Raw genomic sequence first — 72089 nt, 5'->3', positions numbered from 1 at the left:
GACATTGTCACAATAAACGACCGATGCCCGTGTCAAGGGAACATGTAGCTCGAGCAATAAATTGCGAATCCAAGTAGTTTCAGCTACGGCGTTAGCAACACTCCGATATTCCGCTTCAGCACTGGAGCGAGAAATGGTGGCTTGTCATTTAGAGGACCAAGAGATAAGGTTACCGCCCAAAAAAACACAATAACCAGATGTGGACCGACGAGAGTCTGGGCACCCACCCCAATCAGCATCGGAGTAAGCCGTCAAGGAGTTAACCGGGGAGGGAAAAATACGCAAGCCATGGTCAATAGTGCAACTGAGATACCGTAAAATACGCTTCATAAAACCAAAATGAGAATCCTGAGGAGCATGCATAAAAAGACATATTTGTTGTACCGCGTATGTAATATCAGGGCGCGTAAATGTAAGGTACTGCAAAGCGCCAGCTAATGCCCGATACAAGGTGCCATCCGGAAGCAAGTCCCCATCGAAAGCACTAAGTTTAGCCGTAGTGTCAACAGGCGTGGCGCATGGCTTGCAATTTGTCATCCCGGCCCTTTCTATAATGTCACGAGTATATGTGGCCTGAGATAAAAATAACCCGTGTTGGTCTGGCGGTAATCCCAAGAAAATGATGCAAACTTCCGAGATCGGTCATGGCAAATTCCCTTGAAAGGGTAGCAATGATGGCATGCAGAAGCGTCGTATCAGAAGCGGTTAATACTATGTCATCAACATATAATAAAAGATATGCCTGATTCGAGCCATGATTATACACAAACAGAGATTGATCACATGTACTCCTATGAAAACCATGCCTGGTGATGAATGTAGAAAATCGAGTGTACCAAGCACGTGGAGCTTGTTTGAGCCCATACAATGCTTTCTTTAACCGACATACATGATTGGGATGGTTGCGATCCACAAAACCCGGAGGTTGATGCATAAACACAGTTTCTTGTAGATCCCCATGTAAAAACGCATTTTTAACATCTAATTGGTGAATAGCCCATGACCTAGACACCGCTAATGTCAAAACGGTGCGAATTGTTGCCGGTTTAACAACGGGGCTAAAGGTATCATCACAATCCACACCCACCGTTTGAGACTTACCATTAACAACCAACCTAGCCTTATATCGGTCAAGAGACCCATCAGACTTAAACTTGTGGCGGAACAGCCACATACAACGTATAATAGGATAATCAACTGGTGGTGGAACCAATTCCCATGTATTATTAACCTGTAAAGCTTGAAATTCGTTGGTCATAGCAAGACGCCAATACAAGTATATATCAAGGTGGAAAATAACCTATCCAAGGAAACTAGATAATTATGAATCAAATACAAATCTTGAATATTCTAGAACATATATCGTTCAATAGTTAATACTTAGTGGGAGTGAAGAGGTATGTACCCGCCTCAACACCGAGCGAGGCGGGTCAACCCACAAGATACAGACAAGAGTCTTGAAAACAAGACATTATGAAGGCACAAAGCCAAAACCTATGCGCATGGCGCATATCACATATGCTCAAGCATTTCACATATGCTCATGCATCACATGCTCAGGCATCACATGCTCAGGCATCACATATGCTCATGCATCACATATGCTCACGCATCACATGCTCACGCATATCACATCTGCGCGTGGCGCATCCGCGCGTGGCGCATATCACATGCTTGTGCATATCACATCTGCGCATGAAACATCTGCGCGTGAGAATAAAGAGAAGACCTCGCGCATCCTCAGGATAGGCGCATATCACACATGCACATAATCAACCTCGTCCTTATCCAAATCAGGATTAGGGCAACCTTGATTGTGCACGTCAGACAACCTTCCAGAAGGTATCTTTTTAAGGAATAAGAATATGCTGATGTTGACAGCTGCCAAATGAAAGGTGGACAACTCAGCATAACTCATGTGCTACCACGTGATTATAACCAATGAAGAAGCACCAGGTGTCCCCAAGGACACGTGGCGCAAATCAATTGGAGGAGGCCAACAAAACCCTAACTGGGTCTGAGCCCAATCAGTGGAAACCCTAGCACTATAAATACAGCATCAACTCCACAAGGAGGGACATCCAACAACACACAGTTACAGCCAGTAACACACTCAATCACATCCAATCACATCCAATTACAGAGTATTCAGCCATTAAGCAATACTCTCCAGATTTCCTTACTCTGATATTATTATCTTCTCCCACAAATACTTATTCTCACACCGGAGGGTTACCCCAAAGAGGACCCCTCTGTCCCTTTCTGAGGGGTAAGTTGACGGTGCTGTTCATTTTATAGGTGGAAGAGCCCAGATCCCAGAGATCCATCGGTGAAAAAGCATAATCACACCCGAGGAAAGTAGATCGTCTACCAGTGAGTCGATCCACGTTTCTTCATTGGCGCCATCCACTGTTACAACGGCAACAAGATCTCATCAGATCTATTTAAAAAAAAAAATTTTCACCATGGTTTCTGGCGTTCGTAACGTTGATCAAGTTCTGGAGGATATTGAACGTGAGGATGTTAATGAGGGACAGCAGTTTCTGAGGGTGCCGCGTGATTCTACGCGCACCACCAGTAACCGTCCCTTCATCACAACTCCTCATGGCCAGACTGAAACTCCTCCAGACGATATTACGTTACAAAATCTTGCCGGCGCGAAACAAAAAGGACCAATGGGTCCAGAAGATGAAACAAATGACCCTAAAGAATGGCTCATAAACGAGCAACGGCGCCTAATGGACAAGTACAATGAGCTGGTCAAACACAAAACACAAAGGCAAGCGTTTGATAAGCAAACTGTTCATGGAACAAAAAGGGCGCGCGCGCCGGAAGAAGGACATTCTGTTCACACTGCACACACTGAGTTTAGTGATGAAGAAGTGCACAGCATGAGGAAGACGCGAGATACTCATGCAGGAGGCTCACAGCTCCGCGCGATCGTGAACATGGCGCCTGGAGCCAGAGCCGATCTGGATCTGCAAATACCGTACAGCCCACCAGTTAGAGGGCAAGTGGACGTAACCACACCGTACAGACCAGCCATCTTGGTGAAACATTCAAAGTTCACTGAGCGCATCGCGAAGGCTCCCATCCAGCACAAAACCAAGATGCCAAGTGGTTTGGGCAAATATGACGGCACAACAGATCCAGATGATTTCTTGCAAGGTTTTTACAACACGGGAAACCTAGAGAGCTGGACGATGCCAACATGGTGTCACATGTTTGCTCGCTGCCTCACGGGCGCGGCGCGTGTCTGGTTCGAGAGCTTGCCGACTGGGCAAATCGATGGGTTCGAGGAACTATTGGAAAAGTTCCAAGCCCACTTCGTACAGCAGCGCAGACACACGTGCGACCCTGATGACATCATGCACTGCGTGTGCAGGAATGATGAAACGATTGAAGACTACATAACACGTTTCAATCAGGAGTCTCTGGCAATCGGAGGTATAACTGAGCAACTCCTGCGCGTGGCCTTTATACAAGGCGCGCGCAGTGATCAACTCCGCCGAGCTCTCGTAAGCAGAGATGGCATGCCCACCACTTGGGCCAAACTAATGGAAGCATCGCGAGTCTTCGCGAGAAATGAAAAACAAATTGCCCAAGACAGGGCAAGAGAAAGAGCGCATCAAGCTGAGTCACCGCGCAGCAACGAAAAGAGGGGCAAACAGAACTCTGTATGGTCCAGGTTGCAACCAACCAGTTTTTCTTCCGCAGAAAAGCAGGCGCAACCAAGCTCATCCCAGCCCCAAAAAGACGTTCGTAACCGCGGGGAGGGTGACAAGAGGGAAGGCGGCAGAGATCCTAACAGACCTCTGCCAAGAATATGGACTCCCCTCACTAAAACGCCTTCACAGGTGTTAAGCACTGAGAATGTCCAATTCAAAAGCCCCAAGCCACTACACTACAAGGGACCATCAGACAGTGGCAAGTACTGTGAGTTTCACAAGTCCACAGGACACAACACTGATGCATGCCACCACTTGAAGGATGCAATTGAAAAAGATGTGAAATCAGGCAAGCTGGCTCACCTGGTGAAAAACTCAAGACCAGAAAATGAACAATCAGGAGCCTCAGCCAGCAAAAAGTACAAAAGAATCTGTGTAGCCGAGGGAGGAAGGCAAGGGCAAATATCACGAAAGAGAAGCGCGCAAATCCAAGGAGATTGGCGCGAGCAACAAGTCATCTTCCCAAGAATCAGGGGAGGCCCTTCCATCAGCAGTCCTCTTGTCATCACTACATACATTGCTCATTATGAAGTGTCAAAAGTCCTGGTGGACACTGGCAGCGAATCAGACATCATGTATGAGCAATGTTTCAGGAAACTTGATCCGGCAGACCAAGCAAGGCTTGAAATTGTGAATGCACCAATCTCTGGTGTTTCAAATGAAATCATTCATCCCCTAGGTCAAATACAATTTGAACTAACCATGGGGGATGAGAAACACAAGCGAGCCAAAGTTGTTAACTTCCTGGTCTTGCCCACCACTTCTTGCCACAATATGATCTTGGGTAGGGAAACGATTGCACAATTCAACGCCATACCGTCGCCAGCGCACGGCGCGTTGGGGTTCCCAACACCAACAGGTGTAACCTTTGTATACCGGGATCATTTGTGTGCAGTGACAAGTACTCCGCGGGAGGGGAGAATGAAACTTCCAATGGCAGACAACGCGCCAGAGGAATGGATTCTCAACCCGAAATTCCCGGAGCAAAAAATCACAATTGGCGCTACGATATCAGACGACACGAGGTTGAGAATGAAAAGATTGCTCACAGCATATATGTCGGTCTTCGCGTGGCAACACTCTGATATGACTGGGGTTCCGCGAGACCTGGCACAACATTCTCTCAACACGTTCAAGTCTGTAGAGCCAATTGCTCAAAAGAAGAGAGTCATGGGGGATGAGAAAGCGAGGGCCATGAATGAGCAGGTTGAGGATTTACTGCGCGCAAACATCATCCGCCCGATACGATACCAGACGTGGGTAGCCAATCCTATGATGGTAAAGAAAAGTAACGGGTCGTGGAGGATGTGCATTGACTTCAAAGACCTCAACAAAGCGTGCCCAAAAGATTGTTACCCCCTCCCAAACATCGACGCAAAGGTGGACTCCGTGGCGCCATTCAAGCTCAAATGTTTCCTGGATGCCTACAAGGGCTATCACCAGATTCAAATGGCACCACAAGATGAGGACAAGACCGCCTTCAGAACTAACAAGGGTGTTTTTTGTTACACAAAAATGCCCTTTGGTTTGAAGAATGCGGGCGCCACCTACCAAAGACTTATGGATGCCGTTTTCAACGAGCAAATTGGAAGAAACCTAGAAGTCTATGTGGATGATCTGGTGATCAAAAGCAGGGAGGAAAAACAAATGCTCAAAGACATCGAAGAAACCCTTGGGCGCCTAAAGGAAGTTAACATGAAGCTCAATCCGAGCAAATGCACTTTCGGCGTACAAGAGGGAAAATTTCTAGGTGTAATGGTCACCAAGGATGGTTTCAAGGTGAACCCTGAGAAGGTGGAGGCCATCCTTGACATGCCCTCGCCATCCACCATGAAAGAAGTCCAGAAGCTGAATGGTAGATTGGTTTCAATCAACAGGTTCCTAGCGAACCATGCAAGCAAATCTACCCCATTTGTCAACACATTGAGAAATTGCTTAAAGAAAAGCCAATTCAAATGGACTCCTGAGGCCGAGCAAGCTTTCAGTGAGATTAAAGAATGTTTGATAAATCTGCCCGCGCTCACAGCTCCACTTCCTGGTGAAACTTTGACATTGTACCTATCAGCAGGAGAGCGCGCCATCGGCGCAGTATTGTTGGTGGATCGCAAGGGAATCCAAACGCCAATATACTATGTGAGTCGGGTGCTGACAGATCCTGAGACGCGCTACTCCATCATGGAAAAGTTAGTTTTGTCACTAACACACGCGTCGCGCAAGCTTCATAGATATTTCAATGGTCATCCCATTGAAGTTCTGACTGGTTACAACATCCAGCAAGTCTTGCGGCGCCCCGCGCTCTCAGGAAGGCTGACAAAATGGGCGCTGGAATTAGGCGAGCACACGATCGCCTATAAGCCCCGTCCAGCAATAAAGGGACAAGTTTTAGCTGATTTCATCGCAGAAGTCCCCGAAGGAAGAATTGAAGAGGCTCAGCGCGAGGTAGACCCTCCGCGAGCCAATGATGAAGAAAATGTTTGGAGATTGTTCACTGACGGAGCTTCAAACAACGAAGGGTCAGGCGCAGGTCTCAAGCTGGTGGATCCAGAGAATCAAGAATATACTTACGCCATCAGGTTGGACTTCAAGAGCACCAACAATGAGGCTGAGTATGAAGCCCTGCTGGCTGGCCTGCGCATCGTGCACAAATTCGGAGTTAAAAAGCTAGAGGCCCATGTTGATTCATACTTGGTAGCAGCACAGGTCAATGGCCTTTATGATGCCAAGGAGAACACCATGCCTCTGTATCTAGAGCAGGCGAAAAAGCTCATCGAGCAATTTGACTGCTTCAGAATCATTCATATTCCGCGCAGTGAAAACAAATCTGCTGACGCGCTGAGCAAGATGGCATAAACCAGCTTCGATCACTTTGGCAAAGATGTCAGGGTAGAAGTAATGAGCAACCCGTCGGTGGTAGCGAAGTCTGTCCTTGTAACTCATACAACCCCTTCATCATGGATAACTCCAGTAATGGAATTCTTGAAGGAGGGAAAAGTACCGGACGATCGCGCACAGGCGAGGAAGATAAGACACAAGTCGCAGAACTATGAACTGCTTGATGGTACATTATATCGACGCTCTTATCTGGGACCGCTCATGAAATGCCTAGATGCTGACGAAGCAAGCTATGTGATCAGAGAGATACACGAAGGAATCTGTGGAATTCATGCTGGCCCGCGCATGGTGGTTGCCAAGGCAATGAGCGCAGGCTACTATTGACCAGGCATGTACTTGGACGCTTTAAAAGAGATCCAAAAATGCAAAGCATGTCAGAGCTATGCGCCAAACACCATGCGACCAAAGAACAACTTGATTCCGGTGACCTCCGCATGGCCTTTCCACAAATGAGCAATCGATATTGTGGGTCCCCTACCGCAAGCGCCTGGGCGAGTAAAATTTTTAGTAGTGGCAGTAGACTATTTTACAAAATGGGTTGAAGCCAAGCCACTAGCAAAAATCACAGCCGAAGCGATGAAGCAGTTTATCTGGAGCCACATCATATGCCGTTTTGGCTTGCCCATGGAAATTGTGAGCGATAATGGCAAACAATTCACTGACAGGAAGATATCCAACTGGCTCAAAGAATTGCGCATCAACCAAATCTTCACTTCGGTATACCACCCTCAGGGGAATGGCCAAGTGGAGCGCGCGAATCAAAGTTTGTTAAATGGGCTGAAGAAAAGGTTGGAGGGAGAATCCCATTCTTGGGTCGAAGAGCTACCTAATGTCCTGTGGGCGCACAGGACATTAAGCAAAACCAGCAATGGCGAGTCCCCATTCAGCCTAACCTATGGAACGGAGGCAATGATTCCAGCAGAAATTGGATGCCCATCCCATAGAGTGCTCATGATGAACAAGATTGATAATGAGCGCGAAAGAAGGTTGGATCTCAACTTACTTGAAGGGCGCAGAGAGGCAGCTATCATCAGTGAAGCCAAATACAAGAAAACACTGGAAAAATATTATAACCAGCGTGTGAAAGAATGCCACTTCAAGAAAAATGATTTTGTCCTTCAAAACAATGAAGCTAGCCGCGCGATACCCCCGAAAAAAATGTCCCCCAATTGGGAGGGACCTTATCAAGTCTTGGAAGAATTGGGAAAGGCGCATACGCTTTAAAAGATTTGAATGGAAAGAAGATCCCGCGCGCATGGAACGCGGCACAGCTTAGAAAATGTTTCATGTAAAAAAATGTCAAGTTTGTAATCAAGGCTTTTTAAGCCATTATGAATAATGATACGCGCTATCTTCTCTTAATGTGGATTATATTACTTTTTGCATACATGTTTCACACTTCCCTTTATTAATTTTGAGCAATATGACAACATTGTATTGACATTAAAACGAAATAAAAACGAAGTAAAACATACATGCGCGAGCTTCAAGCTCAAACGCGTTAACGAGTCTTAACTCTAAAACGTCAGGGCCTTAGCCCAATTCTATTACCCTTTGCATACATGTTTCACACTTCCCTTTATTAATTTTGAGCAATATGATAACATTGTATTGACATCAAAACGAAATAAAACGAAGTAAAACATACATGCGCGAGCTTCAAGCTCAACCGCGTTAATGAGTCTTAACTCTAAAACGTCAGGGCCTTAGCCCAATAATATGAGCCTTAGCTCAGGGCCTTAGCCCAATAATGTGAGCCTTAGCTCAAATCACTCACAACATCTATCATACATGCTGCGCAGCCTGACCATAAAAATACCTAAGCACAACTAAGGCAAAGCAAATGCAAAAACATAGTTGTTAAGGTCTCAGGTCGAGGTCGCGCATGAAATTGTAGTGGATATCTGAGTAACACATATTGACACGTAAAGGCTAAAAAACTCATAATTCCATGCGCGATAACGTCGCGCAAAAGAGGAAAAATGAAAACGCCAAGGCACGTGTCAACATAATCAAGATATGGCAAAATCACTTACAATATGACAAGGGTTAAGTATAATAAATTCCTTACAACCTTGTTCTTATTCCAACGTGCAAGCATATCTTATATTCAACAAGCAAACATGCGATATAAAAAGATGAACAGGGAATGCGCAAGATGCAAAGAAGGGAAAAACAAAATTTCATTCCAAAGCATTGAAATTTACAAGTTTACAAGATGATGAGATACAAATTACAAATAAAAATAAAAAACATGAAGGGCTTCTCAGGTCTCCACGTCGACTTCAGCCTCTTCATCATCCTCATCACCGCCCTCAGCATCTGGCGCAGCCTGCTCCTCGTCATCTCCATACTGACCATAGTCAAGTTGTTCATCCTGAATGGAGTCTGCTGGCACAACAGTGTCAGGAGCGGATCCTTTGGCCACGCCAGAGCCGCTAGCAGGAGCAGCATTCCCCGCGCCATCATCGCCGCCACCAGCCCCTTCGCACTCGTCAAGTAATTTCTTTAGCGCGCCGAGGTCGGGCTGGTCAGCAAGCGCGGATATCTGCAAATCATAACGAAAAATATGAGTACAAAAAGACTTGGAAAATAAGTCAAGGTAATCTCATTAAAGTAAAAATACCTGCGCAAGGATGGGAATGGGAGTATTCAAATACTTTTCCCCCATCTGGGCCATGTCCGCGCAGGCAACGTCGCTCTGGTAAGGGTAGTCGGATGGGTTCTTCTTCAGCATGCCATATTCATAGCCATCCTTGAACCCTTCAGCTCGACCCACCAGGCGCGCGGCAGCGTTACAATCCATCACAAGGGCCTGAAACTCGTCTGAGTATTTCATCGCGAAAGCGCAACGAGTCACACCCTGTGAGATTAGCCAATGGCGATCCTGCGCGAGGGAAGCAACAGACGTCTCAAGAGCAGGAACCTGAGAGTTTAATAACCCAACAGTTTCCTTAGTCTGTTTTAGCTCCTCTTTGTCAGACGCTGCTGCCGCCAAAGCTTCTTCTTTTTCCGCTCGCGCAAGGTCAAGTGCTTCCTGGCTAGACGCTGCCGTCGCCAAGGCTTCATCTTTTTCGGCCTGCGCGGCCGCCAGCTCCTTCTTCAGGCGGGCAACCTCACTCTCCAGTGAAGATTTGTCAGTTATAGACTGGACAAGAGCTTGGTCACGCGCCTCCGCGTCCAGCTCCAAGTCGCGCACTCTACGCGCGTACTTGGCAGCGTCCGCCTCGGCCGCCTGTAGCTTCTCCCTCGCAGCCTGTAGCTCATGACCGCGCTTCACGAAGGCGGTGTTAGCACTCGCCCTGTTCTCACTGAGCTCTGCTTGGAGCTTTTCAGCTCTCTCTCGAGCATCAGAAAGATGCCAAGCAGACACTTTAGCCTCTTGTTTGGCCTCCGCAAGAGCATCACGTACCTTTACGTAATCATAGCGAAGCTCTTGGGAGGCAGCAAAGAAAGCCGACCCAGCCAACAGATGATCGTTGAGCAAATCATCGCGAGCGTGGCCCTCCTGAAACCTCCTTTCAGCTGGAGGCACAGAATGAGCCCAGAATTCCGCACACACACCCATGGACTGAAATGTGTTGTCTTCAGTAATATTCCATCTCGGGCGGAAAATGTGATCGGCTTCCTGCAAAAACAAAGTAATTATCTAAGTCATCAAAACATTAAGATGGAAGTCCGCGCAGCGGAGCAAAAAAGAACCTATACCTGCGGGGATGAAGCAGAAAAGTCAGCGCCAGCCCCACGAGAAGGCTCCGCCGCGAAGCCTCGTGGCGCTGCAGGACTGGCGCGACCGCGGTCGGAGTCCTCAACTTCAAACTCCTCATCCTCCTCGGAAACAGGCCTTTTCTCCTGCGACCTAGAGCCAAAATCGGTCTCGCGAGGAGGGCTGTGCGCAGGAGGAGGTGAGGGAGGTCTCGACGCCGCCAGGTCGGCGCGTAAAACGGCCTCCTGCTCCTTAGTAATCCCAATGAGGGGAGATTCATCGCTTGAAGGAGCAGGAGCAGAGCCAACGGCGCTGGCACCGGCGCCAGGAGTGCCGCCAGCAGCTTGTACGCCAGCTACGGCTTCTATGAAAAAATCAACAACAAGAAATGGTTCATGACTTGATCTAAAAGAAAAAAGTCAGAAAATAAAAGCGCAATACATACCTTGGCGCAACTCCGTTCGCGAGTCAAACATCGCCATGAAGTCCATTCTACCCTTTTTCGAGGGTAAAACAGGGGACTTCGAAGCGACCTCCGGCGCAGGCGCGGCACCTTGTTGCGCCTGGGGTTGATCCACCAACGTCGCCGGCTCTACAAACATTTGAGTGAGCAAAGATTCATTAGTAACTCTATCAGAATCGCGCTCATAGAACCATAAAGGATAAAGCAAAGTATACCTGTCGAAGGCGCAACATCGCTTCCCTTTTCCGACGCGCGAAGGGAGGAGGTAGTGGCACCATACCTCAGGTGGACAGGAGGTCTGCCCACTCTTTGAGGCAGGGAAGACAAGGAAAACTTGGTGGTAAACACCTCGGTTTTCTCAGGTCCCTTCGCCTGAGTAGGAGGATCCTGAACAACAGGGGCATCATCTTTCTTCTGTTTCTTACTGGCCCCTGCGCCAGTTTTCCCCTTAGCTTTACGCTTTAGTTGGGGCGGCTCCTCTTCCTCCTCCTCTTCCGCGAGCTCCAGCTCGTAGTTTTCGAGCGCATCTACAATACATGCAACAGAAGTGTTAGCCAAATTTGGTATTATAAAGGCAAATGCATAAGTACAAAGGCTTACCAGGCGCATCGCTGTCAAAAAGAAATCCCAGATCAACAGGGATGAACATGTCATCGAAGCGATCGGGGAAGCCAACCTCCCCAGCGCCCAGCGCGACGGAGTCACCCTCCATGTGCTCATCATAAGCGGCATGGACATACTCCTTGCTGACTGCACAAAACAAGTCAAATGATATCAGAAAAACGATTTATGTTCGCGCAGAAGCAATACAATGAGTTTAACTTACGCAAGCCGTCAACTTGGATAACGGGCTCAGTCGCGCTGTCGGCCCACCTCCTGCTCATACCGACCCCCACCAGCGCCTCCTCACATATTTTCTTGGCGGGGGATGGTTCGGCGGTCAATTTTTTAACCCAGGCGCCAGTTGGGTTCTTGAAGACACCCACATCCGCAGGCGCAGAAGAGATCGCGCGCATGGTCATGCGGATGGGGATCACACCAGCCCTGATGTAAAAAAACCTCTCAGACCAGTCATGAAGGCTCTTGAATGAAACAGTGGAGCACTTGACCTTCTGACTGCGAGAAATAAATGAGAACCAAGAATCTTGGATCTTGGGCTTGTAAAAAAATTGAAAGCGACGAGGGGTGGGCTCCTCGCGCTGAGATTTGCACATGAACTCAAAATGAGTCATGCGCACAAGTCCAAACGGATGGACTTGGGATATATGAATCCCATAGAACCTAAGCAGCGCACCCACAAACCTTGTCATCGGGAGACGAAGGTTGCAGTGGGTGAAAAAATGGCTATAAAGGGATATATAGCCGGTAGGCGGGTCCGCCGCCGTTTGCCCGGCCCCAGGCAACATGCAGCCAAACACAGGGAGAAAACCCTGAGAGGCGATAAGGCTGTCAAGATCGGCCTGCCTCAGTTTGCAGGGGATTTCATTCCACCTCTTCACGGCCTTGGTCCTCCCTACCTCCTCCGATGAGGCCTCAGCAGCCTTCTTCCCCTTGCCGGTCTTCTTCAATGTAGACATTACTAACGATTTTCTACGGCAATGGATGGGGGAGATTGTGTTGTCTGAGCTATCAGACATACAACTGTGACAACGAACAAAGGATGATCTGAAAAACAGAGACCTGGAAGCAGAAGACAGCTAATCGGAATAGAATGAAAGAAAGAAAAGCTCTGAATAAACAAGAAGATGAAGAATAAAAACTCTAAGGGCTGGCTTTTATAGGCCCAGGAGAGAGAAAATTTGATACTGATCGGACTCCACGCGCCACCACTCGCAGGTATAAGCCAACGCGAGCGCGACACGTGTCCCTGACACTGTGTAAGGGGACACGAAAAGAAACGATACAGCTGCCACCAGAGTTCACGCGCCACCACTCGCAGGTACGGACCAACGCGAGCGCGACACGTGTCCCTGACACTATTTGAGGGGACACGAAAGGCAACTGTAGCACCTCGAGCACACGAAAGGCCTGACACGTCTCCATCACTGACGCATATCAGCAACAACCAACCACGTTCAGGGACGTTTCGTTTTCAACCAAAACGATAGATCTTCGCGCAACGACGAGTAATAAGAAGAAAAAGACAAAACCCTATTAAAAGAGCAAACTATTAAGTCTAATATCTATCTTACCTCGCTCGCGCGAGACAAGACACACATTAGACTGAGGGGGCTTGAAGAGGTATGTACCCGCCTCAACACCGAGCGAGGCGGGTCAACCCACAAGATACAGACAAGAGTCTTGAAAACAAGACATTATGAAGGCACAAAGCCAAAACCTATGCGCATGGCGCATATCACATATGCTCACGCATATCACATATGCTCATGCATCACATGCTCAGGCATCACATGCTCAGGCATCACATATGCTCACGCATCACATGCTCACGCGTATCACATCTGCGCGTGGCGCATCCGCGCGTGGCGCATATCACATGCTTGTGCATATCACATCTGCGCATGAAACATCTGCGCGTGAGAATAAAGAGAAGACCTCGCGCATCCTCAGGATAGGCGCATATCACACATGCACATAATCAACCTCGTCCTTATCCAAATCAGGATTAGGGCAACCTTGATTGTGCACGTCAGACAACCTTCCAGAAGGTATCTTTTTAAGGAATAAGAATATGCTGATGTTGACAGCTGCCAAATGAAAGGTGGACAACTCAGCATAACTCATGTGCTACCACGTGATTATAACCAATGAAGAAGCACCAGGTGTCCCCAAGGACACGTGGCGCAAATCAATTGGAGGAGGCCAACAAAACCCTAACTGGGTCTGAGCCCAATCAGTGGAAACCCTAGCATTATAAATACAGCATCAACTCCACAAGGAGGGACATCCAACAACACACAGTTACAGCCAGTAACACACTCAATCACATCCGATCACATCCAATTACAGAGTATTCAGCCATTAAGCAATACTCTCCAGATTTCCTTACTCTGATATTATTATCTTCTCCCACAAATACTTATTCTCACACCGGAGGGTTACCCCAAAGAGGACCCCTCTGTCCCTTTCTGAGGGGTAAGTTGACGGTGCTGTTCATTTTGTAGGTGGAAGAGCCCAGATCCCAGAGATCCATCGGTGAAAAAGCATAATCACACCCGAGGAAAGTAGATCGTCTACCAGTGAGTCGATCCACGTTTCTTCAGGGAGTAAAAAAGAAAACATCAAATATTTAATTTTATATCAATTATTCATATTTGTTAAACTCTTCACTTACATATAAATATGTATACTATGGATTAAACTATTTGATGATATATTCAAAAATTATTTAACCACAAAAATATGAGAAATCAAAACGGGTCATTGATTTTACTAATCAATGGCATATAATAACTTGTAATAAATAAGGGTAGGTGTTTTAAAAGGGTAGTATCATCATTTATGGGTAGGTGTTTTACAAGAAATGTAAATCCTAATAAATTCCACTAATTACCCCTAAATTTACTCTTTTGTTTATTCCAAGAATCTTCAATTCCTCTAAAATTATAGGGCTTAGTGAGCATTGTAGAAATTGCCTCTTCATACAAACTTCGCAATATAACACCCCAACCAAGGAACTAACCTACACGTACTAAATTTCTACACAATACCACCTACACATATCCTAATATTGTTCATAATGTGCCGTTTACAAAACTTTGACCATCTTATTAACTTAAATTATAGCGTAGGATGTCATGTGCAATCTTCACAATTGATACTGTACACAGGGCCGACTCTGAGAAAGCAAAAAAACTTTTAGGCCGAAGACGAAAATTTTTTTGGGTCTTGAGTAAAAGGAGTATTTTGTTGGGTTTAACAGTCTATTTTAATAAAAATACATATAATTCTTTTCAAAAAAAAAAATCGGGCCTAGCAAAGTGTCGGGCCTGTGGCCGTCGACCACCCAGCCACACCCATGGGCCGACCCTGACTTTACACCAACCTATTGTATGCTACTTAGTAGGATATGTATCATACACCATGTAGGAAATTTGGTATTGTGTATGGGTATGGGTTTGATGGTACTGTGTAGGATATATGATTGGATGTGTATGCGTAGGGGTTTAATGATAACTAGGTTATTAACCTGGGTACGATATGAGCGGAAATACGAAAATCGCCAAGTAAACATATATATAATTTTAAATGACAAGTTATTTTTTATATATTTTTTGAGACAACAACATGATTTCTAATTACAATTCATATTCATACGCAAACAAAGTATTGAAATACGTAAACTTGCAAAGAATAACTTTACATAGTCGAATGTTTACGAACAAAATTTAAAACTTTAAAACATAAACTTCATAAACTTTAAAACATAAACTTCATAAACTTTAAAAAAATAATATTAGCATAAAACAAACAAACTTCACTAATATTAGTATGGAAAGCAAGCAAATCAGAAAATAAGTATCTATGAAAAATTCTCAATAAGCAACAAAGAATGATTCAGGCTACTTTTCTTTCTGGACCGGGAACACAGTTGATGACATAAAAATTCATATACCAATCTAACAAACATAGTGACCAACTGACTAGGAAAACTGTTTTTACACTTCCTGTTAAAAGTCTTGCATCCTAATTAACTGAAGCACGTCCAAAACGCATTAGAACATAACCAAATCAAAACCTTTTTAAAATGACATATTTTGACTAGAATAAATCGTTACGTTTTGAGAATGACCTATTTTAGCTCGAACCAAATCGATATCTTCTAAAATTGACCTGTTATGACCCGAACTAAATCGATACGATTTTAAAAAAACTCGTTTAATCGATACCTTTTTATATTGACTCGTTGACCAAAACTAAACTGATACCCTTTTAAAGTGATCCATTTTGACCCGAGCCTAAGCAAATCGAAACATTTATAAAATGACCCATTTTCATAAATGAAAATTGAAATGACACATTTGAAGAAAAAAATGAAGGGTAACACATATAACGTACTTAGCTTTTGAATTCTTTCTATCAAATGCCATTTTATTACTACTGGCTATGAAGATCCAAAATAAATATAAAGCTTCAATAACCTCAACTCATTTGAAAGTTGAAACTCATGTGAGTCTTTCACTTAATTTATGAACCCTCCATATTCTTTCATTTTTCAATAGGCACTAAAACCAAACATCAAACAAACTAAATACAGATTGAAACTAAACTAAATTGAAAAAAAAACTAAAACTAAAACAAAACCAAAACCGAAAACCTAAATATAACCAAATACCAATAAAACTTAACAAAAAATATAACTGAAAAACTAAAACCAATAAATCTGAAACCGAACAAAAAACAAAAACTTTAAAAACCAAATACGAAAAACTTAATAAAGTTAAACCCACCTAAAATAAAACAAAACAAAAACAAAATCGAGCCGAAATAAAACTGAAACGAAACAAAATTATAAAAACTAAAACCAAACAAAAACCAAAAGCTGAAATGAAACCAAAATAAAAAATAACTATCATTGAACTTTGAAAAGAAAAACTCAAACTCATTAAAGGACACATGTATTATTATTATTAATAGTATATCAGATTGCAATATGTTGAATGTAATTTAATATAATTTTAAATTATTTTACTAGAAATAAATTATGAGAATACATATTATTTAGGGAAATATTTATTGCTTTAATAGTATAGTATATGAGTATGAAATTTGGTAGGACGGTTATACGTACAGGTTTGATAATACTGAGTTGGAAATTTGTAGGTTGTGTATAAAAACCATCCGTTTGTGACGATAGAATGCTAATTATCCTATTGGCGTTGTCTTAAGAACATCCCATCACTCTTTTAAATCCTTTGTATCGAAGATACGATTTATAATATGCTTGTTGTTCAATATGAAGCTATAACAAACAAGTTCACAGTTTTTTCCATTACCAATATTTGATGTTAAGCAAACAGTGCTTTTGGTCGACTCTATGCTACCATCATACCATGTACGTTTGAAGAGCACAACAAAGCAATGATTAATGTCGTAACATTCCAGCCCATAATCGTTCATGTAAGAATCTCCCCTTACACGTACGTCACAATTATGTGTGACTACAATATGTATTTGACTATGGAGTTTGTATTCATTTGAAAAATATCTTGGGACTTTTTTCATATACGACATTTGTCATCAGCATATATATTAGCGACGTGTATCTAAAAATGTAATGCGTTTTGGGATTTGACATACTTGTCATCGACCCAATGATATATTTGAAAAAAAATGATAAAAAAGTTAGGATTTAACCAGTCAGCTGCTTGGTTGTTCTTCCGTCAGTATTATCTTTGCTGTTAAACTCAATTTTCTAGTAGTAATGTTTTCAACTCTAATACGTACATTTCGAATCAATATTGATTTATAAGCTTACACATCTGTTATTTGGAGATGTATTTCAACAACGACTGGTTATGTAGACATCTAATCCCAAGTTGTTTTAAACGATTGTTTGGATAAAGGTGGGACATCCGTTTTAACAAACCAATTTTAAAGTTTGACCGTCTACAGTTAGCATGACTATCTAGATTCATCCAAACGATTGTTCTGATATGTAATTTTCAAAGTTTGACCCACTAGTCACAACTGTCCAGATATTTTTCAAATGGTCATTCTGAACAATAATTTTTAATTTGACTTTGGTATGTCAAAAAAGTCGTTTTAAATGTTTTGTGTACGATATTTGGATGGTATTAAATGCGAGGGTGGTGTAGCTAAGCTAGAGCATCACCCATCTCAACAAATTATTTCAAACTTACGTGTACATAGTCAAGGCAATTTTTTTATGCTTTTTATATAACGAGGTGATATAAATAGTTAAAGGATTAAAATAACATAAAACAATAAAGTGAGTTGTACATTTCAATTAAGCCAGAAACTCATACATACCATACTCATATACCTTAATCCTAGTTTAGAGTTGATCCCTCATATACCATTCAATGATAAACTAAAAGATATCAAATGATGAATATTTTTTTACCACGTACTAGAATATATATGAATTCATTTTTATCTTTCAAAAGAATTTTACTCCAGTTTTCATCCATGTGAATTAGCTTTTATCCCTCATTGAAAGATGGAATGGGAAATAAATTGCCCTCGAGTCAATCCAAGTAGAACCCATGTTATAACTTTGCCTGAAATAACCCGAACTTGCAATAAATCCAACACCACCACTACTTTCCCACTCCAACCCTTACATGCCTTCTTCTTGGCTAGCTTTCAATTGCCCCCTATTTATTCTTGCCTGCAACACCAACCCTTTTGCCATAGAATATCCTTGGTAATTCTAGAATACCTTATTACCTTTCTTTCTTATACGATTACTAATTTCGTATACACGAAAAATACACTGCTCAAAAAGTTGTCCAGCGATTTGAAATACGAAACCAAAATATTAACGCTTTTCTCCATCTTCTTTTAGCAAGTTGTTTTTGTTAATTATTATTATTATTGTTATTATTATTATTATTATTATTATTATTATTATTATTCTAGGGTATGCCCCGTAACATGAATAATCTTTCACTAATATTGATTTTCAAGCAAGTGTATATAGTTCGTTTTCTTTTGTTTTTTTGCTAGAAGTAAGCAATGATGCTAAGTTGGCATTCTAACTATCATTTTATAAACTATACATATTATTTGTAGACTAGCCGAGTAAATTTTATTATTGTTTTGGATATATAAACTGAACTTAAATGCAGGAGTAGGTGAGAAGTCTATGGCTATAAGAAGAGATGTTATGTTTGTCAAGACTTTTCATTCCTCTTTAGTAAACCAAAAAACAGCCAAAACACAAAGAGGGTATAGAAGGAGATAACTTTTTTGTCTGACTTTAACTGTGTGAAAAGAAGTTCATTCATCATCAATCATCAAAAAGATATCACATACATTCATACCTAGCTCTTTAATTAAGATGGCTTCATCAAATAGTCATAGACACTGGCCTAATATGTTCAAGTCTAAGCCCACTTACACCACTCATCAAGATCACCAATGGCAGTCTTCCCATCTCTCCAACAGATCATCTCCTTACTCTTCTGGTATATTATATATTCATCTTAACTAAATGTTTTGTCACTTAATTATTGATTTTGGAACCGTTCCTGATAATCTTGAAATATGTAAGTTACTGTTTCTATATTGTTATGCACAAATCCAGAAAAGGAGTTAAGGATGTTACATACGTTACAATATGTAATCTTATTATAAACTTTCACTAAAACTAAGGTGTTGAAACAATGGCAGGATGTGAAGAAAGAACACCGGAGCCAAAACCAAGGTGGAACCCTAAACCTGAACAAATTCGGATCCTTGAATCCATTTTCAACTCAGGTTTGGTGAACCCTCCAAGAGATGAAATACGAAGAATCCGAGCTCGACTTCAAGAATTCGGTCAAGTCGGCGATGCCAACGTGTTCTACTGGTTCCAGAACCGCAAATCCCGGAGCAAAAACAAGAACCGCCACCTCCAAAAGTCGCAAAACCACCAACCACCCCCGGACTGTGCCGTGGCTGGCAAGACAATAACCACTTCTTCGTCGTCCTCATCCGACAAGTCGACCAAGTCAATTGAGTTCTTTCTAAACTCCCCTAGTTCTGTGTCGGTTAACCAACCGGCACAGACCTATTTAGGTGCTAGTGGGACGAGTTCCAACTCTTCCCACCAGCACCACGGGGAGTTTTTTCAAGAACCTTTCTTTTTCCCTGTGGTGCAACACAAACCGCCACCCGCACCCACCGCCACGAGCTTCACACAAGGTTTGTGCTTTCCAGAGCTCCTTACAATGGTTGATCAAGATAATCAACATAAAATTAATGATCAAACGGTGGTGACTAGCTCTGGGGTGTTGCTAACTGATTTGATGATTAATCATCAATATGGAATCACACTTAAGAGTTCTAGCAACAAGGAGGCTGATGAAGATAATATTATTAAAATGTTTAGCCGTAGTACACCACCACCGGCACCGCTAGCACCTCCTACTCTAGTTGTCTCTCCTACCACTGCTACTACAACTATTGTTCCATCAACAACTAGTGGATTTCAAGGTAACTTTCCATTATTATTTCTTTTAAATATTGTGTAAACATTTTATTTATTTAAAGAATATACGTGTGTCTATGTAATTATGTATGTATATGCTAATATGTTATGCAGGTTTGGAGGAAGTTGAAACTGGGAAACTACCCATTGTGTTTATCAATGATGTGCCATTCGAGGTGGCGGTCGGGCCGTTTAATGTGAAGGAGGCGTTTGGTGGCGACGCGGTGCTCATGGATTCATCCGGGCAGGCTGTGTTAACTAATGAATGGGGGGTCACACTCCAGTCGCTGGAGAATGGTGCGTTTTATTACCTGGTGCGATCATTCACATATGATCATGCTGGCACCGGTGATTTGGTACATTTTCATCCCTTTGACATTGTTAATTTTAGTAGAGTGTTATTATCATATGATCAATTTCAGGATGGATAATCACAACACTGTACATAGTAGCTAGCATCCCTATAAAAGAATGTGATTTCTTCACGGGTAAAAAATTTTAAAAAATTAATAAAAACAATCTAGCTGTATATAGATTGTGCTATTAATCATGTGAGAACTATGTAGACCATTTTGTTAAAAATTGTAAAAAGTCAATAAATTGGATTCATATATATTATTTGCATCATTCAACTTTAATGAAACACTTGTTTAGTATAAGTTATATTCATGCTAATAGCCTTTTTTGTGATTTAATTAACAGATTTAGAAGCTAAATGAAGCACAAGGACTGGAGATGCAATATTATTTTACTTCTATATCTTGCAATTATTTTCTTTTTTACTGTTGTTGCTCTTTTTTGGTTAAGTTGGTATAAGTAGTAAGTAGTATGGGATCAGTTTATCAACCATTAGCTAAGATTATGTAAGAACTTGTTTTGTATATTTCAAGCATCAATGAAGAATCTATCGAACCGAAGGCTTGTGATTAGTAACGCGTCAAGCTTCAGTTCCTTCGTGTTTTTAAGTTGTGTTATTTAGCTATATTAGGTTGAATGGACAATGCAATTGCATGTTTTCCACAAGTTATGGTATGCTGTGAGGTAACCCACATGAGAAATACATTTATATGTTTATAACTTATATCATCACACGTATATATGATGCATGTATGGTAGACAGAAAACTGTTAATACATGCAAAGATACATTGAAAGGTTTGGATGATATCATCTTCTTCCTAGCTTTTGCCTGCTTTTAGGGTTTGTGTTTCTGGTCAAGGGGACAATATGTATACATCAAAACAAGTGGAACGACCAAAGTTCTATCCTATTTTTGTACAAAGTTTAATAAACTTAAGCTTGAAGCTATAGAATGTTTTAACATTTCTAAAATCTAATCCTGTTTAGTTATCACTTCATTGTAATTGTTTGGATCATATATTAAAATGAATCAAACAAAATTAAGGAATGTTGGGGGGAAAGGTTAAGGTCCAATAGAACTTTTATGACCTTTTTAACAAGTATTTTTGCAAAAATTAAATCAAATCAATATTTGAAGCTATCGGAAATATGTCAGAATTTAGTTTGTGGTATAAAAAAAGATTGATTCCATCAGAAATGTGGTTGATTTCCGATGTATTTCTGAAAGATAGATTAAAAGAATAAGTTTTTACATAATTATGTAGACACATACCCTCACATACATACAACTCTATATATTGTACACACATACAGGAAAATCATTAACGGAGTCATGAAATTTTTCAACCAGATCACTGATATTTTCCTTCTTAAATTTTAATCAATGTGAAAAAACTACTTCCTCCGTCCCATTTTAAATGTCCATCCTTCCATCTTTGGTTGTCCTAATTTAAATGTCATTTTTATTCATATAAATTCAATTTTCAGTTTTATCCTTACTATTACATACTCGCAAGTTCTTTTCATTCTTTGTTTAATTTTTTGATCATGAATACATGAATGTGATTAAATATTTTCACGTACTGTTCTCTTCAAGCATAATAGATGCTTCATTTTACAAAACAAGTGAGCATATTTCATACATACTTTTTACATCCATACATGAGTGTACTAGTACAAAACTAACAAAAGACAGAAACTTCTTTTCTTTCTTTTTCCTTAAGAACATGAAGCTCTAGAGTAAGGGGTTGTTTAGGATTCCTTATTTTCACCTCTTTATAACTTATAAGGAGAAGTCATAAATTACAAATGTGTAACTTATTAATATTTCCTCTCACATAATAAGGAAACCCAAACACTTTTTTTTAACTTATCATAAGTCATAAGTTATAAGGAGATAAAAATAAGGAATCCCAAACACCCCCTAAATATGAAGCTATGATTTTCTTCGTTGTCACCAACAACAAAAAAGATATGAAGCTCTAAATATGCTTCCTTTACTGAGCCAAATACGCAAGGGCTTCATATATCAAGTTCTCATCACACTCGATTTGTAGTGGTAGATTCCCTTGTCATTCTAACTTACCTTTGTCGATATGCGGTATTTTATAATTATTCCCACCTCGAACTTTCATGATCTCTTTCATGCATGTTTGTAAAGTTAAAAACACTTTGTTAAGCTCATATAATGGCATTCTTTCAAAAGATGATTTAACAACACTAACCAACTCATCAATTGATCCCAAAACCTCTTGTTTTTGAAGAGATTGAATCGCCTGAAAAAAGCCAAGGTCCAACACATTTAAATCGGACTGTTTAGAGGTTGAAAACATAGTCGGATGTCAAACCCATCTTTAGATGCCTCGTGATTGAACTCTACATCATTGACATCTATATGGGGCTTTGCATTGTCTTGTTGAATGAAAATTGGACCCGTGTGATCTCTTGGCCATATAGATCTAATAGCCTATAGTACTTTCTCGATTAACCAAGACCTTGTTACTTCTTTAGTCACCGATAAGATAGGTTTTGTAACTAACCTTCCAGCAACACGATTCTTACTCGACCATTTTGCGGGTTCCAAAGTTGTGAATGGGAATATACCGATCTTTCCCGAAAAGACTTCATTACCCGATGAATCATATATTGGCCGTGCAACTGCCTCTAGAAACATTACTTTTGTGATAAACTTTTTTGATTTACATGTTCTAAACGGCTCATCCTCATTTAGGAACGAGGTAGTAATGTTTGGATGGTTTTGACAAATAAAACTATTTTTCATCTATGTGAATCACATTAAACATATCATGAAATATCGGACTAGCATTTGAGAAAGATCTAGTAACTATTAATAAACAAAACACTAACCTTGCTTTCTTATTCTCATCGGTTAAATCCGGCTTGATCGCATTTGTGTGTGGTCGTAAAGCTCCTTCTTTAATTCTTCTATGCATTGTTGTTTTCGAAATGTTTATTGCTTTAGCCAGAGAACGAATAGTCGTTCGACGACGTAATGGGATTTGTGACACATGAGTGAGATCGATTTGTATCCTTTTATGTCTGATTACGTTAGCCCTCTTTGAAGATACATCAACAACCGATCCTTGTTGAAGTTGAAGTTTAGCATCATGCCAAATGCGACTTATAGTCCGGGTAGATACGGAGAAGAGTGTCACCACATCCCTTGTTGTTTCACTTTTCAATCCTCCATTGACACTTTGTTGCAATAACATTTGGTAAATGCATTATCATTGATCATTGGTCAAGTTTGTTTTTTTACGTGTGTTGGTTGGGTGTTCCATATCTAGATGGAATAAATAAAATTTTTAAAAATGTGGAAGCTGGAAATGTACACTTAATTGTTGGTGTGTTATATAGAAGGCAACATTATTTACAGACTTGATTCCATGAAAAAGTAGAGGCAAAACTTAGTGCCAATTTTGATTCCATAAACAGGTGTGATCCTCGTCATCAATTACACTTGTGAAGACTTATGCTTGCTGGTTACTTATCTAATGACTACTCCACAGCTATACGACTGAGTCTTCATGAAGACGTGTGTATAAACTAACTAGGTGTGTGCAAGAAACCGAAAAACCCGATCCGAAACAGAAAAAATCAAAAAAATCCAAACCAGAAAAACCGAACCTAAACAAAAGCTTACGGTTTGGTTTTTTGTTTTTGTAAAAACTGAACTAACTTGGTTTTGGTTTTGCATGTACCAAAAAACCAAAAAAACTGTACCGAAGTTCAAGACTTGTTTTTTTAGTTTTTATTTTAATTAGTTTATAAGAATTTAATAAATATGTAACTCAAACTTTTTGCCAAATGTATAATAGTCTATTAGTTAACAATTTACAAAATTATTTCTACATAAATTCATTATTTTCTACAAACTCTCTTTTCGACCTAAAATTTTCAATGCTCAAAAGGTGAATACCGAAGCCGAACCAAAACCAAAACTGAAAAACCAAAACCGAACGGTCTTAAAATTCCAATAATCAAGTTTTGGTTATCGGTTTGGTTTTAGTTCAAAACCGCCCCACGCAAACCCCTAAACTAAGCTGACTAAGTCCAACGACTATTTTAAAGACCAAATTAATAGCATTAATTGCAGCATACCAATTACTATATAAATGAGGCTATAATAACAAAATAGGACACTTGCACCTCACCACATACACACTCTTGTACTCTAGCAATCATTCACTAGTTCTCGACTTGAAACAACTATATACTTAATAATAGTTCTGAGGCAGTGGGACAGTTTATCCCTCCTGAGGTTTTGTGTCGGAGATCCTCGCCAAGATCAAGTTTTTTCCTCAATATATCCTGATCCATTTACTGCTTTGTCACACATTACTTGCAATATCCTGAAAAACAAGATATCTCACTTACAAAGTTTGATCACTAAATTGCTTAGATAATTTTTTACCAAAATAGGTTGGCGTCCACCGTGGAACAAGTGGTGTTTTTCATCCTAAAATTAATTCTAAAACCTAAATCAAGCTCTTTTATGAAATGGCGTCTCAATCAAAAAACATTTCTTCCCCGATATTATCTCTAGTTTCTGGAGTATCACAAACTCCTTCTCCTCCGCCTACTGGTCAGAGGAAGATCACTACTACTGACATTTCCATCTCAGGACTTGGAGCTTCCACCGGCATCCTTGCTCCAGCAATAAGGCCTTCTGCTCAGGGATCATATCCTCCACTGTAAGACTTGTCCTTATGTCTAACACCGATATATTTGATATTTTATTACATATGAAGGATCACATGCAACAAAAAAATGATACAAACAACTCCTTCATAAAGGAGCTCCGGGATATCAGATTACAAGGAAATATGCCAAAAGAAGAGCCATCCTCTCCACTACATCCAAGGACTTTGGATTTCGAACCCTCGGGATCCTTGGGAATTCGTTATGATGATTTCTTACCCATGCAGTCAGCAATAGGACACCTGGATCAACTCCATCCATCAGGATCACGAATACCAGAGACTTCAGCACTATTGCGGGATCCTCAGTCAAAAATCCCGGCACGGGTAACATTTATAATAATAATACTATACATGTGACTAATGTTGAAACCTTGTAGGATACTTGTATAAACCTAATAATGTAGAAAGAGTTACAAAAGTTAAGGGATTGATTTGATCTCTAGTGTTCCTGGAATAGTTCAACCAATACCCGAAGCAGCTCCCAGCAGCCACAAATCTCAAGATTCACGCCTCTTATTTGTGATGTTGAGATCCCAAAACGGTTCCAGGCTCCTAACATGTAGCTATATGATTGGACCGAAAAACATGTTGCTTAATGTCGTGAAAGGATGGAGATCAACCCGTCCCTTAGGATCTTAAAGAATCTTGCTTATGTAAAGGATTTGGTTCAACATTAACCGGAGCCACTCTGAAATGGCTCCTGAGTGTTCCTCCTTTCACCATTAAATCTTTTTCATATTTAATTAACCTGTTTAATAACCACTTTTCTTGCGGCAGAAGTTTTGAAAGGTTAACCAGTGATCTATATAAGATAACTCAAAATAATGATGAATCTCTCAGGGATTATGTAAGCAAATTCAGCAAGGAAGCTTCGGAGATCCCAACCTTGACACAGCAATAGCAATTCAAGCCTTCAATACGAGACTCAAGAAAGACTGCCCTTTTTATGAGGATCTCATTATGAATCCTTGTAGGAATCTGAAAGAAGCCTAAAACAAGGCATTAAGATTTATTGTAACATCTCGGATTTTTCGTATTTGTTTAAACCGATCCGAGAATGTAATTCAGATCTTTCGAACTATTTAAAACCTGTATTTATTGGTTTTTAACTTGGTTTAACTTATTTTATAATTTCATAACTTTTAATCATGCCAAATAGTCCTTAACAACATTTAAAATCGCTTAAAACGGCTAAAAATCGCATTTTTGGAAACTGCATGGACTATTTTTGCCAATTCGTTCCTATTTTTGATAAAATTAACGAAACTTAAACTCCAAGAAATGTTATAGCAGGTCAAATTTCGTTTTAGTGTTGCCCAAGTCGAAATCTCTATGTTATTATACCCAATTTTGTCATTAATTGATTATTCGGTTTCCTAAAATAGCTATTTCCTAATAAACAAGTCTTAACCCTTAATATTTAAATAAGGCATATCATAAAACCCTAAATTATAACTTCAAAACCAGCCACCATCCCTATATCCCACGAAATTCCTTTCCCCATTGTCGGTTTCTTCAATAATTTATCAAGTTCGTATTGCTTTGTTAACTTTCAAGCTTCATGACCCTTTGACATCGATTATCTCTTGTTTCAATCATCGTTCGGGTAAGTTGTCTTCTTCAATATTATAGATTTTTATCTGTAGAACAAAAACCCTCAGTCAATTTTACCTATTGAGGGAGTCTCGGTGGTCAATTGGACTTAAACCCCTCTAAGGGCATAATAGTCAACATCTTTGACTAGTGATTTTTTCATACTTCTGGTTGGATTCAACGTTCGATCCAGAAGACTTTTATTCTCGTAACAAAATTTTAAAGCTACTGACCAAAACCTGACTTCCGACTCGTTGTTCGGATTCTGGTCGGTACCAGCTCGCTTAAATCTTAAAACAAACATAACTTGAGTTCTAAACGTCCGTTTGTATTGATTCCAGTGGTAACGAGTTTGTTTTTATTTATATTATTATATCTTAAAGTCTCAGATTCTGAATTGCTTATATCGTTTGACGTGTAGTGGACGACTCGCTTATTCGTTAGCTCGCTTATTCGTATTTATATTCGCTTGTTGTTAATCTATGGTGAGTTTATCATTCCCCTATTTTACTCAATTTTCTAAACTTTTTGGGGACATATGCGTACATATCCGTATTTCATACTACATATATTCAAACAAATGCATACGTGTAATTGTGAGTGACTTAATCAAACATACGTGCTACTTGTTTACTTGTACTACTATTCATTCATTCGTATATTGGGATTACTATTCATTCATTCGTATAGTGGGTGTTCCTTCTAGTAACCAACGCCCGATTCGCTTGGCAACAGTCTACATACTTGTTTATGGTTTGATTATATTTACCGCACTTATCACGTTATTCTTATTTATATTGTTGTGCTAAAACTGGTGATATTCTCACTCAACTTTGTGTTGACAAACTCCATTTTCTACGCATATGCAGGTTGCTTGTATTGAAGATTAAAGTTTGGACACGTAGACAAGACCTTAGGATATAATCAAGATAAACATTATTTGAGCTTATATTCATACTTGTAAATTGTTTGTTATAATTGGATAATGTGTGTATTATATGAATAAAATAATTAATTAGATATTGTCATATTTTATATATGATAGTATCTTCGAGCTGTGAGCAATCAGATCATGCCATGACATTTCCGCCTTAGGTTGGGGTGTGACATTTATAACGTTGGAAGAAGATAAAATGATCCAACAAAGACTCGATGCATCCAACAGCTATAACCGTCCAAACAGGAAGTCGAAATCCCCTCTTACAAACCCATTATCTTAAAGATATTCTTATAATGTTCATACAATGCCTAAGGTTCCTGATGGTGACCATATAAAGCTTTACTCAAACGATAAACATGATCTGGATAATTCGGATCAATAAACCCCGGTAGTTGCTCAAATACACCAATTCGTCAACTCTTCCATTAAGAAATGCACTCTTGACATCCAGTTGGAAAACCTTAAACCCCTTACATATTTCAAAGGCTATTAACAACCTTATAGCTTCCAACCTTGCCACTGGTGCGAACACTCATTATAGCCTATTCCTTCTTGTCGATTAAATCCTTTGACTACTAATCGTGTCTTGTTCCTACTAATTACCCCTTTATCGTCTTTCTTTCGCTTGAATACCCACTTGGTTCCTATAGCATGAACATCACTTAGTTTCTCCACTAGTGTCAACACATCCATCTTCTTTAACTGTGCCAGCTCCTCTTGCATTGCTTCAATGCAGGAGCTGTCTATCAGTGCCATCTGATAGTTTTTGGGTTCAGCTTGACTGATGAAACATGAGTAGAGACACTCATTAATGATACCAGTTTCTTGTAATTCTACATACATGCACATGTTCTCTGCAATGCTTTTCCTTGTCTTCACCCCTTCATTTGGGTGACCAATGATGTTCTGTATTGAATGATCTTTGTGAACTTTCAAATTTGAGAATTAATCAATTGCCAGATCGTCACCCAAATTAGTATCAATCTCTCTCGACTATTCTGATCATGGAAAGGATTATAAAAGTCCTTATCATTTTCAACTTCCACATTCGAGGTACTAGGCTTTTCAATATTGATACTCGAGGTACTTGCTGATTTAGAAATTGCAGCCTCTTCTTCATACAACATATTTGTAGCCAATGTATCTTCTAATTCTGCATTAAACAAGTCAGGCAAGTTAAAAGATTTAAAGAGTTTGTTATAATTGAAAGCTTCTTCTGATCCCGAACAAGGTATAGTTGCTGAATAGCTTGTAATGCCAGTGTTGCACACCACTTCTACCTTGTTATTTGAAATATTAAAAACACGCTTATTTGGTGTTCCAACCAACATAACCAACAAAGAAACCTTCGTTAGATACTTCACCAAACTTAGAATTTTTCTTTAAAATGGAGCATAGGGAACCAAAAGGCTCAAACCCTTTCAGATTTGGCCTTTGCTTATACATTAGTTCATAGAATGTTTTATTAAGCCTTTTAACAATAAGAACTCTATTAAGGATATCACAGGCTGTAGCTACAGCCTCTGCCCAGAACATGATTGGCATTTTTCAATCTACCAACATAGTTCTTGCAGCTTTAATTAGAGTCTTGTTCTTCTTCTCTGCCACTCCATTTTGTTGTGGTGTATATGGTGCACTAAATTGATGTTTTATCCCTTTCTTCAAACAGAAGATTTCCATTTGGTAGTTCTTGAATTCAGTACCGTTGTCACGTCGAATATTCTTGACTTTCCCGTCAAAGATATTTTCAACCTTGGTAATTAGGTTGATCACCATTTATACTGTCTCATCTTTTGCTGCTAGGAAATAGACCCATGAGTAACAGGAATAGCCATAAGTGACCACCGAACAGTAAGATCTCCCCCCAATACTTTTGACATTGGCAGGTCCAAATAGATCCACGTGGAATAGAACTAAGGCTGTGACAGTTGAGTTCACCAATTTGGCCAGATGTGATTTCTTATACTGCTTCCCCTTACACGAAATGTACTTGTCTTCAAATAAAAAACTCTTCATAGGTACTCCCAATACCAGACCAATCTGACAATCTATTCATCTTTCTTAGATGGATGTGTCCCATTCGTCTATGCCATAACTCGGATGCTGATTCTGGCACCATTGAGGGCAAACATGATTCTTCATTATCGGTTTCAGTTGCTCTCATATCCATCACATATGTATTTTTCTCTCTAGGAGCTCCATCAATATCAACTTCTCAGGTATTTTAAATCCCGGATACAATACCAATGCCTTTTCATTTGTAAAGTGCATTGAATGTCCTTTGTCACAACCTTGGAATACACTCAAAAGATTATGCTTTAGTTCCTCAACATAGTTAACCTTCTCCAACTTTATCTTCCCAATTGTTACTACACCAATCCCTGAGATTTTGTCACCATTTTCACCAGAAAAACTAACACGGTCCTCTTGAATACTATCCGATCTTGCAATAAGTCTCTGTTGCGTGTCATGTGCCTAGAACAGCCACTGTCTACAACCTATCTGTTGTTCACAACTCTTGCTAACTGTTCCTACACAATAGAAGAAAATTAGTTCGTATGGTGACCTAAGCCATAGTGGTCTTGGGCTGCCCAGATCTTTTGAATTGTCTCATATTTTGTCAATTACAATTACACATTTCACGTATCTTGGTAATTTGATATAAATACCGACTGATATTAGGAAAGCGTCTATGAGGCCTGTTAAAATTGAACACATTTCTTAACCTGTTGACCATTGAGTTTGGAGAATTAGTGAAAAATTTTGGTTGATTTTGTTGAAAACAAGGACCTGATCATGATATTTGGTTAAGTTTACCCTTTTCATTGAGCTTAGAGTTCATCTTTTGTTTGTTAAAGTTTGGCCTTTATAGAATTTTGACTTTTCCTTCTATCTGTTTTCCTTTCTTTAAAGGGCATATGCTTGCAACATGACCCTTAAGATGACACTTAAAACACGACCTAGTCACATTTAGGTCACTTTTGATGGACTGACACACCTCACTTGAGTTAATTTATGAGAATGATGAGGCCGGAATTGTGTCAATTTGTTTAACATAAGGAGGCACGAACGGATTTAAACCATTTTTGCGTTTTATAAATTCAGCGTTCCATTCTTTAGACAAAGAGTTTGCCTCGTCATCCATCATATTACCCATCACAAACTTAATTGGTGTGAGAGTAATCAAATTTGTCTAAACCTTAACTTGAGCAACAGGTGCGACGAAGTTACTTAACTTTGCCTATTCTGTTTCAGCGAAGTTATTTAACTTCATCTCAGTTAAGTTCGCCTGATCAGGGATGGCGAGCTTAGGTAATTTTGTTGTACCCGATGCGATGTTTGGTTTTTGTTCAGCTGCTAGCACAGGATAAGAATAGAGCTGATCAGCGTTGAACTCCTCAAGGGGTTTATTTATATAACTATTGATATGTGGTGGAGGGACATCAGAGAATCTGAATTCATGTTTTATCTTTTGATGGCCTTAAGGTGCTCAACGCATGATCCAAGACAATAGAAAAGTTCCTGAATTGTTCAAGTTTACTATTCAACTCAACTACTTTTACTTGGAAATCAGCTATTTACGTATCTTTTGATGAGATCATTTTAGTCTTTTCTTCAACACCTTCATAAGAGAGATCAATTGCTTGGACCTTTTCACCAAGTGTTGATTTTAGTCCTCTTATGTCTTTTCATAGCTTTTAATTGTTCTGACATATTTACTTTCTTTCTCTCTTACGTAGTGGTTATCTTCTTTTTTCTCGTTTATCTCTTTTCTTAATTCATTGTTCTGATTAGTTAGTTGGTTATTTGTTCAGTTAAATGTTGACACTCTAACAAGACTCTTCAATAGTTACCTCAGATAGCAAGTGATATAGTCTAAAATATACATGCTATTATTTAAATATTCCCTCCACTTGTAAGTGCTTTGAGCTAGGTTTTTATTGAAAATTACTCATATTCGGCTCATATTTGGATTTTTTTAGGTTTCGAGAGACAAACCGCTTAATAGAATATCTTTTACTAAACTTGAGACTAATGAGCTAATAATATATTTTTTTATATACTACTAGTATTAGTATAATTACTTTTATTATCGTTAATGGTATTATTTAACATATTTGAATGATGATAATAAAGTTATTATCTTGATTTTAGTTTGTCACAAATAATAATAAATGCTCGTTTTGTCAGACCACCAATTAGTTACATGAATGAGAGGCTTATCACATCAATGTTTGAAGCCCACCAAAGTGAAAGGAAAGGTGGTTTCATTGGATTCGGGCTCGCACTAGAAGAAAAAAGAAAGAAAGAATAAAACCAATTGTTTGATATATATAGAAAAGACCCTAATAACTTTTGGGGGTATTATTATTCTATCTAACTTTTGACGGCCGACAAGAAATAATTGAGGGTAGCATCAAAGAGTTTGAAGGTTCACCAATTTTGAGCGAAAGAAGATTTTTCGTATTCGCTATTGTTTGAAACAAAAAGGAATTAATCAAGCAAGTAGGTCAAAATTATTTTACTATCCGATGAACCGGATTATTTATTTTATTTGTTCATACTTTTTAATGAGTAGCTAAATACTTTGCTACCTAGGTTTTGGTTGATTACTGTGTTAAATTTGTGGTTTAACAAACTAGTATTTGATGTTTGGTTGATTTGATGCTTCGGTAAAGTTTTTAGTTATTTTGTTCATGATATTTTTGAATAATTGATTTTGATTTATTGCTTTAATCATTATTCCGCTTGTGTTTGATAGTCATTGGTAATTGTTATATGCATTATTAAGTTTTCTACTTTGTGTTTTCAACTTGTTTGTGAGCTATGGTCGAAATAATCGTAAGAATAACTAATAAAAGCTTATTAGATTTTATTGTATCGCTAGAGGGGGGGGAGACTATTTAGTATTGTGTCATCTTTGTCTTTTATGGGTTTGAGTAATAATTGTATGGGAGTGAGTTATCCTAGGTCCCTTAGATTATTGTGATACAAGTAATGTTTAAATTAATTATTAATATCCCTTTATATTAATATATATTGTATTAAAAGAGATCGGGAGGTGATTTGGATTTTGGGGCACCATGGTATTATTAGGTAAGGTGAGATCGGGAGGTGATCCAAACCTTTAACAACTGAGCTTCACTTGCCATTAGAGTTTTAGGGTTTTATTGGTGAGACCGGGAGGCGATCTAGCGTACTTTAGTGGTCTTTAGTGTCATAATTCAAATATATTGTTTTACAACCAAGTCAAGTTCATTAACTATTAATTTAACTGGTAGGATTCCATTACCTAGGTAGTTTTTTCTCGCATTTGAGTAAAACTCGATTTTTATAAAGTTTTGTTTTAGTTTAATTCTTAATTAGTTAAGTATTTTTAGTTTAATTAATATTTAAGGAAAAATATAAAAATCAAAAGAAAGTCTAGGTTAGTAATCATGTTGGTTTAATAATTAGAGTTTACCCTAGTGTTCTAGGTTCGATATCCGTTCTTACTAATAGCTACATTGCGACCGGTACACTTGCCGACTGTATGTGGTTGTTTAGGTGAATTCATTAAAACTTGGTATTTAAAAATACATACACATTTCACACATCAAATTTTTGGCGCCGTTGTCGGAGATATTGTTAAATTCTTTGCTTAAACCGAGTTGATTATCTGATCTGTTTATCTGTTTATTTGCTTTTTAGTTGTTATTTTGCCTTTAGGTGTCTTTACTTGTTATTTGTGCCTTTAAGTTTAGTTTCCCTTAAAAAATTAAAAAATATATATATACCCGACATCCAGGTACGCATCTCTACTCCTAGAATAAATATGGGAGACGACGTTCCACCACCGAGACAGATGGTTCACGCTAAAGCAAACGATGGCTTCACTGGAGCCCGATCTACAATTGTCCAGCCTGCTATGACTAATAACCAAAACTAGCAAATTCCCTCTCACGTCATGAATTCTATCACAAATTTTGCTCAGTTCCATGGCTTAGATGACGAAGATGCTCCGGGGGCACTTGTCCCGATTCGTGCAGATCTGCGAAACATTTAATATTAATAACTATGAAAAATGACGTGACACTTTATGTTTCAAAATGTCTTACATACTCAAAGGTTAAATCCGAACATCAAAGACCCTTCGGTTTACTCGAGCAACCCCTGATTCCCGTTTGGAAATGGGAAGACATTGATTTTATCACCAAAATCCCGAATACCCGAAACCAAAATGATAGTATTTGAGTAATCATCTATCGATTAACCAAATCGGCTCACTTCATCCTGATCCGAGAAAAGTACTCCATGGAACAACTAGCTCTAATCTATGTACGGGAAATCATGTTCCAGCGTGGTATATCATTGACCATCATCATCGATTGCGATGCCCGTTTCACTTCTCACTTTTGGAAATCGCTTCAAGATGCTTGGGGAACTTGCCTTGATCTTAGTACCACATCACCCTCAAACCGTGTCACACCCCGACTTAGGGCCCATGTGTGACACCCGTTAGATGGTATCTGTTTTATAAATATATCAGAGTTAAGTTCTTTTAGCGAAAGTCATTGAATAAAATATTATTATATTGAAAACTCAAGATTTAAATACCTGTTTAATAATTTAAATATATGTCTTTTGAAATATGATTCTTTATAATATTCTTAAATCAAATATCTGAGCCTTCAAATAAAGTCTAATGACTATATCTTCAATCTTCTAATCTGTCTTGATTGTCTGATCTAGCTAGCCTTTACTGTTTCCCTTACATGGGGGGGGGGGGGGGACTACGTCAGCATACAACAGAGAATGACGCTGACCCTGTTGTAAAATCTTTTCAGTACTATTGTAAAATCAACAACAATACCTTTGTGACTACTCATTAGGTACCCAACTCAATTGGGATAAAATTACCCTAAGTAAATGTACAATTAAAACTTATACACAAATCATTTCTAATAATACTTCCGGAGACATGTTGACAATTTGCATGGCCTCAGGAACATGCTGAGTCACCATGCATGAATGGATCTAGACACATGCATACTTTTAATCAGCGTGTCTTTTTCTTATTATTGTAACACAAGGTTTTAAGGATTCATATATCCAATGCAAACATACTGACTCTGAAAGAGTTTGTAAAGTTTAGGGTGTATTCACCTTTTCTGTTTGTGATCAGTTTCTATTACTGATTTCTGATACTGATTTCTGCTTCTGATTGTTACCTCGGACTTTTGGTACGAGAATAACTTTTGCATCAATATCTAGATCAACGATCTAGCTTTTAGACCTGCAATCTATTTTGTATAGCTTTAACCTTGATAAATCTTTTGTTTATTGAAGTTCGATTTATTTGTATAGATTTATGTATGTTAACTAAGTCATTTTAATCGTTTAGTTTAGGAACTTTGGTACTTCATACATGTTTATTATGTTTCAGGTCACAAGTACTTAACGCGCTTAATTTGGACCTGTACGAGCATGGAATGAATACCCGGGATGTCCAGCACGAGAATCGAGACATCAATATGGAATTGCTGAGAAAAGAGACCCATCGCGTAGCGCGGTGGGGCATCGCGCTACGCGATGCCCTGTAAATGACTGCGTTTACTTTGGTCCATCGCGTAGCGCGATGGACCAGGAGAGGAGACCATCGCGCTACGCGATGGTCCCCAGAATCGTGAAAGTTAGGGTTTTTTCATATATTACATCTTGAGACCCTAGACGCTATCTTACACCTTCCAGGCGATTTTCAAAGCAGCAAAGGGGAGAACCATCACTTCCAATCATCTCAATACCTCATATGTGTTCCATAAGATCATAACCGAAGCCCGAGAGATGCCGATGCGCGGCTAGTTCCTTCGAGTCATGCCCGCGATGTAGAGTGTTGTATCTTTCAGTTTTTCTCATGTATTAAGAACGAATTTATTGTAACCATCTTTGATTAATCTATGAGTATTGATGTCTAGTATTATTGTGCACTCAGTCAGTTTAGGTTTATTTCGATCAGAACGATTATTGTGCCAGTTGCTATGATAATTGCTTATAGGATTGCTTTGATTAGTTGAATATGATGAAGCATACGTTTTCCCTTAGTTGAGTCACACTGGCAGGAACAGTTTGATAACCAGTGCCGTGTGTTAGTAAGTGTGGATGCCTAAGATTTATCTAGTTAATCAGTCTGTATTGATCATTGATTGTTAATCTGTTAAGTTGCATGAGATAGTTGTTTGCTTACTTGCTTAAATCCCTGGGTGTGACTTGTCTTTGTTAATTGCTTGAAAGTTAAGTACTTGTTTAATCAATATTAAAATCAACTTGTTTGCTAGTGTGATCAGCACTTCGTTAAATGAATTACTTCATAATGTAAGGAATCATTTTCCCTGCACACTGACCACATACTCCTGGTGGATACGATACCTGACTTACCCTAGCTACTTGGGTTAATTAGGTTTTTGCATGACTCAAACGACGGTCATCAAAATGGCTCCATTGCCGGGGAGTTAGTGCGCTTAGTGTTTTAGTGTTAATTGATTTCTTTGTTTAACTTAGTTTAATTTAATTTTTATTTTTAGTGTAGTTTTATTTTCCCATTTTACGCTGGGTGAGTTATTTGTGCAGGTAGCAGGTTTATGCACACCCGCAATACAGGGAGACGGTCTCCACTGATTTATGAGCCAGAAATCGAACGGTTAGCTCGGCAGAACCGAGCTCGGATTAGACAGCCAGATATGGAAGGTCAGAACCAAAACCAAAACCAAAACCAAAACCAAGACCCACCACCCGAAATTAATGTTTTCCAACCCGAACCAAACCCACCGAATAATCAAAACCCACCAAATAATGACCTACCACCACCAATACACACCAATCAACAACCCCAAAATTCAGCCCGACACTCCAGAAACCGAAACCGAAACCATGACAGACCCAGGCCATCAGCCCCGAACAATACCCCTCGTCACCGACAGCCGATTATTCAAGATTTCGACCATGTCAGTATTCACACTGAAGACGAAGAAAAGGGAGATGAGGAGGAATTTGGGCCGAGAAATGACAATGCGGGTTTGCGTGTTGAAGAGGTTGATGAGGTTGAGGAACCAGTTAGGGTGAGAGGTAACAGGTGGAGGAACAGGAATCTTGATCGAGGTGGTATAGGAAGATATTGGGAGGAACAGAGACAGCCGATTCAGGTTAATCGGGGTGGTTTTGAGGAACCAAGGGCCAAACAAAGGAATTACAGGCCTCCGGTTCAGGGTGTTAACAGTCGGTTCAGACCGGCTATTTCAGATGGTGCATCACCGATTGTTCCTCAGGTGGGTGTTCAGGGACAGCCAACATTTAAATCCCGTCCGTCCTACATCAACATAGTTCCCTATTTTCATGGACTGGGATCTGAAGACCCGTATTCACACTTATCAGATTTTTCAGCTATTTGCGGATCTATTGGTGATGGTACTTATGATCAGGATGAGGTTCAGTTGCGGTTGTTCCAGTTTTCATTAAAAGACAAAGCGAAACACTAGTTCAACTCGCTACCGATGCACAGTATTGAGTGCTGGGCCGAGATGCAGCAGGTTTTCCTTAACGAGTATTATTCGCAGTCGAAGACTAACGAAGCCCAGATGGAGATTCGACATTTTGCACAGTCACCGGGTGAGTTATTTTAAAAGGCATTTATTCGTTATAAGGAGATGATCATGAAATGCCCGCACCACCAGATTGAGTTGTGGGAGTTAGTGAAGTGTTTTGTTAACGGGTTAACTTACGAGGACATAAAGTATTTGAAATCGTCGTGTAATGATATGTTATTGAATCAACCTGAAGAGGAAGATTGGGATTTTCTTGAGTTTATGTGTGAGGATTCCAAGTCAGAGGCAGCTGCTGAACGAACACGAAAAGTCGGGGTCACCCAAACAGTTAAATCAGCCTCGAGCGAGTCAGACAGAATTGCCAAGTTAGAACGGGAACTCGCAGGTTATCGGAAAAAGAAAACGAAGGAGGTTGGTAAAGTCGGGGTGAAATTCCCGGTTTGTTCATATTGTGGTGAGTTGGAACATAAGGTTGATGATTGCCCCGGGATTGATGATGACGAGTATACCGATGAGGAGGAAGTCAGTTACGCGTACGGGGAGTCCAAGGGCCAAGGATGCAATTCGAACACTTATCACCCGGGCCTAAGGAATCACCCGAATTTCAAATACGGGAACACGTCGAATCATTCAAACCCGAACTTTCAGGGGTCCAGTCAGAACCAACAGCAGAACAGCTCAGGGTGGTTCGAACAATCAGTATAACAGTCGGAGGTATAACAGAGATGGTTACCGGGGTAACAGTTCATCAGGTAATCAGAATCAGGACCAGCAGAAGGGTAGTTCAGGAAATTCAGACGAGTCAAATCATTCGAAACTCGATGCGATGTTGAATGTCGTGACTAATAATCAGAAGGAAACGCAGAGACAGTTCGAGTTTAGAGACAAGTCAGCAGAAGCGATGTCAAAGCAGATTGGTCAGCTCGCAGCAGACGTGGCGAGATTTCAGAAGAACGCGGGTCAGCTACCAAGCGATACCACAGTAAACCCGCAACATGCCAGCCCAAGCTCGAAGAAGAGTAACATTGTGCACATCAACGCGGTAAGTCTTGTACCTCATTTTGAAATTACTTGTGTTGAAGTTGAGTCTCCACCGCAGTTTGCTGAGGCGGGTGGTGAATGAAGTTAATGATGTGAATGAATGTGTTGGTCAAAAGGAAACAATTTTTCAAAATGAATTGAAATCGAACTCTAATGAATCAACTTTTTGTGAAAACTGCACTTGTGAAAAATGTTTAAATGCCAAATTGACCAACACGGATGACGAGGAGGTGGAGGATAATACCATCTCAAGTAAACTCCAAGACCCGGGAGTGCCATTTTTATCAATTCAAATTGGAGATTTTAAAACTGATCGGGCACTTCTCGATCTTGGAGCGTGTGTTAGTGTCATGCCCGGCAGTTTATATGATCAGTATGAGTTTGGCCTGTTAGAAAGTGTAAACACCACCGTGGTGTTGGTGAATCAAAGTCATACACAAGCCCGAGGCATGGTCACTAATGTAATGGTTCAAGTGGATGAATTTTGCTACCCAGTTGACTTCCTTGTACTTGATTATGGTAATATTAAACAATCTGAAGTCATACTGGGTAGGTCATTCCTTGCAACAGCACATGCGGTAATTGATTGTGCTGAGGGATTTTTGAGCATTAAGTGTGGGAACCGTGTTAAGCGGTTATTATTGTTTGAAAATGCTACTAACCCTCTTGTTGACAAGTGTGTACCATCGTGCACAAATCATACAAGAGAGGGATGTTTTGTAACTGACAAGAACGAGCTGAAAGGTAGCAGTGAGAAGAAAGGTTGGAATGAGAGAGGCGTTAAGATGAAAGATGGAGAGAAACCGACAGCGAGGAAAGGAATGAGAGGAAAGAAATCGGTGAGTTCTACGGTGACCTCACCGGTTTATGAAAATACTTGAAACATTCGAGGCATTGTCGATCTGTAGACACGCAATTCAGCGCTGACCGAGAGTCAACCCGGGGTTTGTAAGTATGTTCCATTTTATTTTCTTTTTTGTTTAGTCATTGTTCGATTTTTGTCTCGAGTTATGTGCAGCAATTCTCAAGTGTGGGGAGGCAGTTGGTGAGGTGTGTATCATAAGGTTCGGTAAGCATTTGGTTGATTTCACGTTAATCCAGGTACGCATCGCAAATTCCGACTTCAGAAACGTGTTCAGGGTAATGTCGGGATATCGAAAAGTGACCAAGTCCGAAAATGCCCGACCCCAATTCGGCAAAAACTTTCTGTTCACTGGGGACCATCGCGCTACGCGATGGCCCTGGACAGTTCACCATCGCGCTACGTGATGGTGGCTAAGACATCCCAAACGTCTGACGTCATCGCGTAGCGCGATGATGCCAGACCAGACACCATCGCGCTACGCGATTGTGTCTGAACCCTAATTCCATATCAATTGGGTCGCTTAGCGCGACCTTGGCTTACCTGACCCATCGCGTTACGCGATGGGTCCTCGGACCTCCGAAAATTTAAAAAAAAATAAATAAAATACATAAATAAAATAAATAATAATAATATAATTAATAATAATATTTATATATTTGTATATTTGTATATTTGTTTGTGTTGTTTTTGGAACTTTGTGGGTGTGTTCACTATAAACCATCACGAGACCTCACTCGTCCACCCGGGTTAACGGGGGGTTTAAAGGGCTTGTTGTATACGCTAAATACAACCATAATTCCTACGAAAGTGAGTTAGATTTTTTATTATTTTTAATTAATTAGCAAAATTTTTTATGAAACTGACTAATTCGGCTCGGTAATGATTTTTATAATATAATAATAACATTAACTCTCGAAAGACCTAAGTCTTATATTTGTGAGTGGTGGCTTATACATGTCTCGAGATTTGTGCAGATTTGGTTAGACAGTTTCGGTCTGTGGTGGAGACGTGTGTCACGAGAGTATTGAGAGTTGTGGGCCGAGTTTAGCATTGCGTTGTCATTATTATCAGGTGATTTCAGTTTCATAAACTATTTTGTTATTTTTATTGTAGTTGTTAGAAATGTAATTGTATATCTTGTTTTAGTTCATCACATTTGTTCCCTGAGATTTTAAGTGGTCAAATATCAGTTCAACCCCGTCCCCCAAATGATTATTAATTGTTTTATTAATTTAACATTGAGGACAATGTCAACCTCAAGTGTGGGGATGGGGGAAAATTGAAAATTTTTGCCTGATAGTATCTCGAAGAGTATTTAGAAACCTAAGTTATTAACTAGTCACTTATTGCTATTAATGCCAAGTTAGAGGTTTTTGGTCATGGTTGGTTTTTCAGCTTCTCGATAGTTTTTCCGACAAATGTTTTTAAAATGAGAAATTGGAAAATGGAATCGTTTAGGCAGGGATAACGAGTCAAGGGGACGGGTATACATGTTTCATATCGGCGGCCCATATTTTCAGACATATTGTGAGATTAGCCCCTATACTTAATACACATATTATATAAAGATATAAAACATGTCTTGTCATTTATTGAGGGAACCGGTATGTTTTACAGAATTATAACTTTTACCCGTGTGATGAAATCCAGTTCGTTATCGAGTTGTATATATATCAAATTGTACCTAGTCAGACGAGTTGTAAAGTGTTAAGTTCTGAGTTGTGTCATTTCGGTTATTTCGGTAGTAAAAAAAATTGAAAAATCAGCAAAAAGACAAAAATAAGTTATCAGTTTAGTATTTCAGTTGTTATTAGCAGTTGAGTATGTAAATAGCAGTTGACTTTGTATCTAGTTCGTTTGTATTCGTGAGTCTGTATATTGGTTTATTAACTGGGTTTCATCCACGTGAGTCACTAAATAAGCCCAATCTGCATCCGAACCTAAGCCTCAGCAAAACCCTTAGTCCGAGTCTTTATGCAACCGGTGGTTAATGGGTGGAGATAAGACTGACCTGCAAGCATATTAAGTTGTAACTCATATTAGGTATTTGAGGGCAGAGACATATACTAGCACATCTTTTGCTAGTCCAGATATTAAACTGAGAGGAGTGCTGATAGTGTGAGGGGTGTGAACATTTATGCCCTAACCGGAAACAAAGTACACTTGTCTGGACGATTCTAGGGTTTTATTGTAGCATTAACTTGATTTGTGGGTTGTTAATCTAGAAAGTGTCAGTCTGGGAAACTGGGTATGACCTTAAACCTTACTAGTATTAATGGTGATAATTGGTTGACCTATGATGGCGGTTAATGTTTACTTTAGAGTTTTACTTGAAGGCAAGCAAAAGATAAGTGTGGGGATGTGATGTTCGGTTTATTTGTATAGATTTATGTATCTTAACTAAGTCGTTTTAATTTTTTAGTTTAGGAACTCAGGTACTTCATACATGTTTATTATGTTTCAGGTCATAGGTACTTAACGCGCTTAATTTGGACCTGTACGAACATGGAATGAAGACTCGGGATGTCCAGCACGAGAATCGAGACATCAATATGGAATTGCTGAGAAAAGAGACCCATCGCATAGCGCGATGAGTGTTGAAGGTGGGGCATCGCGCTACGCGATGCCCTGTAAATGACTGCGTTGACTTTGGTCCATCGCGTAGCGCGATGGACCAGGAGAGGAGACCATCGCGCTACGCGATGGTCCCCAGAATCGTGAAAGTTATGGTTTTTTCATATATTACATCTTGACGACCCTAGACGCTATCTTACACCTTCCAGACGATTTTCAGAGCAGCAAAGGGGAGAATCATCACTTCCAATCATCTCAAGACCTCATATATGTTCCATAAGATCATAACCGAAGCCCGAGAGATGCCGATGCGCGGCTAGTTCCTTCGAGTCATGCCCGGGATGTAGAGTGTTGTATCTTTCAGTTTTTCTCATGTATTAAGAACGAATTTATTGTAACCATCTTTGATTAATCTATGAGTATTGATGTCTAGTATTATTGTGCACTCAGTCAGTTTAGGTTTATTTCGATTAGAACAATTATTGTGCCAGTTGCTATGATAATTGCTTATAGGATTGCTTTGATTAGTTGAATATGATGAAGCATACGTTTTCCCTTAGTTGAGTCACACTGGCAGGGACAATTTGATAACCAGTGTCGTGTGTTAGTAAGCGTGGATGCCTAAGTTTATCTAGTTAATCAGTCTGTATTGATCATTGATTGTTAATCTGTTAAGTTTCATGAGATAGTTGTTTGCTTACTTGCTTGAATCCCCGGGTGTGACTTGTCTTTGTTAATTGCTTGAAAGTTAAGTACTTGTTTAATCAATATTAAAATCAACTTGTTTGCTAGTGTGATTAGCACTTCGTTAAATGAATTACTTCATAATGTTAGGAATCATTTTCACTGCACACTGACCACATACTCCTGGTGGATACGATACCTGACTTACCCTAGCTACTTAGGTTAATTAGGTTTGCATGACTCAAACGACGGTCATCATTTATACAAAACATTTGGGCCTTTAGTCCCTTTGTTTGTTTATTAATTAAGTGTTACGTTTCTTCTTCAGGAAGAAACATCTATATTGGGTTTCTTCTTTAAAAAGAAACAATAATTTAACTATAACCTTTGTATATGAATATTATATTTCTTAATCATAAAGAACTATTATTTTGACTATACCTTTTGTGTGTAAAGGCTTACATTTCTTAATCATGAAGAAACGATATTTTGACTATAACCTCAGCTTAAGAATAGTCATATTATGCTTAAATGTAATCAAGGTTCGTGCTATACCCCCGACTATGGCCTAATCCAGTATAATAATAACAAAATAATACTTAAGCGGAACCCCTACCTTATATGGATTTTCAGAGTTAGTCACCTAAGACTAATCGAGTAGCACTTCTACTATATATATCGCATAATAGATTTTAAATCGTTAGAGCTTCGGAGCTTGGCACGTTCTTCGAGACTCGGCACGCTTCTCGGGACAAAGTGTGTGAAAGTAATGTGTGTTTGGTGTGAAATGGGCAAGCCGTGAACCTCCCTATTTATAGAAATTTTTGTATTCCTTCGCGTAGCGCGAATGAGAAAGGTTCTGGCCGTTCGCGTAGCGTGAACCGACCTTATTTTGATGAGTCATCACCGGGCGACCATGTGGTCTGACACGTGTTGCCACATGTCCAGACGTGTCCCAAATGCATGATGATCACTTCGCATAGAGCAAAGTAGACACGGGTTGGTTATTCGCATAACACAAACTATCCAAACCTCGGTTTTATCCAAGCTTATTCGCGTAGCCTGAAGGGTCACATCTTTGTCCGTTCACGTAGCGCGAAGTATCAAGATTTCAGAATTTACTCTTTTGGTGCTTTCAATTTCCAAAAATACTAGGGCGGCTCTCAAGAGGCTTGCGGCGATGCGAGCGTGCAAAGTGCGCCATCAAAACGCCACATTACGCCCATCGCCCGTGCCCAAGCGCGTGCGCTTCGGTGCTTCGCACCCTCCGTTAGGACCACTGGGTGTATCTTGGCATATAAGAATATTACTATGGAAACTATTTTCCTTATAAAGAGCTCCCAAGTTTTATCATTTATCAATGTAAGAGGAATTTCTCTATCCTATTTATACTCATGTGGAATGATTCCACTTCTTTCTTCCAATGTGGGATGAACTTTCTTATTTCCTTAACATGAGATGTTTTTATTTTCTTATCTCATTTTCCTTATTACTTTTCTTGAGAATATTTTTAATCCCTCATCTTTCAAAGTTGACATCTTTGGCCCAAAATTAATATGGGATTTTCCGGGATGTTAAAAACTGATGGTCAATCCGAGCGTACAATCCAATATTTGTTTCACCAACTGATATATTTTGCAAGTAATCATTGGCGACTTAATTAACATTAAAGACACGTTAAATGCATGAAGAAGATATCTGGAATATGTCTTTTAACAGCTGAGAGTAAAGATCACATTAAAGACTCATTAAACAGGCGGGATCCTTCGCATCAGTTACACTTGTAAAGACTTATGCTTGCTTATTACATCTAATGACTACTTAACGAAAAAGATTAAGTTTTTATAAAGACTTGTGTATAAACTAAGCTGACCAAGTCCAGTGACTAGTTTGAAGACCAAATTAATAGCATTAATTACAGCATACTGATACTATATAAGTGTGGCTATGACGAACGAAATAGGAAACTTGCACCTTATTACATACACACTTTTGTACTCTAGCAATCGTTCATCACTAGTTCTCGACTTGTAACACCTTTTACTTAATACTATTTCTGAGGCAGTGGGATAGTTTTCCCCTTTCGAGATTTTTTGTCAGAGATCCTCACCAGGATCAAGGGTTTTCCTCACTATATTCTGAGCCATTTAACGCTTTATCACACATTACTTACAATATCCTGAAAAACATGTTACCTCACTTAAAAAATTTGATCACTAAATTTCTTAGATAATTTTTGACCAAAACACAACAGTTTTTAATCATTACACTTAATTAAATAGAATAAAATGCATTAAAGACGTTTAATGCCATTTAATATTTTTTTAGCTTTGACATAATTGCTTCCACTCAATTATTATATATAACAATAACAATTAGAAGGTTTAATGCCGCTGAATCTTGATTGGTCCACGTGGCACCAATTCCTTGTGGCCATTTAGTTTTTTTCTTTTTAATTGTTAATTTTTTTAGCATATTATTTAGTGTTGGTATCGTCGATAACCAACGATTTCTATGCTTACGATTTAGTGCCGACGTCATTAATACCGATCGAATTCATGTTGATTCCCCTCCGCAAAGCCCAGGTGTTTATTATTGACGATACCGTTTGAATTCGCGTTAACTCGCAATAGCAAAGCACGTTTTTCTATTCGCCGCAAGTTTTATTGTTTGTTGATTTTGAATGAATTCGCGTCAATTCGTGGACGCAACACACGTGTACTTTTCTATTTGCCGCATGTTTTTATTTAAGTATGTTAATTTTTTGTGTTTAGGTGTGCGTGATTTTTTTTTCCGGTTTTGTAAGCTAGTACCGACCAAATTTGTGTCGGTTTGCCCTGCAATGTGCCTTTTTTGTACAATTTAGTGCAAACACCGTCGATTCCGGCCGATTTTTAGTCAATTCGCAGGCGCAACGTGCAAGCCACGGTTTTGTTGTCTGTCAATTCCATCGAATTCGCATTAATTGGTTCACAACTACAACGCGTTGTTTTTCTTTTTTTTTTGTTCGTTGGAGTTTTCTTTTGTTTTAAATATGTTAGTTTGTTATATTTGGGTGTGGACAAAGTTATTATTGGTTTACTTTCGGTGCCGTAACCTGATACCAACCAAATTCGCGTCTGTTTGCTACCACGCAGTTTCTGTTATGTTAATTTATTGTATTTGAGTGTTAATAAAAAAATTTGGTTCATTTTCGATGTTGCCTAGTACCGATCGAATTTACCTCAACTCGCAACCACACGGTATGGGTTGATATGCTATATGACTACCAACAACATCAGCCCAGCACAACGGGATATATATTACAATTACAAATAACTTTGTGCATAAAAAGTTGTACATCCTGCAATCAAACATGTATACCACTCCAGGTGTTATTCACCGCTCTCTATCACACCTTCATCTCAACAAAAATACCTCCTGATCTGCCGAAAACCTCCTACTCTCATAGTAATCGTACGATTGTGATATCCTCTTAGAGCTTCGATCACTTTCGTCGAAACTTTTGCGTTGGCCTACCAGGTAAATTTGAATTTGACTTATGCATCATGATTTAGGGTTTTGGAAATCATCTTTCTTATAACCTAACGTTGTCTTTATTATCACCACAATTTTAAGGTTGCTGAGCTAATTGTGGTGTCGGCAGCACAAAACACAGATTGTTAAGAAGGTGAACATGACGATCATCAGTTTTTCTCTATCTCAGAATCAAAGGTAACCCTAATTTTATCCCCAATTTAGTACTAGATGTTTATGGAAGTTTTTATTCAGCAATTCTAAGAAAGTTGCATTTCAATTCGCGGTTAAGTTTGGCATCATGATTCACTTTACCTTTTGATTTTTTTTAAACCTATGTTTGATTATAGCTGCCTATTTGCAGAAGTTAAAGTCATGTTTGCAAATTTTTGTCCGTATATATCAGCAATTGGGAAAACATCTTTTGGTTAGATTCAATACTAGATAGGACTTTAAGTGCCTTATTTTTGTGTTTGCTATTATTGATATTGTGATTAGTATTATTACTAACAAATAAAAAGCCATACACCTCAGCAGGTGTAAAACTGCTACAATTAAACTATTTGACAACAATAACCGTCAGCCCAACCTCAACAAACATCAAGAAATACATACGCAGGTATGCTCCTAAATAAGAATGATTCTAAGTATGTGACTTTCCCTTAAAACATATCTAGATGTCTCAAAATTTAGCTAACATTGAATTGTATTGTTAATTAGACAACTTTATATGTGATCTAATATTGAAATGAAGTTTGTGGTTTAGAATAAGTTGTTTGTAGGCAGTACTATTGAAACCACAAAACGTATACGACTAACTATACTGCTACATTCAGCTCTGTAATGGGTCTGAGCGTTTGGTCCTAGGCCAGATCTAACAAGGATTCACAAAAAAGAAAACGTACACTTACACATATATTGAAACTACCCAAACCCAATTCTCTACAAATCCTGACTTGAACCGGGCCATCTAGCAGGCTTCCTTGACGCAGCAATTGAAGTTTCTAATGAAGGTCCAAGTGAAGTAGAGAGTGAACCCATTCAAAGTCCATATTAGAGAAACCGTCAATGTCAAAGTCTGGGAGAGTGCCATTTAGGCGTTCCAGGGCCTGCACGTAGTCTGAGTCCAGGTCGACAACTCCCTATTCCTTAAGATGTGATTCTGTAGCTTCCAAGGGCTTAAGTTATTATTTTGAACCTATTGTGTTGGACCGAGCCCAACGGGCTTAACTTATTAATTTTAATAACTCATAATACAATTTTTTAGGATCGGTGCATCCCTCTTCCCTCTCAGTAGAGGTGTGCATGGGTCGAAAAATAGTAAACTAGGCCGAATCAAAATGTAAAAAGGTTAATTGTTATATGCTTAATGAAGCGTGCTAATTAGAAAAATACAGCATGTATCAAGTCGTTCCAAAAGGGACATGTGTTTGCTTTTATTAATATAACAAAACACCTCATTCTTTTAAGAATTTTAAAAATGAATGCTATGATTAGCCGGCTATTCTCTGTCGACCATATAACAATTCACTTTTTTACATTTTGATTATAGAAACTGGATCAGCCAATTATACAGGTCAAAACGTGCATGAACCGACACAAATCAATACCTTAGCCTTCAATTGGGTAGTCGTGATAAGTTGATAACAATGTATTTTTGCTAATGCCTCTTCATTCCGTGTCAAATAACAAGTCAAACGCAACATACACTTTTATCTAAAACTAACATTAGTGGTTGAAAGAACTAACAACCCTCACTTCTTACAGGTTCAAAGAACTAACAGAGACCTCGACACATTACCAACAAGAAGACCCCTTAATAATCAATGATCTGCTGAACATGACATCACACCACAACCCGGTAACATATTTCATTGTACCTTCAAATAATTAATACCTTGAACTATAACCAAAACTACATTTGCCAGATCAATGAAAAAGCTTCACATGTATAGCAAGAATCAATGAGGTCTCCACCCACCGCAATACTGCTATTTATATACAATTTTAAAACTATTTTTTGTACTTATGAGTTGCGTTTCTACCATCTCAAATGAGGCTTGAAGGCACTGAAGTACACAAAGAACAAACTGCATCAGAGCTGGAGTTGTTGGGCGAGGTAATATATGTTTTTTAGTTTTAACCTTACACTTAGTGTGTGAAATTGATCAACACTCTTACTCTGAGCCTTTACTATTTTCTCATTGTTGGTCATATTTTTTTACATATTACAATAAACCTATAATTAATTTACAAATTGCTCAAACATAGTAACTGATTATACATTGTTTTTCCAGGTCATGGAAATTAGGGATGATGTAGAAGAAGTCATCAGCCTAAAAGCTACCATATGAGGCAATAATAAGCCAAAATAGGCCACTTTTGAGGACATTTCATTTGGTCAACACAGCTCAAGTCAAAGGTCAAAATTGACATTAAAATGTCAGACAAATGAACTCAAGGTTTTGTAAAGCTGGCAGTTGAATCGTTTGTAAAATGGGCAGGGATAGGCGAACAATAAAGGTGTTGCAAATATCACTAAGCAGCTAACATAAGTAGCATACATCTTTTGTAAAGTTTGACAATGGAAAGGAGTTTAGGTTGTTGATTGTTTCAAGATCGAAGGTTCATTACTTTTGTTAATCGTCGTCTAGACACCGCCGTGCGGCGGGTTAATTTACTAGTTTAGTGTAAATACTAAGGGATCCTTTGTAGCAAAAGACACATTTTTTACACAAATCACTTGAAAAATACTTAAAACAATTTCCAGCAGTTGTTCATCATCTTTTCTCTTCTTCAATATCAAGGTAAGCATTCGACCGTTTGGGTGCTAGTATCTTCCCCAACTGTATAGATTGTTCTTACTGTTATACTGTGGAAAGCAAACGAGTTCTCTCGAGTCTTGGAAAACTCAAAATTTGTTCTAAGGCACCTGTGTGTTCTCTTCATTTTTTGTTCTTGTATATTTCGTTTACTTTGTAAAAGTGCCGTAATTTAACTGTTTTCATTATGATTTTTGTATTGTAATTTATATTAAAGTGTATTTATTTATTCAATATACGAACGGTGTCCTATGATAATATACATCATCAATGTAATCTTTTGTTCTTCATGTTTAGATGAACTTTAGTTTGTTCAAATTTAATTGAACTTTAGTTTGTAAATTAAACCGAGTAAATATATGGGGTTGAATAAAAAGGAAGCAGAAGACAGATCATTCTTTTTAAAACTATTTATTTTAAAATTAAGGTATGGCTTAAATTTGAAATTTGATAGTCGTGTTAACCCAAATAAAAGAGAACAATCCCTTAAACAAGAAAAACAGTATCAATTTCGTGTATATTCTTTGATTCTTGATCCCTCACACTAAACCTATTCTTAGGCATTCGAATTTATATTTAGTTTGTTTGTTTATTACATCCTTTCAAATATAAAAGAAGATAACAAGACCAAGAAAAACAAACCAGTTATATAAGTACTATACTCACACTGTTTACACAGTCGTGATGGACTGCGTATCTACAATTTAAACACTTGAATATCATTTTGTATTGAAGCGGTAAATAACACTTGTCACATTGGCCATCACTTGCAATCCCTTGAACGAATGAAAGGGGGTGTGGATGTTTTTTAATATTCTCATATGTTCCCTCAAACTTCACATTTGCATACTCATAAACGGCATTGTTATGGTAGGTACTCGTGTATGCTTCATACCGAAGCAGTATAGGAGCACAGGCTGTATGTATAGACTGCATACAAACTAAGTTGTCATAAATGTCGTTTTAATCTACACCCCAAGTGTGCTTTGTTAATATCTGAGACAAATACGCACAAGTGTGACAAGCATCCTTTGAAGTTGAGTTACTTTCCGGTTGAGAACCACAAGAGCGAATACTTTTGTAAGAACCACAAGAGCGAATATTTGGGGAATGAAAATTTCATCCCCCAAATAGTATGCCCACACATACGACAACATTTGGGCTGTCTATTATAAACGAATGCAAGGAGGTGATTCGGGTGAGAACTATGAGTGATTTCTTTTGGTAAGAAGGCACAGTTAACATCAATGCAATATTCACATTTCTCACAATAGTAGACAAATCCATTGCAAAATAAGCCGCAAATATCACAACAGAACACCCCGAAAAACTTACCTGGGATTTTTGAATGGAGAACAAGGGTATGTTGTCGATGTGCGGGGTGGTCTTTCAGTTCAGTAGGTAATCGGCTGCACCACGCATGGAGCACAAAGTTGCAATGCTCTTCCTCATTGTCACACATGTAAACTGGCCTAGTCATAATTGGTCTCAAGCATCCATTACACAACAGTTCAATCTTTTTCATTGGATCATGGTAGGATATTGATTTTTTTCTTGAATATGAAGTGGCGCTTGGGATATCATCCTCCAGAATTAATGGATGTTGATGACTAACGAGTATTCTAGTGAGCTCATTATTTTCAAGTGTGCGTGATCCATTTTTCTTAAAAAAACAAATGTTTTAATATGCTATAAGATTGATCAGGAAACGGAAGTTGAAGTAGATCAGGATGTTCAGCATCTTCAAAGTTTTTAATAAATGTACGTGATAAAAAGAGCAACATTCAAGTATTAAATTATCATAAATATATAAACATATGTAGAAACAACTAGGGGTGTTCTTCGGTCCGGTTAACGATTTGCTCAATTTGATTTGTTTGATTATATCGAAAACCAAACTTAACCAAATTCAGAAAGGGGATAATAGAACCGTAATCGATCTGAATTCAATTCAGTTTGATTTCGGTTAAAACCAAGCAAACCGTATTAACCGGATTCAACCAAAACAACAATTTTGCCCTCTATTTACTTTTGTTTGTGTTCCCAACAACCGTTTGGGTTCCGTACAAAATCAAAATATTCAAACAAACATAACGTATCCACACACACACTCACATATATATATATATATATATATATATATATATATATATATATATCTTAAAACCAAAAGTTAAGGACCATAATAAGACCTTCAAATCGTTAAATAGTCTTTAAACATACGACCATAAAAAAATCATCCAAACCAGAAAAGTTTTAAACATAATAAAACATCAAACATGATAAGAAGCCTTAAAATACTAACGGAATTTAGTATTTTGGTCTCTGGATCTAACATTGATTATGGACATGGACTATAAATAAAACATAAGCTTTAATAATATTGGGTTACTAAATCTAATCTAATCTAAAATTACTAATAAAAGAAAATAATGGAGATGATGTGATAATCTTACATTCATTCTTGGTCTAATCTCTTTTCTCATTCATTCTAGATATCCATGGGTTATGGAGCAAAACCATTTTGACGAATGGGTTATAATTTCCTTTGTAATCTTTCATCTCATTCTTCCTATCTCTCCATGGGTTATGGGTCAAAATAATTTTGACAAATGGGTTATAATTTTCTTTATAATTCTCTAATTCATCATCTTATTTATCCTACATATCAATGGGTCATGGGTTAAAACAATTTTAACAAATGAGTTATAATTTTTCTTCTAATTCTCTAACTCTCATCTCATTTATCATAATTATCCATAGGTAATAGATTAATATGTCAAAACAATTTTGGCAAATGTTGTATATAAAGATATTTTTTCTAATTTGTAAATTTAAGATTGTAGATTTCTTATTATTTTTACTATATATTTTATTTTCTTTTTACCTTTAATTTTGTTCATTTCTTTCAAATAACAGACCATATTTATTTTTGATATTTGACAAATCTCGTGTAATACACGGGTTCAAAAGCTAGTGATTGATATATAAAATAATTAATATAGTCTAAATATTTAATCGATCAATTCGATTAAACCTAATAAATCGAATAATTCACATTAAAAAATCCACATCCGCAATTCGATCCAAAAATCGAATTATGAATTCAGATTCGGTTTTTTGGTTATGTATACGATTCGTTTTTTTTTTTTTTTTTTGAACACCCCTAGAAAGAGCTATGAACATAAATATAAATATTAGGTGCATAGGCCAACCGCGAGATGCATGGAGAGACATGAATGATGTCTCTCTTGATGATGCACAATTTAGGTGGGTATAGTATCTGCATTTATCGCACTTATAAATCCAAATATTTGGATTAATAAATTTATCGCGACAAACCCTACAACGTGGGTTAAATTTAGATCTTTGGTCTTCTTTTGGAAAGGAATAAGCAAGGGAGAGCGGGTGAATATGGGAGAAAAAGTCGTTTGTAGCATGTTGGATTTTTAACTTTGTTGGTAGGAAGACACAATGACTATGGATGAACGAGCTAGCACATATGGTACAACAATAAAAGAACCCTTTATGTTCTTTCCCACATGCATCACACTCGTATAAAAGTTGTTTATGGATGCCAACTAGTGGGTGTGCATGGCTTGGATGATGGATAATATTTGTTTGTAACCTTCTCGTAATACAATTTGCATCAACGTTAAAGAAACATTGAGAACATATATAACGAAGGTGGTGAGGCTCATGATGGGTATGACAAATATTACAAAGCCAACCCAAACGCTCCTTTGGGTAGAAATAAAGCGCATGATCAGCATGACAAATGTGTTCTACCCTCCGTGAAAGCTCTGCACAAAACTTATGAATAGAGTAATCACATTGAGAGCAAGTGTAGTAATACATATGAAACCAGTTGATTTCTTCATAACATCGGAGGCACAAACGTCGGAAATCTTGTTTTGTAATTAAATCATCATCGTTCTCTTCGTTGTTTTCTTCATCCTCTTCATAATCCTGTAGTTCTTCCAACCGCAAATCTATGAGATTTATTGGATGTTCGTGTTCAAAGTTTATATATCTTGTTCGTATCATACTCATGAAGTAGTATGAAAATACAGACACCTAAGCTAAGATGAGAATTAGGAAGAGAATACAATCGAAAATGAAAAGTGATGAATTGTAAAAATGATTATACAACCTCGCACTGATTGTGCATGGTTTTGCAAGTATAAAGCTTTGTGAAGTCAACATGATACATTCTTTTCTTCATTCTCAAGTTTATGGTATTTATAAGTTATATCTAAGGATTATAAACGTACTTTACAAATTTAACTATCATAGTATTATAAATTAGTACTTTTACAAGTAATATATGAAAAAGAAGTTTATGTTTGGCAGATTATCATTTATGAAAGTATGATCTATTAATGTTATTATCACTGTAACTAACCCCCCCCCCCCCAATGGTCACGCATGAAATAACGAGAATGAGGATGGTCATGCGCATCCTTTGAAGTTTGAAGGATGGTGGACTCGAGAGCAATCCAATGAGATTTTTTTTGTTTTCTTTTCTTTTCTTTTTCTTTTATTTATATTTTTAAATAATATAATAGTAGATAATGATGGAGAATAAGGGGAATGAACCATAATATGGGTTAAGTGGTGAGATTGAATGATGAAAGAAAAACTCACTCGATGCATACATGACGAATGATAAAGAATTAAGAGAATGAGCCATAACACATGTTCTAAACATATTAACTAGATGTTTTAGAATATTAGCTCATTGTTTACAACCTAATTTTTTTAAACACATTGGGAAATTCATGATCTACATTTCCCAATAAATCAAATAAGTACCCTTTCTTGGAGGTGTTTCGTGAATCGAATTATTCGAATTTTAAAATTTTGAAGCTAAATTTGAGTTTGAAATATATTTAGCAAGTTTGATTTGAATTCAAAATAGCCAATACGAAATTCTATTCGAGTTTGAAATTTGAATTCGATTCGATAGAATTTCGAGTTCTTCAAGTCCGATTTGATTTCATCGGTTAAAAAATCATCCAGCTTATAATTTAATCAGTTACACTTTTTTTATCGACTAAATGTAACAATCTCCGGTGATTGAACCATTGGCCTTCTATTATACACCCTAACCACCTTAACACAGCACCAAAATGTATATCGAGTGTTTAATAATGTAAACAAATATTTGAATCACTTAAAAAAATAATGAACATTTATATGAAACAGATGTATTATTACTAAAATCGTTTGGATTCTTTGCGTGAGGATATGCCCAAGCAATGTATTTGTTAAAGAGAAAATAAAATATGAATGAAAATCAAGTATCATTCCTTAGTCTAAACTTATGAAATTGATTTGATGCTTTCTTATATATTTTTTCTATATTACTTAAACCTTTTCTTTAAAAACAACATTTTTTATTAGAGGTATTTGTTAAAGAGAAAATGACGTATGATTGAAGTGATGTATCATTTCTTGCCGTAACATATCTACTACATTTAACGAATGAAACTTTCCAGAAACATATCTATTACATTTAACGAATGAAACTAGATATGAAAAAAGGTATTTTGTTTTGGTTCAACCTATAGTCCATATAAAAAACGGTTATTTATAGGTAGGTCGATGTACAAAGCCATTTTAGCATGGGAGGTGTAGAAAAGCATCGATATGCCACATGTGTCTTTGAGACTAGTGGCATATACGTCAATGTGAATTTGCACCGCAGTTACACATTGTAATTACCATAATATTATGTGATAATTACGTAATTACAACATTATCACATAGTAAATATAAGAATACTAAAACATAAATTGGTTTTTAATTACATAGCAACTAGTATTAACTATTAATACCTCACTGTTACGGGGGGTGTAAAACCAGTTATTTGATTCAATTATTAAACTATTTTAGTTGAAAATGAAAATAATTAAAACCAATGATTTTATATAGAATATGAAATTATAATCGACTTAAAAACTTTTTCACTTTCGATTAAACGTTTATTAATTATGATTCGGCACATAAAAAAATGTGAAATATGAATTACGCATCCGCTCCGTTCGAAAACATGAAGACATCACCACCACCCGCCTTCGGTCACCATCCTCTCTCCCGCTGCCACTAACTTCCAAGAACCATTGAGAAAACCAAACAATAAGTAGACGTAACAACGTTGAACCACACACGCCTATTGCGGTATGTTAGCATACAAAACTTAAAAAAGAATATATAACTAAGTCAACCAAGGATCGGCGCATTGCAGTGGTGCCATTAAACGGAAGAAAATAGACGTAAAAATATTAAACCACACACATGCGTTGCAGAATGTTAACTTGAACCGTCTCTAAACTAAGATGTGTGTGATGTAAAAAACAATCAGTCTCTTTTATGAGTTTTCTCACAAAGGTTCGATCATCTCACATGCATATGTGGCTATGTATAATAAATCTTGTATTCATAAGACATTAAGCTTTATATAGAAAACGGTGTGTTGTTGGTGAGAGAATTTGAAAAGCTATTGAGTGCGTCTTAAATAGTTATAAGCAGAAAAATAGCCAATTAATAGTAACAAAAGTTCATATATGGTTCATGTGGCTTACTTTAAACTTATTTTCGGAATTTTTAATAAAAATTACATAGTATTGAACTAACTAATGAAATTGGACGGACTTTAGATTAACAAAAGCACTTTGAATAATTTAATAGAACATTTTGAAAAACATAGTTACCTTAATGTATGTCTTTTTATAAGGATATGGTTTTCATTCATCTTATACCCTCCCCATACCTTATTTCATTTTCATTTATCTTATACCCTCCCCATACCTTATTTCATGAGTGTGATATTACCGAGTATGTTTGTTTCGTTTGTTTATTAAAGGACCATTTACATATTTTCTTTTACTAAGAGTCTTAATTACATATTTTCCCCACTTAAAAAGAACAATTACATATTTCCTCACTTAAACATATATATTACATATTTTCTCAATTCACTAAAATTAATTTATACTTGACTATTATACCTTAATTAATAGTCATGTTTGCATGGATTTAATTTGAGCCTCAAAAATTTATCAATATGTAATAAGGCTTCTTAGTAAGGATATATGTAAAAATCCCTTTTTAAAAGCGTTTGTGAATGTATCAATATTCTTCAAAATAATGTGTATGCATGTTTGGACACAATAAGCTTGGACCCAACATTTGGCTATACATAGATATACGTATAAAAACATCCATAACGTACGTTAAAACAATTCTAGGTTGATGATTGCCCTTAAGTCCACGGATGGGAAGAATTAGAAGCCACCAATCACCACAATTTTAGCCTTCACCGAGTTGAGTTGGGTTTGAGTCAACTCAACATTCTATTAACACCTTTTTGTCCTTTAATTCATTTACATCTTTCTAATCTACCCAAATACAACCGTTGTAACTATCGTTTAATTTTCGAAATTTCTGAAGATAATATCATCATCACCATCATATCATCGTCCAATCTTGATTTCATCGTCACCATTATAACACCGCGAGAGACGATAGGACTATTATGGCCTATGCCCGAGACGACGAGTATGATTACCTGTTCAAGGTTGTTTTGATTGGGGACTCAGGCGTCGGGAAAACCAATCTTCTGTCACGATTCTCCAAAAACGAATTCAACCTCGAGTGTAAATCCACCATCGGGGTAGAATTTGCCACCCGCAGCATCAAGGTTGATGACAAGATTATCAAAGCCCAAATTTGGGACACTGCAGGCCAAGAAAGGTATATTATTCATGTACGAATATAAAAGAAACTGACTCGTCACCACTTTTTATTATAACATTCGCGTTGAATCTCAAAAGGATGTTTTTTAAGTCGAGGGTGTTAGAAAAGGTTTACGCCCATCACACTTTCCACTGACCCTACAATAGCACTTATACGAATAGAATTTTACATGATACAATTATTTATTTGTGTTTATGTGAATCGAATGCAGGTATCGCGCTATAACAAGCGCGTACTATCGAGGCGCGGTTGGTGCGTTGATTGTTTACGACATCACACGGCACGTAACGTTTGAAAACGTTGAAAGATGGCTTAAAGAGCTTCGGGACCACACAGATCACAACATTGTGATCATGCTGGTGGGGAACAAAGCGGACCTTCGACACCTACAGGTCATTCAAACAGAAGACGCAAAAATGTTTGCAGAGAAAGAGAACAACTTTTTCATGGAAACATCAGCTCTCGAATCGATAAACGTTGAAAATGCTTTCACCGAAGTGTTAACTCGGATTTATCATGTCATGAGCAAACGGGCGCTCGATGTCAGTAATGACCCAACGGTACCATCAAAAGGCAAAACAATTGATGCTGGAGGCAAAGATGATGTACCTATTGTCAATAAAAATAATGTTGGGTGTTGCTCTAGCTAATGTTCAAGGTTGAATAATATATTTTTGTACATTTATAAATATGTAAAATATTTTCATTTATTAAAACATACAGAAAAGAACATTAAAATTTCAGAAACTTTTGTCAAAAAAAAAAAAACCAAACTTAACAAGAGACCAAAACCAATCTCAATGATTTATGCAAGTTCCTTTTTAAGATGATTTAAATGGTGAAAACATAGATCCCCCAACAATAGGCATGTATAAATCTTCAACATAAAACCAACTAAACGTTACATATAATATGAAAAACCACCGGTTTCCGACCATCAGTCACCAGTTGCCAAGCGAGCTCATTTCCTTGCTTCTGCCTTCTTTTGGTCTTTGGCTGAAAACACAAAACGGGGTTATATAATCAGCTTTTTATGTACAAAAAAGTATGTTTTATACTTCTATCTATAACGGTTCCAAATGGGTAGCATCATCTATACTATATAAGTATATATAATACATGAGACAATGGTAAATTAAGACACTTTATTTTAAGAGTTTTACAAATCCTAATGCATAAAGTACATCTGTAAGAAGGGGTAAACTTGTATTTTAAACATAATTCACCTAACTTACAAGTTTGCCCCCTCATCTTTAACCATATTATATTTTTAATTTTAATCTGAAACTAACTTCCGACCACGATTTTTAAACGACCATAATTTTTTTGTACGCTAATATTTTTGTAAAAAAAGTGCACCATAAAATCGAGCATTTTATTCTTTTTAATTTGAGTATGATATTGTTATAATTCTTTCAATTTTAAAAAATTAATAAGTTACGTAGGGGTGCTCGATGTCGGTTTTTTATGGTTTGTAAGTTAAACTTGTGAGCCCAACCATTAGTATCGATTTTTCGTCGTCCAAACCAAAATTGAATCATTGAAAATTAAAACTGAATCGTTACCAACTCTCTTATATATAACAAAATAGGAAAAATGATAATTTTTGCTACATAAATGGTAAAGATTAATGGAACACCTAGGATGCGAAATTATAACAAGAACGAAGATTATAAAAAATCATACTGGAATTAGATTAATTTAAAGTTGCAATAGTCATGTTTACTTGTATTAAAAAAGACTTTGTTTATTTATATCTTAACTATATCTAATATATATAACAAAACTTGTCAAATACTAAGTAATAAAAGAGATTAAAATGCATACAACATTTAAGTTTGGTCTGATTTCATATGGCCGGTTTTCAGCATAATCCGTGAACCAAACCTTTAGCTACGGTTTTAAAATTTTGAAACCAACCAACCGAGTGAAAGTATAAAAAAAAAACCGACCGTGAAACCAAACTGATGACTGGTTTAAAAGGTTTAAAGGCTTTAAACCAAACCATGAACACTCTTAATTGTTATGTTTAATTGTTATGTGATTCACAGGATTTGCGTTCGGACACCCGCCGCATCACGCGGGCACCCGCCTAGTTAACCAAAATCTGTCTGAAAAGTAGACCAGTGTAGAATATAGTTTTTATTTAACATAGTTGCTATTTGCAACTTTTTAAAAGAGTGTTTTGTGTCATATTGTAAACCTAACCAAATCATGACCCAGACTAAAAAAACCCCATTTTGATGCAAACCATCGTTGACCCATTACCAAACCCAACTTTTAGAAAACAAAGAGGACTTTGAACATTACCAGCCTTCTCTTCTTCTCGCTTCTTAGCAGCTTCTGCCCTTTGTTGTCTGATAAGAGCCAAACGCTCTGGCAAATACAATGCACGAATCAAAGTTACCATTCGAAAATATATAGAAGAAATAAAATATCAATAAAAGAGCTAAATTATAAGTCACATTTGTTGGAATTTATATATATATATAGGCCATAGTAGCTTTGGAATTAGTAAAATTATCAAGTATTTTTTTCAATATATATATATATAAATACTGTATGAATTTCATGTGCTTATTTTGCACAACAATTATATAATTTCCAATGAATATCAGAATGCTCACCCAAATCTTTTCTTGCTTGTTCTGTTTTCCCCTGCTCTTGCAACTTCATGTACCTTTCATGAGCCCTCTGTTTCTCAATTTCTTCACTGCAATATAAAATTAAACACGTGATTGAAGTGCATTTGTGCTTCCTCGTCTTTCATGAGCGTCCGGTGATATTGATTATTAAGATTATATGCTTACTTAAACGAATAGTGAAACAAACAGGTAAGAAAAAGTAGCTGTTAAGTAACAAGTGAACTGATTGAAACTTGAAAGTTGTTGAAACTATTCAAATGCTTATAATAGCATGTGAAAAATTAGATTATTACTTTTCTAAAATAGCTTTTGTGATGATATTTAATACATGGAGTCCTCATGTGGTTCAGAGAAAAGTTGGCCGGTTTTGCCCAAACCAGTTCAATCAAAACATATTCAATACTTGTGGCTTCCTTAAAAAACTAAAGTGGATACAAAAGAAATAAAAATGAAAAAAAGGAAAGAATTTACTAACCGTTCACGTCTAGATAGCTCAGTTGTTTTATCCAGCTAAACAGCAAGAGCAATCAATAGCCCATCCAAATTAGTAACAAAAAAAACAAAATACATATTCAATAATGATTTTATACATATAATAACTTACATCAGCATCTTTTGCTTTCAAGGTCTTGGGCCTAGCCATATTCGGGTTCTCAATCTCAATAACACCTTGTGTTCCTTTCTTCCTCTAAAATAACAATAAATAAAATAAAGCAAGTATATGAGTAAACTTTATATCGATAAAAATTTACAAAAAGTCAAAGTTGACTAACGTCAGATTCTTCCTCCGATGACTCCTCAGATTCTTCATCAGATCTTTCCTCCTCAAATTCAACCTCAGCTTCTTCCTGGTAAAACATATAATAAATACTAATTAGCCCTAGCTACTTTAAGCTTTTTGGAACATTAATAACCGTTACAAATTAACTTCCATATTTACCTTTTTGAACGTGCGTGGGCGAGAAGAAGTACCAGCAACTGCAATTATCAATAAAAAAACTAAAGCATATTAATTAACATGTTAAAGCACTATCAAATTTCAACCGTTACAACAGAAAGATATATACAACAAGAAAGGTTCATTGATCACGCAGAAGGAAAATACTCAATAGCATGGTTGTAAAAATCCCAACTAGATGCCGATTAATCCCCGATAAATCACTAGTCCCCACCCTACTGATTAATTTTGGGCTAATCAGTCAACGGTCAAATCCAGCGAAATCGAGATTAGTCGGACTTAGTCGGTGTTTTCTGGCCTGATTCCGGCCAAAATCACCTGTTTCTAGCCAAAATCAGCGGTTTCCAGCAAAATTCCAGCCAACTTACGGCCAAAATTTGTATCTGTATATATAATACTGAAAATTACATATAAAAAATGTGTGTGTGCGTATATATATAAAACTGAAAATTATGCATTAAAGTCCAATCCCACCACCCGACTGACGACTACTAGAACCTTGCTCAATAGTCAACACTCATCTGGCATATTTATTTTATATAATAATATTAATTTATATAAGTTAGTATATAAACCAGGTCCTCTATTTAACATGGCGTTAATTCAACCCAAGCAGATTCACATATATAAACTGATTATTCCAATAATCATCACATATAATCAATCAGAGACCAAATTTCAGCAAATCAGAAATACCAGCTAAAACCCCTAAATAAGCGTGATACGGATCCACTGACGAATCAGAAACTTAGACATCGGAATCGAACAACAAACAAACTAATATTAAATAAAAGCAGGAGTGTATTGACATACGCATCTCTTCGGGAGTGGAGAATTGACGGCGGCCGGTAGGCTTGCCCTTGAACTTGCCTCTCCCCATGCTCACAATTCGATGTGGAAGAAGAACAAGAGGGTTGGGATTTGTTAATGAAGAAACCCTAGTTGTATTCTCGAATAAGTGAGTACGTGTACGTGTACGTGTAACGGTTGACCGCCGTAGATTTACGAAAACTAATTTTATTTTTATTTTGAAATTATATATCCATTCTCGAAAATAATTGGTAGCGTTATTTCTACGAAGGAATAAAGTCATAAATCGTAATCGAATAAAAGATGTCATACTAAAACGTAATTTTATTTACGTTAAAACTAGTTAACCACTACATCATTGTATTTATCAAAATCAAGTGTTGTGTTAGACCTTTTGGTGACACCTCTTTGTTGTCTTCGATAATCATGTAACTTGGCATATAGGAAAAGAAAGTATGAGCTTTAATGTCGAGTGAACGAATATCAATAATGGTGTGGTAGTGAATTTTTTTTTAAGTGAAGAGGTAACTTTTAACATATATCAAGTGAACAAAATCGACTGTAGTTATAGATTCAATTCTAGTTTTATAATTAGTAGTTTCAAAATCGATTCTAGTTATGACATGCATTAAGTGAACAGTTTTATTGACGAACTCGGTGAACAATTTCACTAACTAATTTCAGTGGAGTTTCGGGTTTCAATTTTATTAATAAGTTCAGTTTTAAAACTACAATCATTGAGTTAAGATAGAAAAAAAGTATAGTGATAGTTTAGAAGTTGAAAATTGGCTAACTTTTTGTATCATTGGCGTGTTTGAACCAATGTTGGAATGCTAGTGTTCCACAAAATGACAAGTATAATGGTTAATTACAATATCTTCTTTTTTTAGAATGATAATCAATTAGCGTAAAGGACGGTATAATAAGTGATGATGAAGCTCAAATCAATTGAGGAAGTGATAAAGATTGAAGCGGTTATTACTAGCTCTTAAATTTTATTATTTTTCGAAAAGTAAACTTTTATAAACATCCCACTTCACACATCAGAAAGAGGCCGGATTAAAGAAAAACTTACATCAAATTAAAATTCCGCCACTTACGCCATTATATGAATTTACATTTGGACCTATATTTGTACCACAAAAAGTCAAAAGATCTTATCTAGCCAATAATATTTTTAGCCTTGATCCTTTTGTCTTCAAAGATTCTTTCATTCCTAGCTTTATATAAACTCCAACAAGCTATAATCATGATCCTACAGAAAGTCGTCTTCTCACTAACCCCCAGGCCTGAGATGGGGTAAAGATCCAGTATATCTGTAACCGAGAAGGCGAAAAACGGCTGGACTTTAAATCAACAAAACAAATACGCAAAGGATTAAATAATCAAGTTTGAATGGTTGTATATTATGAAATGTGATACTTATTTTAAAGATGTCACAAATGTTAAATATAAATTATTCATTTGCATATTACAATTTTAAATCAACAAAACAAATAACTTTGAATCAAGAATTGTTGGACAAAAGGTTATGTTTTATGTTCAACATGATCATGGATTGACTGTCCGAATACTGGACTACTAAAATAACATCTTGTTAGCTTGAACATCGTTCAAAGGTTGGCCATCTTAACCAAAGATTGGTGCATGTGATTGGCGCATGATCCGACCACGAATAGACGTCAAGTTCTTATCAGATTCGAGTAGATAGAAGCCATAGTCCATGAATGGCTCAATGTGGATCAAAAGATTGTAAAAGCAACAAGATTACTACAAAAACAATCAATATTATTCATCGAACGGTCTAGGCAAAGCTGATAAAGCTGATTGCAAAATAAATAAAATCACGAACGCAAAATTAATGAATCATATTAAGTAACTAACAGCACATGAAACAAATGATCACGTACAGTAGTTTATACACGATTCATCCGATCAAAGTCACTTTGACAAAATGACATCAATGAGAACTAGCATTATTAACATCGTCAAAACTGAACACTACTAACCATGAAAAAAAACATAAAAATTTTGCTCTCGATATACATCTAAGCTCGCAAGAAAAATAATAGAACAATAATATCATGGGTGTATACTGTATTAAATTCTCACCTAAACGTCCTCAGCCACGTTAACTGGTCTTACCAACACAAATTGTGACCCGTTAACTTCCGACATCACCAGCTCTAACAGAACAACTTCTGTTGGCCGGTTGACTTTCAAAGACGGTTCAAAGAATCCTGTCCAGCATAATTCAAAAAAAAAAAAAAAAGATAGGATTCATGCACTAAACAAGATTACTTCTAACTTCTAAGACTAATACATAAAGGTCACAAATTTGGCCCGTTTACCTAAAAGGGTCGATTTGAGTCAAATGGGCAAGCCTAAAAGATTTAGCTAAGAAACCGCTAAATCATATTTAACACATTAAATCATTTAAAAATCTTAAAACAACCTGTTTTGACCCACACTAAAGCATACCAAATTTGTCCTGGAACCGTTTCAACCCGTTACCCAACCCGCCCGACCAATTTGCTTACCGGGTGAGAGTTTTTTCCTGCCATATAACTCTACAGTCAAGGGGTTTGATGCCCAATTATTAACCGCAAGAAGACTCGTAGGTTGGAATCCGACTATTCTCCCGTCCGATGATAATACAATCTGAAAATTGAATAATAACGAATAAGACTATGAAAATAATGAATCTGAAACAAAGAAAGAAAGAAACAAGAAATAAAACCTGATAGCTTGCAATTTTATGGCCCGATACTGCTAATAACTCTTGATCGGTTTTGTTGGTTGAAGTAGATGCGTGCGACATGTCATCATCAACTTGAACCAGTCTTCTCATGTAGTGGGGGAGTTGACCGGTGGACACACCACCGCCACTTTCTTTTCTTATTTCTCCACTCCACCCGTAAACCGACTGAACTTTTTTGATGATTGAAATACAGACATCTTCCAACTATTAAGAAAAAACACACAATTAAGTATGCATATAAGTTCACATGTGTGTGTATGTATGTATGTGCATATGTGTGTATGATACCATAGATGGATCCATGGACCAAAGACAGATGGATGATTGAGACTGTTGATTCGTTACTAGAAGCGTTTGCTTGTTTTGGAAACGAGGAAAATATAACCGACCCATTGCACCTATGGTAGCAATGAAGCATCCACTTATTATGATAGTTGAAAGTGTTTTCAGCAAAGAATTACTTTTCTGCAAGAAATACGTGACAAACACATCATACGAAATCCATGTATGGATAGCATACTCATTAAAATAGAGCCAATATGAATCATAAGATAAACTAACCAAAGCACATAATCCACTCATAAATAGAACAAGTTTAAAAGGTTCACTCATCATGCAATGTTTTTGACGATCAGATTCAATGCAAAATTAACTGGGATTAAGCCTGTAAACGAACTGAACGCTGAGTGAACAATTCTGCGGCAAATTGGTTTTATGTTCGCTTATTTGTTAAATGAACAAACATGAACATTATTCTTGTTCTTTCATTTATGTTCATGAACGTACGTCTATGTTTGATCATTTAAATTCGTTTTTGTTCGGTCGTCTACATTTGTTTCATTTATTTATATATTTATTTAAACTCTTTAGGTTTATTGCAATTTATTCTAGTTTAATTAGCTTTTAGGTCCAAAAGATTTATGTCTATTTCTGTCTGTAACCGTTCGCTCATACTATTTACAAATGAACAAAAACATATTCATTTTCTTAACGAACGAACACGAACAAGAAAACCCAGTTCATTTAACCGTGCGCGTTTGATCATTTGTTCCCTTAAAGTTAGAAAAGCAAACACAAGCATGCCCCGTTTGTGTTTGTTTGGTTCGTTTGCAGGCCTAACTGAGATTAACTGATCGAACTGCCCATATAAAGACTGCAAATTCAATAAAACTAAAAAAATAATTTACAGTACCTTTTTTATGTGCATGTTAGTAATCTTGTCAGCTGCATTGTATGGCAACTTCTTATTTGGAAGTGTATATATATCCTCATAATACATATCCAAAATGTTAGCCAAACATACCTGAAAACATAAATAACACCAAAATCATCACAATAAAAACATTAATAGGATTTCCATATAATTAATAACTTAAAAAAGAATAAAAATACCATTTGTGAGTGCGTAAGAAGAACTTCCCACCTATTATTATCAAATTCTTTCCACCCTTCAAACTTCAAATCACTTAATTTCCCACTATCAATTTGCAATCTATAAGCCGGAACATATTCACTCACCCACGCACCAAATTCCCGACCACCAATTTTCTCTAATTTCATAATAACCGACAACGGCCACCAGTTAAACTTCATCGAGCCTTCACAAACCTGATAACTCTCCTTCATTGAATTAAACGTTTCAAGAAGCCTTTTAGCATTTTCAACCACTTCATCTTCAAGCACTTTGTATAAAACAACAGACGCGTCTTTCGATATAAACATTTCAGGTTTTTTAAACCAACCAAAAACATTATATGAATTATCAAGAAACTCTTTCTTGGTGGTTTCAAGAGCAGAAACAGAAACAACTTCTGCGAGCATGGATATGGCTGTTTCGTGTGAAGAAGTTAACGTGAACGAAGCAGGAAGCTGCAAATGTAAAAGCTTTTATGTGAGTTTTACTAATCGAAATCAGTAACCAACTGTGTGAAACTGATAATCTAACCTCTCTTATGTTTGCAAGATCATTCATATCTCGTGTTGTTCCGGGCCTGAATAAAAATAGTTCAAAACTCCAAAGTTTTCTAATTGTCACCTGGCGAAATGTCATGGCGAGTATGTTTGTAGATGACGTGGTTGAAAGAACCTCTTTGGTTAAATAGTTTTTGAGCTTTTTTGCCCTCTCTTTGACTTTTCTAGATGGTAAAAACTGTCAAATTAGGTCACAGAAAATGCGGTTCAGACACCAATTTATATAACCACTATAAATAAAGATGATAATAACAAGATATATATTATGCATTTGAACCTTTTAAGCTCAAAATGCAATAAAGAATATTCATTAGATTTAAACTATACATACATAAATACAATTACAAGATTAGTAGTTAGTGTGCAGTAGATTCTTCCAATTATATCTTTTTAAAAACAATATTTTTATGAAACCTTTTTACTTTCAAGAACATTATTTTTTTCCCACAGTTTAACACGTCACCATGATATGTCCAGTGTAAATTTCTTTTTATGGTTTTCAATTAACACAAGTGTCGATGTCCTATTGGGGATATTTCTTTCATTTGCTATACCGAGTGTCGGTACCATTCAAAACCAGAGAGTTTTGAGGTGTGTAGTGAATTTATTTGTATAACGTTCATAATTACTTTTTCATTTTGTATTAACTTTATAATCTTTGGGTTCCCTCTTTCTATTGCTGTAACGACCGAATTCCCAGCCACCGCACGGTACAAAACGCAATGAATCCCAACGTGCGGGAAACCGAACTCGATGGGAAACCCAAAACATCTGTATAGAACGAGTTTGAGATTAGTTATAAAAATTTTCGCCGGTTTGAGACGGGTATGGGATTTGTAATATGTCCCGTTTACCAGCCCGACATAAATTGGGTTTAGACTACCGTCCCAAACTCACTCCACCTACAAAAGCTTCATATCAGGTATGGGATTGAGATTACCTAAACCTAAACCGGGCCCATTGCCATCCCTAGATAAACATGGTCACTAGTGTTTAAAAATGCAAACCAAACAGAGATTTCACATAATTGAGATACATAAATTTAATCTTCTAAAATATTAACAATAAGCGTAAATTCAAATTAGGGTTTGAATAATAATATTGGGGATTAACTAACCAATCTGGTGGAGATGGTGCTATGTTCATCAGCATGACCCGGAAACACGGTCTCGGCCACCATAACATCCAACCCATGAGCCACATGCTCCTCCGCCGCACCACCACCATCAGCCGCAGCCGCCGTTAACGCCTGGTCAAAGTCAACATCCCCAGTAACAGTTAACCGGCCCAGGTCATTCTCGTAGGTTCTGACACATGGTGCGGAATTGACGTCTTCTTGGCCGTCGAGGATGTCGAGAATGTACTGCTGTGTTTCCGGCAACGGCGGCGGTGTGGAGGAAGATCGTACGGTGAGGAGGGTTTGAGGGGGTTTTGATGGGAGGAAAATGAAGGGTTTGGAAGTGAGAGTGGTGGGTTTTGAAGGAGAGTAGTGATGAAGACGAAGAGGAAGAGGGCGAGTTAAGGAAGAAGAAGAAGAAGAAGCCATTGAAGGTGGGTTTTTGGTTTAAGGGTTTTGGGAAAAGGTTTCTCGTACTTGACGAAAGTGAGAGATAACCCGAAATCTGACCCGATAAGGGTTAACATGAACCGTAAGTCAAACCCAAATTCATCAAACCATATTATTTGGTCATGGATATGTTTCGAGGCTTCTGGTTTCAAGCTTATAAGAAAAAAATCATATTTGATAAAAAGTTTAACTTCGGTGAAAAAGCTTAATGTTTAAACGCTACTAGTGGTAGTGTTTGAGAAAAGCTAGAAGCTTTTACAACTGAATTTATAAGTTTGGTACTTGAACTTTTATCAGCTTTTGTTAATTTTTATAATAGTTACATATTTTACCCTTATTCAAAACTAACTACCACCATGACTCTTTAAAAGAATATAACTTTTTCACACGTTAATATTTTTTTGAACAGATTACATCATAAAAAAGAGCATTTTATTCTCTTTAATTTGAGTATCATATTGCCATACTTTTTTAACTTAAAAAAAATTAGTATACTACGTAATTACCGGTTATGATTGACAACAAGTCGAGTCAGACGAGCTCGGGTCATGTGTAAGACCAAATTAGGGTCGGAACGAGTCGACACAAAAAGGGTTAGTTTAGTTCGGTTCGTGTCGATACGGTTTTGAGTCGAAAGGGGCCAGGTAATAACATGTTTACATTAAAACATTGCGGGTCGGAAAGGGTTTCAGATTAAAAAAGGTTGGTTTAAAAAATTACCAATTTGAAATTACTACATATTTCAGTTTTGTTTCTTGATTTTCACCACCAGTTACACGCGTACTACCTTTGCACGAATTAAGCGTCTGCATTCGGGTTATGTGTGCACTATTATCAAATGAGTCACATACCGACACTGATTATGCGGTTGATGTCAGGTTGCGCGTGCACTCGGCCACACTGTGTGGGCACCCAACTAGTTTTATTAAAAGCTCCGGTTACTCTGCCAAACACCTAAATATATCTAAAAAGCTACAACTACCAGCTACCAGCTTCCAGCCTCCAGCCACCAGCTTCCAGCCACCAGCTAGTTTTGCCAAACATACCCTGTGTTATTGGTTACTTATTTTAAGGGTTTTGGATAAGCATGTTCTGTGTTTTATCTAACTATATACCGATAAAAGAAAACTAGTAGGTGTGTCCGTGCGTTGTGCAGGGACATAACACGTATTCAGTCGGTATGATTTGGTTTGGGGTGGAGATGCTATAGAAATTCGATGACACCGGTACGGTTCATGACTGTATCGTAGTTCGCTATAGGTCAATGCAAGAGATCTTGGTGGAGGTTTAGTAAAAACAAGACAAATGAGACAAAGAAAGTGAGAAGTGTTTAAGTCAATACAAGACAATTTGCAAGACGTTATTTGTTTATGTCAATCATATTGTGATATACTGTAGAGTAATCTGTTAGTTTCCCTATTTATTTATTTTATAGTTTTAGTTAAATTAAAGTTTTCGAGTTAATAGCATTAGTGTGTTATAAGCGTGACATACTTAATCAAATAACAATAATAATAATAATAATAATATTTAAAATAGTTATACTAATAATACTACTACTATTGATTACAATAAAAACAATAATAGAAATATCATAAGTTGTAAATAACCAAAATACTATTAGTAATAATTTTAACCAATAACAACAACATACACTTAACTAAGTTTTAATTACTAACAAATATTATAAATAAATTCTAATGAAAACAACAACAGAAATCTAAATATTTATAAATATGCACTAATTTAATTAATATTCAAATAATGCATTCCAAGATATTCATTTTATTCCGAAACTTTTTACCACTATTGATTATTTAACTTGTTTTAACCATCAACAGGTCAGCAATTGCAGCCAATTCCACTATACTAAAGAAGTGAAAGTTGAAAAAAAAAAGTAAACTATGATAGGTTGCTTCTAAAATAAATATATCAACTAATGCTTAGAATTATAAGAAAATATAACGGTCTATTATGATACTTTAAAAAAAACAACTCATTTCAACCAACTATACTGGCTATAACATGTTTTGACCCTGAGTTAAACTGATACATTTTAAGACTGTCGCGTGTTGCTGCGGGGATACAACAGGAATTTGGTTTGTGGCACGTCGATATGAGTTTTATTTAAAATGGCAAGAGATTAGATGACTAAAAAGTCCTGGTATAGAATCCACCTAGCGGCGGGTAAACTTGGTTTTGAATAAAATTCATATAAGAACATAGATATTTAGGGTCGCAATAGGGGTCGTTAGGGGTTTGGTTCGTTATGGTACGTTATTATTGTATATTAAATTATGGTAATAAGTAAAAATAATATATTGTGTTATGTATTAATTATCGAGCTAAGGTCGCGAGTTAAACGTAGAGTTGTGCAAAAAAACCAGAAAAATGCAAAAATCGAACTTGAAAAAACAGAACCAAATGGTAAATTCGGTTATCTGATCAATTTATAATCGTATCCATATTGTGAATTCAGTTCTGTTCAGTGACTGGTTCCACAAATCTTTGTGCCCGGTTTAATTAAATAACCAAATTATAGCCGGTTTAAGCGGAAAATGAACCGAATAAATCTAATCAAATGAAAAAAAAAAGTGCCTAATAAACCGATATATTATTTATAGAAGTCTTTAGCTTACTAACACTATCTTCCTCATAAAGACATAGTTATCTAGTCTCGGGCATGTGGTGATAACCCTGACAAAAAAAAAAGAAAACTTAAAAAGAATGAACTTACATATACATTCAAAGTGAAAGCAAATAATATTTATATTATATTTGTTTCTCCATCCATGGCCTTATTACCATAATTTGTCAACCTTTACCCGCCTACGCTCTTTAGGCTAAAGCCCTGCATCATAATCATAGCAAATGAATGCATTCAGTTACCAAGTTAGCAATTTACCAGCACTATCTAAATTAAGAGCGTTCTCATCCGGTTCCCTAAAACTGTGTGAAGGGAGTTTGTAAATTACAGGGTGGGGTTTTGAGTGGTTGTGAGTGTAAATTATATGGTGGAGAAAGAAAATGTCGTGATTTTTGTAAATTTGGGGAAAAGATATTGACCTTTTGTAAATTATAGGGTGGAGAGAGAAAACTGTAATGATTAAAGTATAAAAAAATATTATTTAATTAAACAGAATAGAGAAATGTAGTGTTTTTAATGTAATTATAGAGATGGGGATAGGGGATCAGTTGAGAATGCTCTAAATCGCTAAAAAAAATTAAAAAAAAAACATTACAATTAATTGTTGAAATTACGAACCATGAAATCAGGTATACAATTGATACAATTTGGTAATGTGGAACGTGAATTTGATTTGAAATTGAATACCTGGATAATGGGGGTTGTAGAAGAAAGCGATTAGAGGTCAAGGGAACGACAATTGGGAGGTGATATAGGGGTTGCGACCTGAAAGGTGTAGGGATTGAAACGGAAGGTATGCTTATAAAGTGACATTAGTGGTTCGCATTCATCTTAACACGTCTAAAGAACGGAATTGATTGCTTGGACCGTCTTATTACATTACGTAACTGAAGTGAAATTGATGGTCGCCGGAGTAAGATCGGTAACATGCATTAGGTCTTTGTCGGAGCGTTAATGTACATTTAATTTTACGTTGTCTTAAGGATAGAGAATGGGGAGTTGAAAATGTGCCTATATGCATTATTATAATGTAATATAGATAATAAGTATGATATGGCAATCCCACATTCATTCTTGTCTAATCTCTTTTCTTATTCATCCTACATATTCATGGGTTATGGGGCAAAACCTTTTTGACAAGTGGGTTGTAATTTCCATTCTAACTCTCTAATCTATCATCACATTCATCTTATCCATCCATAGGTCTTGCTTAAAATAAGTTTGGCAATTGGGTTATAATATTCTTTCTAATTATCTAAATTCTCATCATACTTATCATACCTATTCGTGGGTCATTGGTCAAAATAATTTTGACAAATGGGTTATAATTGCATTTATAATTCTCTAATATATCATCTCATTCGTCATAGATATCTATAGGTAGCAGGTCAAAACAATTTTGGCAAATGTTGTATATAAATAGATTTTTTCGAATTTGTAAATTTGAGATTCTAGACTTTTTATTGTTTGTACTATATATTTTATTTCTTTTTTACTTTAATTTTGTTCATTTTTCTTCAAATAACGTACCTTATTTATTTTTATTATTTTACAAATCCCGTGTAATACACGGGTTTAAAAGCTAGTACTCTAATAATACTATTAGTGCACCATGTATTCATTTGTTTAGTGTTCCGTCATACGCTTTTCAATTGGCATTCCATATGTTTCAAATTTTATTGTTGTTTTACTTTGAAGTTATAATTATTTGTTCTATTAGATTTACGAATTAGCTTCAAGTTCGATCGATTCTACATGTGTTGTTAGGTTGATTCTAAAGATGATTGATTCTAAAGATATTGATCGTAGCCATCGCAGCTTTCAAGGGAACATGATGATTTTACTTAATTTTAGCATTTTAATTATTTTTATATTCTTTTAGGTAATGTTGCAAAAGTTGCTAACCGGACACTAGACATCTGACTGGGAGTTGGGTGTACTCGAAGAGTACTTGGACAAGGTAAATATAAAGAAAATTAATTCCATCTGGTGAGCTTATGGGGTAGTGGGTTCACAGTCGGTCAAGCTGCTTCAGGCAAGTGACTAAACATGAGAAGGCGTGTCTTGACAACCAACATGTATCTATTCCCTTTGCTTTTGACACTTTTGGTTTCCTCGCGCCTGAAGCTGTGGAGTTACTTATCCGTGTGGGGAGGATGTAACATCTCGGGAATACCCTATTCAATTTTGGGCCAAAAAGTGACAAATCTAAAAATTAGAGGATTGAAAATAAACATTTTGGTTTTCCACACCCATCGCGCTACCCGACGGGCATATAAACAGGATCATCGCGCTACGCGATGCAGCTTTCCAAGAAATCAGAAAAAGGGGGCGCCACGCTACGCGATGGTCCAAAAGCAAGTGGG

General features: G+C 37.4%; 4 protein-coding genes across 4 annotated transcripts; 2 read left to right on the top strand and 2 right to left on the bottom strand.

Annotated features, from left to right (window-relative positions):
* The first annotated feature begins 18653 nt into the window (after positions 1–18653).
* Positions 18654–20338, top strand: LOC143556295 (WUSCHEL-related homeobox 9-like). Its single transcript, XM_077045652.1, has 4 exons — positions 18654–18903; positions 19109–19912; positions 20022–20263; positions 20330–20338. The coding sequence occupies exons 1-4, from the start codon at positions 18777–18779 to the stop codon at positions 20336–20338; spliced, it is 1182 nt and encodes a 393-aa protein (XP_076901767.1). The 5' UTR covers positions 18654–18776.
* A 35783-nt stretch (positions 20339–56121) lies between these two features.
* Positions 56122–57171, top strand: LOC143556286 (ras-related protein RABA1f-like). Its single transcript, XM_077045645.1, has 2 exons — positions 56122–56361; positions 56576–57171. Exons 1-2 carry the CDS (start codon positions 56144–56146, stop codon positions 57012–57014), a joined length of 657 nt encoding a protein of 218 aa, XP_076901760.1. The 5' UTR covers positions 56122–56143; the 3' UTR covers positions 57015–57171.
* Positions 57172–57178: 7 nt separating this feature from the next.
* On the bottom strand, positions 57179–60885 carry LOC143556288 (uncharacterized). Its single transcript, XM_077045646.1, has 8 exons — positions 60781–60885; positions 59950–59987; positions 59783–59857; positions 59614–59697; positions 59485–59519; positions 58992–59077; positions 58675–58740; positions 57179–57360 (listed from the first exon to the last, which is right to left on the bottom strand). The coding sequence occupies exons 1-8, from the start codon at positions 60845–60847 to the stop codon at positions 57326–57328; spliced, it is 486 nt and encodes a 161-aa protein (XP_076901761.1). The 5' UTR covers positions 60848–60885; the 3' UTR covers positions 57179–57325.
* A 2004-nt stretch (positions 60886–62889) lies between these two features.
* Positions 62890–67055, bottom strand: LOC143556293 (uncharacterized). The gene is made up of 8 exons (XM_077045651.1): positions 66627–67055; positions 65484–65687; positions 64931–65407; positions 64731–64841; positions 63827–64003; positions 63518–63742; positions 63318–63438; positions 62890–63017 (listed from the first exon to the last, which is right to left on the bottom strand). Exons 1-8 carry the CDS (start codon positions 67053–67055, stop codon positions 62890–62892), a joined length of 1872 nt encoding a protein of 623 aa, XP_076901766.1.
* Positions 67056–72089: the final 5034 nt, after the last annotated feature.

Source organism: Bidens hawaiensis, unplaced genomic scaffold, assembly GCF_021521415.1.
Source record: "Bidens hawaiensis isolate Kalapana, Puna unplaced genomic scaffold, B.hawaiensis_p1.1 tig00018507_1, whole genome shotgun sequence".
Classification (NCBI taxonomy): domain Eukaryota; kingdom Viridiplantae; phylum Streptophyta; class Magnoliopsida; order Asterales; family Asteraceae; genus Bidens; species Bidens hawaiensis.
The sequence above is the reverse complement of the archived record's forward strand: the minus strand, read 5'-3'. Positions and strand labels throughout refer to the sequence as shown.

Bases quoted from the DNA above. Each gene is read 5' to 3' on its own strand.
- LOC143556286 (XM_077045645.1), top strand. From the start codon at position 56,144: ATGGCCTATGCCCGAGACGACGAGTATGATTACCTGTTCAAGGTTGTT. The intron at 56,362-56,575 runs GTATATTATTCA...AATCGAATGCAG, and splicing joins GACACTGCAGGCCAAGAAAG to GTATCGCGCTATAACAAGCG.
- LOC143556295 (XM_077045652.1), top strand. From the start codon at position 18,777: ATGGCTTCATCAAATAGTCATAGACACTGGCCTAATATGTTCAAGTCT. The intron at 18,904-19,108 runs GTATATTATATA...AAACAATGGCAG, and splicing joins ATCATCTCCTTACTCTTCTG to GATGTGAAGAAAGAACACCG. The intron at 19,913-20,021 runs GTAACTTTCCAT...TATGTTATGCAG, and splicing joins AACAACTAGTGGATTTCAAG to GTTTGGAGGAAGTTGAAACT.
- LOC143556288 (XM_077045646.1), bottom strand. From the start codon at position 60,847: ATGGGGAGAGGCAAGTTCAAGGGCAAGCCTACCGGCCGCCGTCAATTC. The intron at 59,988-60,780 runs GTATGTCAATAC...TGATAATTGCAG, and splicing joins CTCCACTCCCGAAGAGATGC to TTGCTGGTACTTCTTCTCGC. The intron at 57,361-58,674 runs GTAATGTTCAAA...TTGTGTTTTCAG, and splicing joins GCGAGAAGAAGAGAAGGCTG to CCAAAGACCAAAAGAAGGCA.
- LOC143556293 (XM_077045651.1), bottom strand. From the start codon at position 67,055: ATGGCTTCTTCTTCTTCTTCTTCCTTAACTCGCCCTCTTCCTCTTCGT. The intron at 63,743-63,826 runs GTATCATACACA...TTTTCTTAATAG, and splicing joins GGTCCATGGATCCATCTATG to TTGGAAGATGTCTGTATTTC. The intron at 63,439-63,517 runs GTTTTATTTCTT...TTCAATTTTCAG, and splicing joins ATAAAATTGCAAGCTATCAG to ATTGTATTATCATCGGACGG.